At 44.8% G+C, this 72089-nt stretch overlaps 2 long non-coding RNA genes across 10 annotated transcripts; one reads left to right on the top strand and one right to left on the bottom strand.

Annotated features, from left to right (window-relative positions):
* Positions 1-32602: 32602 nt before the first annotated feature.
* LOC131484635 (uncharacterized) lies at positions 32603-48289 on the bottom strand. The gene is made up of 2 exons (XR_009248359.1): positions 47976-48289; positions 32603-43325 (listed from the first exon to the last, which is right to left on the bottom strand). It is a non-coding gene; the product is annotated as an uncharacterized LOC131484635 (long non-coding RNA).
* On the top strand, positions 46002-60151 carry LOC131484634 (uncharacterized). 9 transcript variants are annotated; one of them, XR_009248356.1, is made up of 4 exons: positions 46002-46114; positions 47079-47431; positions 56900-57809; positions 58169-60151. It is a non-coding gene; the product is annotated as an uncharacterized LOC131484634 (long non-coding RNA). The 9 variants fall into 9 exon arrangements; XR_009248358.1 differs by having other exon boundaries at positions 46023-46120; positions 47253-47431; XR_009248350.1 differs by having other exon boundaries at positions 46023-47431; positions 58169-58413; positions 58560-60151.
* The last annotated feature ends 11938 nt before the right edge of the window (positions 60152-72089 follow it).

Here is a 72089-nt window from a genome sequence, read left to right as displayed (position 1 = left end):
GTGACCTTCCGCATACTGGGCTTAGGTGACTTTGTACCCTCAATCACCTGAGCCACAATGACCAGCTTGTGGCTTTCAGTTTATCACACAGTCACACCTCAGGGTGAACTAGTTATGCATAAGAATTTATTGCCTTGTCTGCAGCCCCACAGACCCAGGACCATACCTTCCTCCCCTTGTGTCTCAGTGCTGGGCTAGCCCTTGGGTCCTGTTAGCTTTTGAACTCAAGGTAATTATGCCAGCAGCCCATAACTGACTTAGAAATCTGTGTTCTTACCACCACATAGGAGCAGTAGAAACAAATTTCTCTGTAAATGACCCTTGGGAATCAAGTAGTCAGCTAAGCCAGAGAAGCAGTTCTGCTAGGGTGAGAAGTATACTGCTACCCCCCTTATGAGCCAGGAAAATGTTCTAAAATTCTCAGGGAATGACTGAAATTGGGGATGGAACCGAACCCTACATATGCTATGTTTTTTCCTATACGTACATACCTATAAGAAAGTTGAATGTATAGCTTAGGCACAGTAAGAGGTTAACAATAATAACAAATAATAAAATTGAAGAATTGTAATAATATACTATAGTAAAGGTTATGCGAATGTGATCTCTCTCTCTCTCAAAATATCTTTCTATACTATACTCACCCTCTTCTTGCGATGGTATAAGATGATGACATACCCACATGATAAGAAGTGAGGTGAATGCTATAGCCACTGCGATGTAGCCTTAGGCTGCTATTGACCTTCTGACAATAAGTCAGAAGGGGGATCACCTGCTTCAGGCTGCACTTGACCATGGGTAACAGAAGCTGGAAATCGAAATCCCGATTAAGCAAGGGGGATTACTGAAAAGAATACATGTGTCTACAAAGTATGTGTCAGGAATATATTGTGAGGAACATGTTTGTGGGGAACATATATGTCAGAAGAGCACATGGAAGGAAGCATATATGTCACCGAAGGAGGGCCTCACCAGTTCGAAGCAAGTTACGTCATGCTTCTGGCTGGGGTGTTTGCTACATGGAATTGGTCTTTCCTAGACACTCTGGTTACCTACTTAAGGTTGCCAAGAACTAGGTTGGCCATGGAAACCTTCCCCGATTCAGAAAACTTTGTTCTTAAGAACAGGAGCTCAGCCTTGGGCAACTCACTGTCATCTTCGTGTCTTAGTTTTCTCATCTATAAAATTTGGAAAATAACTCGTTCTTCTCTGAGGGTTATTGTGAGGATTGAATGCGATGATGTACATAGGATAGGGTTCAACACTGCACCTGTCGTGTGGTAATGGGTCTGACTTACTCTCATGGACATTTCTCCTGACTTAACACTTGAGACAAAACAGACACTCCAGCAAGTTTCAGGGGCACACAGAAGGTTGAAATGAGTCTCCTCTGTGGGTCCCCAGAGTTCTCCCAGAGGACGAGAGCATCCGGAAGTCAGGGCTGCTCCAGTGGGATATTTGCATGTGGATAAAGACTGTTTGTCTGAATCTATGGGGCAGATACAAGGCATTAGTCTGGTTTCAAGAAACTTCTTTATAAGGATATTCATACTGTACCCAGAGCAATGTCTTTCCTTGCCCTTGTGAATGGAGATTACTTTATTAACACCGAGAATCCACAAGACCAATTGTATATGAAGTTTGTATTTTTTGTACTTTGCACTTCGCTTCTGAGAGTAAAACATGCCTCCACTGCAGCAATAACTTCCTGAGATATTACTATAAGACATCCATACACCCCGTTCCACATGCACATACACACGCACACACACACATGTGCACACCTGAACCTGCTGTACAATAATTGAGATAATCTCCAGAGAAAGGGCACGGATCTGAGACTTTAGGACAGGACTGCTCCCTTCACTTGATGCAGCTTAAACGTTTTATGCGTTCTCCTTACCTTCTCCCCAAAGTGCTATACGATCTATCTATGACTGTATTTTGTGAATGACTTACCAAGTCACTCAAATCTCAGCCACAAACGGAATCGAATGACTTACCATGTCACTCAAATCTCAGCCACAAATGGAAATCACTGCCCTCAGTGATACCCTCAGATCTCATTCATGTCAATCTTGTTGGTCTTTCTTTAGCACGAGTTTTTGGTGGTAGGGGGGCTCATCTTTATTATGTTCATGACAGCTAGTCACTTTCTGTGCTCTGTGCCAGCTTGGTTTACAGTAAACATCCTCTGGTAGCCCATCTGGAAGTGAATTCAATCTCCGGTATGTGGGTGAGTGTGTGGACGTGTAACCCTATTTCCTTTTATTAACCTAGGGACCATTTCTCACCTTGTTCTCTAGATTTGCAGCCAAACTGAGTACAGGGCTCCTCTTGATCTTTGTGGCCTGAAGTTGGGTTGCTCTTGGTGAAATGAAACATACTCAGATTTGTCCCATGGAGCGTGGAGCAAACAAAGAAATGAGCCATAAATTCAGGTGTACCCAAGTAGAGGCTACAGCTAGATTTTGTTCTTTCTTTGAGTCCAGGCCAAGCACTGCAGTTGGGCTTAAATTGGTCGTACAGGGCAGATTTTTGGAGCTTGTCCTGTGACACATAATTTCCGTTATTCATCCTACTCATGTGAGTTTTACTAACAACTACCCCTACACAATGGTGCAGTGGTAGTTGTTACTAGCAACTCAGCTTACCTGGGATATTTCCTTGAGGCCAGGTAACTTTGAGATGGGAGAAGATATGGAAAAGAAGGGGCTTTCTACTCTAACATCACTGGGCACATCTGTGAAAGGGGAAAAAGAAATGTCCTTACACTTTATTCACCTTTGCAGGTGCCGTTACTCTTGTGTGCTCGATATGGTTTTATGTTTAAAAGTCAATGGAAATCGGCAAGTTTGGGGAGGGACTGGAGCTGTGTTTCTGCTGTTTCTGTTAGGCAAACACAACTGAACGATTCCTACCTCTCGTGTCGGAGTAGTGGACTTGGTACCCTTATTAATGTTCACTGGGGCGAATCATTATGTTTCAGGGTTGGGATTTCACCTGATAGCATATCTATACATATGCAGAGTGAGTGTATTTCTCACCTAGAGAGAGAGGAACAGCCATGCCAACCCATCAGGCTGTGAGCCCTTGGACCTTCTGATTAATTTCCGAAGAGATTAAATTCCATAAAACTTGTTAACCTCAGAATTTCACACGTTGAAAAGAGCAGAGCCTACAGAGGTCGCTCATTTTAAATATTTTTCTTCTAATTATTTTTTCAATGATATAAAAAGACGGCTGGCTGATTGTTTGTTGTTTTTTAGTGAAACTTCTGTGAGGAGAGTCAAGGTAGAATTTCCTCTCTGTATTTTGTTTGCTTCCTTTCTTCCCACTCCTCTTTGCTCATCTTGCCAAAACTAACGTTTCTCTATGGCTTTGGTATGCTTTATCCTCTAGCAGGACTTTTGATCTTTAAAGATTTAAAGTTTGGAATAAGCATTGGTGGCCTTGAGTTTGAAGAAAAGAAAAAAAAAAAACCTTAATTTTCTTAATGTCTTCCTCTTTTAAACTTGTCATTGCTCAGTAATGTGGCTTCCCTTGTGTAAGATCCAACTAATCAATTCAAAACAGTGTTGGGCAATCATCGGGTGAATTTAAAAAAGTATATCTAGGCTGAAATAAGCTTTTGAGAAATCATGAATTCGCCATATACGACTCTCAGACCTCTGCTTAGCATTATTCATGGAGACGTGGCTCGGAATGTAAATAGAGCCCTGAAGCAAGGACAGACTCTCATCCTTAATTCTAGTCGGTGTTAGTCTAGCAACTTCTTAAGGAACCACTGTAATCTTTCTTTTTTCCCAATCAGTTGTTTATCCTCCTTTAGAGAAAAAGGAGGTCTAGTTGCCTGATTATTATGCAGCATTTTAAGCACAAAACCCGTAAGACCAGTGCCTGTGGCTGATCTCCGTGTGGCCAACACCTATGTTCTGTCCTCCCACCTGGGCTCGTCCTGGCAACCACCCTGCAAATTAGACCACTGATCATGAGAAGGGAGCTAAATGTGTGGATAAATGGAGCAAATTCTTTCCACTTCCGTGAACCTACCATCAGGGAAAATCAGGCTGTTTGAAAGTCTTTACCAGGGTTATGCTGAGTGTGTAATAAGAATTGTAAAAAACAAAAACAAAAACAAAAACAGGACCTATTTGATAATTTTGAAGAGTTAGGTCATTTTTTATGTAATATTTAAAAACTTTATTTATTTATTTCGGGGGGGGAGGGGGAGGGGCAGAGAGAGAGAATCCAAGCAGGCTCCGTGCTCTCAGCACAGAGCCCAGTGCAGGGCTAGAACTCACAAACTGTGAGATCATGATCTGAACTGAAACCAAGAGTCAGACACCTAAACGACTGGACCACCCAGGCACCCCTGAGTTAGGTCATTTTTTAAAAGACAAAAGGTCATTTACTTTTGCTGAAGTTGCAAGGCCTTCAGTTCCTGAAATCCTAGAATTCCCATATTCTGATCCAACTGGTGTTTATCGGTCAGGGTTCTGAGCTGCCAACAACAGAATCCAATGTGGTTAGTTTCAGCAGGAAAGGGGTTTATTCAAGGATATCACAGGGGCACCTGGGTGGCTCTGTCTGTTAAGCATCCACTTCAGCTCAGATCATGATCTCGCAGTTCACAAGCTCAAGCCCCACGTGGGGCTCTGTGCTGACAGCTCAGAACCTGAAGCCTGTTTCAGATTCTGTCTGTGTCTCTCTCTGCCCCTCTCCCCCTTGCACTCTCTCTCTCTCAAAAATAAAACATAAAAAAAAAAAGAGAGAGAGAGAATATCACAGAAACTCCAGGAGAGTCAGAGAGTAGGCTCTGTGACGTTTGAAAACAATGCCTGGTCACACCACGGGACTTGTTGAACAAAATTGCCTTTGCCGTCACTGCTTTGCACAAGTGACAAGATTGGGATGGATACCAGCAACACTGTCATTGCTGATCTGGAATCCAGATGCCTCTATCGTCACTCCAGTTTCTCTCTATGCAGCCCATCCCTCCAAATGCAAGACTCTCGTGGGTGCATCTGACAGGTGAGATCTAGGTGACCCTAGCTACAGGTACACGAGATTTCTAACTTCTATTTTGGGAAAATGCAACTTACAATGTGAGATATTACCCAAAGTAAAGAGGACGTCATTGAAATGAAAACCTTTTGTCCTTCAAACGACCATCGAGAAAGTGAAAAAACAACCTGCAGTGTGGAAGAAAAGTTTTACAAGTCACATATCAGATAAAAATGGGAAAGGATCAGAATAGACATTTCTCCAAAGAGGGTATACAAATGGCCAATATGCAGTGATAATATTCTCATCATCATTAGCCGTCAAGGAAATGAAAATCAAAACCGCCAAGAGATATTACTACGCACCCACTAGGATAACTATAATAAAAAAATTCAGATGATAACAAGTGTTGGTGAGGACGTGGAGAAAATGGAACCCTCACACATTGCTTTTGGAAATGTAACCCGTTGCACCCACCTTGGAAAACAATCTGGCAGTTCTGCAAAAAGCTAAGCACAGAGTTACCATATGGCTCAGGAATTTTACTTGTAGGTATGTAGTCAAGAGAACTGAATACGTAAGTGCACATAAAACCTTTTACGTGAATGTTCGTAGCAGCGTCTTTCAAAATAACCCCCAAATAGAAACAATCCAAATGCCCATCAGCCAATGGGTGGATTAAAAAGTGTGGTATTTCAATGGGCTATTTTTTGGCCATAAAAAGGAATGAAGTACAGATACATAGATGAACCCTGAAAACATGGTGCTAGGTGAAGGCAGCCCGTAGCACGGGATCATATATTGTGTGATTCTATTGATGCGAAACGTCCCTGAGCTAGGTTTCTAGGGCTGCCATAACAAAGTACCACAGATCAGTGGCTTAAGCAGCAGAAATTTACTTTTGCTCACAGTTCTGGAAGCTAGAAGTCCAAGATCAAGGTACCAGCAAGGTTGGTTTCATCCTGAGGCCTCCCTCTTTGGTTTGCAGATGGCTGTCTTCTCCCTAAGTTCACGTGATCTTCCATTTGCACCTGTGTCCTTATTTTGCTTTGAGGATACTGGTCATATTGTAACAGAGCCCACCCTAGCGACCTCATTTTAACTGAATTACCTTGAACTGAATTAAAGGACTATCTCCAAATACATTCACATTCTGAGATACTGGGAGTTAGGACTTCAACACACAGATTTCTGGGAGGCCTGACAATCCATAATAGGCAAATCTATTATGGAGACAGAAAATGAATAGATTAATGGCTTTGGCTGGAGAGTGGTGGGAGATTTGGGGGGCAGCAAAGTTTCTTTTGGGGACGACAAAGATGTTTTTGAATTGATTGTGGTAATGTTTGCAAAATTCTGTGAGTATACTAAAAGCCACAGAATTGTACACTTTAAGTGAGTGAATTTTATGATTTGTGAATTAGATCTCAATAAGCCTATTATGAAAAAAAAGGGAAAAAAAAGATAAGGAGAGGGTTCAGAGATATTAGGTGGCCACAAATGAAGAATGCCTATTATGGGATGTCAATGCTACTCTCAGCTGAGGAATTAAGAACACGCCAAGAAATAACAAGTCATAGTCTCCACAGATTAGGCTGAAGTGTTCTCTCTCTCCTCAGCCTCAGACTCAATGGACTTGACATGCCCAACAGGAGCACTGGCATTCCTGCTCTTTTTCCATGATGCTAATGTCCTTCTGGAGTCTTTGGGAACAAGAGTGACCTGGCTGTGACTGCTGTCATCCCCTCCCCCCCAGTGTTTCTGGTGAATGTGGCTTTCCTGGTGAGTGCCCCTTTCTTTGGCCAAAGCTCTGAGCACTTCCCTGAGAATCTATATTTTGGAGAGGATAATCTTCTCAGGGATACAGTTTTTTCAATCCTGGAATATTTTTATTTCCCAGCTGAGTGTTTCTCAAAAGTGTTTAATTTAGCCCCACAATTATATGGTCAATTAATCTTTGATGAAGGAGGAGTGAATACACAATGGGGAAAAGACAGTCTCTTCAACAAATGGTGTTGGGAAAACTGGACAGCTATATGCAAAAGAATGAAACTGGACCACCTTCTTTCAGCATACACAAAAATAAACTTAAATGGATTAAAGACCTAATGTGAGACCTGAAACCCTAAAAATCCTTGAAGACAGCACAGGTAGTAATTTCACTGACATCACCTGTAGCAACATTTTCTAAATATGTCTCCACAGGTATGGGAAATAAAAGCAAAAATAAACTATTGAGACTACATCAAAATAAAAAGTTTCTGTGCAGCGAAGGAAACACTCAACGAAACTAAAAGACAACCTATTTAATGGCAGAAGATATTTTCAAATGACATATCCAATAAAGGGTTAGTATCCAAAATATACAAAGAACGGATACAACGCAATACCCCAAAAAAGAAATAATCTGATTTAAAAATGGGCAGAAGACATGACCAGACATTTTTCCAAAGAAGACATACAAATGGATAACAGATATATAAGATGCTCAACATCTTGCAAATCAAAACTACAATGGGATATTGCCTCATACTTGTCAGAATGGCTAGACTCAACAACACAGGCAACAACGGGTGTTGGCAAGGACGTGGAGAAAGGGGAACCCTCTTGCGCTGTCGTAGGAATGTAAACTGGTACAGCCACTCTGGAAAACAATATGGAGGTTCTTTGAAAAGTTAAAAATAGAAATGCCCTGTGATCCAGGAATCACAATATTGGGTATTTACCACAAAACAAAATAACACTAATTTAGGGGGATACCTGCACCCTTATGTTTATAGCAACATTATTTACAATAACCACACTATGGAAGCAGCCCAAGTGTCCGCTGATAGATGAGTGAATAAAGAATGTGATGTATATATATACATAGATAGTGGAATACTATTCAGGCCTAAAAAGAATGAAATCCTTCCAGTTGCAACAGCATGGATAGAGCTAGAAAGCATACAATGCTGAGTGAAATAAGTTAGTCAGAGCAAAACAAATACCATATGGTCTCAGTCATATGTAGGATTTAAGAAACAAAACAAATGAGTAAAATAGAAAGAGAGAGAAAGAGAGATAAGCCAAGAAAGACTCTTAACTACAGAGAGCAAACTGATGGTTACCAGAGGAGGCGAGGGGGTGGGGGTGGTGGGGGAAATAGGGGTAGGGGATTAAAGAGTACACTTGTCGTGATGAAAAAAAAATAATAAGAAGGGTTTAGCTTAGAAAATTGTCTCTGTAAGATTCAACAGAACCTGCTCTGGTTACATATTTTGACTTTTTATAATGTTACCCCTTAATCCCTAGTTGACCCTTTTGCATCACAGAACTTTTTACTCTTCATCACTGTGACCTTACTCAGACTCTAGTCACTTGCTAATTGTGGCTTCTGGCATTTACTTTTTCTCTCTATGAATTTATTTGAAGTTTTAGTGACTGATTATGGACTTAGGGTTTAATTGTTCTGTATCTGCAGTGCACTTAAGCCTGAGAAAGAACCCCTCAGTCTTTAAAAAGAAAAATAAAGCTGCTTAAAAACAGACTATGTTCTGTTCATTGAATGCCCCTTAATCCAAACTATGAAAGATGAGTTGATGTGCCTTCTTGTCAGCTTGCCATTAACGACCATTCCAACTTGATTTGCTCAGCTGAATGGAGGAGAAGGAGCAGGAAGGAGTGACTGGGTGGCCGAATACTCTCAATTCAGCTGAAAATTACATCGGAATTTCTCAGTCCATTTTCTAATCTAAACACTTCCCTACCCATGCCCTATGGAGGGAGGTGCTCTCTGTGAATGAAGAACCATAGGTCTATGAGAAATATGTGAATGATGAATAAATGTAAATAAAGAAACTGGGGAGGCAGGGATTGATAGCTAAGGATGGCTGGGGAAGGAAGGAGGAGCAGCAAAGAATTAGCAAGTAATTCTTCACTCAACAAACAGGAACGGGGCGCCTGGGTGGCTCAGTTGGTTGGGTGTCTGGCTCTTGGTTTCAGCTCAGGTCATAACCTCAAGGTTTGTGAGTTTGAGCCCTATGTTGAGCCTGCTTGGGATTCTCTCTCCCCTCCCTCTCTCTCTACCCTTCTTACTCTTGCATTCTTTCTCTCTCAAAAAACAAACAAAAAACCCCAAACAAACAAGAAACAAACAAACAAACAAACAAACAGGAACTGAATTTCTGGGCACTGTGCTATGCATTGAGGGGGAGAAAAGACAAAATCCTGTCTCCAAGAGGCTTTGTATACAGTCTGGAAGGGAGAGCAGACATGCTAATAAATAGGACACTGAAATGTTATTGTTGCTGTAATGAAGTCTGCAAAGGAGAGAGTACTTGGGGGGTGCATGGGTGGCTCAGTCGGTTAGGCGTCAGAATTCGGCTCAGGTCATGATCTCACAGCTCGTGAGTTCTGGCCCCACATCGGGCCCTGTGCTGACAGCTCGGAGCCTGGAGCCTGCTTTGGATTCTGTGTCTCGTCTTTCTCTGCCCTTCTCCTGCTTATGCTCTGACTCTCCCTCTGTCAAAAATAAATAAACATTAAAAAAAAATTTTTTTTTTTTAAAGGAGAGACTACTTGGTGATAGGTGGAAAGTGGAAGAATTGATGAAAGTCTCTTAGAATGTTCTGGAGAGGAGTCTTCAAGGACTTACGGGGCAGGGGAAGAGAAGTGAGGAGAAGTGGAAGAGAGGGAAGGGCCCTTCAGGCAGAGTGAGCCATATGAGCAGAGTCACAAGATGCTTTCAACAGCCTGGAACACGAGGGCAGCTGTGAGTGGTTTGATTTGGCTTCAGTGTCAGCTGTAGAGCGGGTGGGGCAAGAAATAAAGCTGAGCAGATGGCCTGGGGCAGAGGAAATCGAGCAGAGCCAGACCGCACAGGACAGTTCTGCTACAACATACATAAATTGCTATCGAACTTAAAGGTTGCCAAACACCATTCAGAGATTGGCTCCTTTTGGTTCACTTTGAAGCCAGCCAAATTATTCTAGAAAATGGAATCCAGAAATCCTTTTGAGTAGCAATGTGATGGAATTGGTCTACCTGAGCATCCTCAATGAATATCCAGATAAGCTCAAAATTGATGCAGAAAGGCAGAAAAGGAAGCAGAATGGGCAGTATGATACCCAGTTACTATGTCAAAGGGAAGGGAAAGCCACCTTCCAGCACCCCAAGTGTAAGTCACAGATGGCCTGGCCCCCAGGGGGTTCAGGAGGAAGCAAATACAACCAGCAGACATAAAGTGAAAGTGGCTGCAAATGCTTCTTGCAAAAGTTTGTTTGTTTGGTTGGTTGGTTGGTTGTTTTTAAGAGACAGAGAGTGACAGTAGGATCTGGGGAGAGAGAAAAGTCTCAAGCAGGCTCCACACTCAGCGTGGAGCCACTGGCGGGGCTCAATCCCACAACCCTCATGACCTGAGCTGAAATCAAGAGTCAGATGCTCAACTGACTGAGCCACCTGGGTGCCCCCTTGTAAAAGTTTTTAATGACACTGCTTTCTGGATTTAGAGTTCCAGTCATGACAAGTTATCCACACTTCCATCTATTTATCCATCCATGCATCCATCCATCCATCCAGGCTTTGAATCCCTATGTACTAAGTAATACAGACTCTGCTTCTGGCTTTTGGTTGGGAACACACACACACACACACACACACATGTCTTAGTTTGCAATGAATAAGTAAATGCCTACAATGAAAATCAAGCTTCTTTGTAAGTGCCAATAAAGTATTTTTATACCAGAAAACCATTTAATGATAAGGACATCACCACCTCTGCCAAGCATCCTACTTATAAACATCCTTACTTCTTAATTAACCTCCCCATCCTCCAGTAAATAAAGCCTCCTTTCCTACCAGAGCCACACACAGCAAGTTTTTGTTTGCTTGTTTCTGGAGTAATTTGTAGTCACTATCTAGCTATTCTTTCCAAAATCCTTCCCCTAAATCTAAGTGATAAATGCCATTCAGTCCTCCTCTGATACACCCCAGTTCTAACTCAGATCACAGCCCTTCCCTCAAGGTCAGGAACCCCACATCTGGGTGTTTGCTAAAGCAACACTGCTTTGAGCCTCTGCCCATTCCAACCCCTTTCATCTGGGAGCAAAGTGATCTTACATCCATTTATGAATCCCAGCACATATTGTTGTACTCCCTTGTTTAGGAGAAGTATGATAGGCCATTTCCAGGTCCTATTTTGGGAAACAGGCAAACTTGATGACGTTTACTGGGATGGATTAAGGGGAAGTGTAGCAGCATCCTGTGTAACGCATTTGACAGAATCTTACACTCACATCTCCCCCAAAATCCCAAAGTAGTGGACAAATTTGAGAGGACGGGAAAGGGACATTTTCTTATTATTTAAAAAAAAATCGAGAGGCTCCTCTACCCTGATCCAATTGCCCCTTGTACAGGTGCCCATAGCCCCTTGTGTTTATATCAATCACAGTACTTGTTCCACAGTTGGCTGAGTAATGCCCCGCCTCGAGATATCCATGTCCTAATCCCCAGAACCTGTCAATGCTACCCTTATATGGCAAAAGGGACTTTGTAGACATGATCAAGCGAAGGGTCTTGAGATGGGGAGATTACCCCGGTGGGTCTGGTATCACTGGGGTCCTTATAAGAAAGACACATAAGTAAGAGATATGATGATGGATATTGGGTTGAAGTCATGAGCAAGGAACGCAAGCAGTCTCCAGAAGCTACAAAAGGCAAGGCACACTGGGCACACTGTTAAGATCTTTTAGGATACAAGAAACAGAGGCATATTCCAATGTCGTCACAACAATACTTGAGAAAGAATAAAATTGACAAAATTATTCCAGCAGCTGCCCGAGGTCTCTCACCGTTGGAACATCTGTTATCAGACAGTGTTAGCTTTGGTCATTGGACAGCAAGGTCAATAATTCAACACCAACATTAGTGGTCATGCCTTCAGAAATGTGAGTTCCTTTTAGTGACACAACTTCTCTTTCCCCTGTTGCTACAACCACCTGCTAGATTCTGTACCTCTTGTCTTAAAAAAAGAAGCTGATCTTTTGTTCCATTACCACCCAGTATGGAATTCTCTCTGAGGACAAATCTCTGTCCTTCAACCAACTTCTATGACATTGGTCAACCTATAGATGGCTGTCAATGGGCCAGGTGCTGACTCCTGGTTGGAGCAGCTGTGGTAAAAGTAGCAGAAGCGTGTTACTAAAATTGACGACCTCTAGGTATGTTGCTGTGCACAAGGTGGCCACGGGCTTGGCAGTTACCTAGAGCTCAGAAGCCACCGGCTAACAAATGCTTTTGAGGGGAAGTGACCAATAGAAAGACAAAAGAAAAACTGTAAAACATGGTCCCTGCCCATAAGGACTTTGTCACCTAGGAGTAAAAGGAAAATATATAGAGAACGATTAGTTACAAGACAGCATTACATTCAACAGTCCAATGTAATAAAGTCTTCTTTGTTAAATAAATAAAATCAGAGAATATTACATGGGCCATATCCTTTCCTCTCTCCTGATGAGAAATTACGGTTTGCATGAATTTACTTCCATGTTCTTTTCTGGCAGTTCTGAGGCTTAGCTTCCAATTGATGATGATGTGTGATGTAGAAGTTAAGTTTGTGAAGGTTATAAGCATTGCAGGGTAAACTGAGGCACTTTTTTTTTTTTTTTTGCTTTTGCCACATTTCCCTGCCTGTGTAGTTGTGGGAAAAAACAAACCAATGGTTAGGGAGAAAGCATTTTTAAAATGGTACCTCTATATTTATAAGAATATATAAGAAATTATATATAAGAAAACTTTATAATAGCAGGTAAGTTACAGTTATAGATTCTCATGAACAAAGAGGGACTGTAATGGAACCCAGCTGAGAGTCTCTGCAGAGAACTAAATCTCCATAGTGAGATGTGTCTAACTTCAGAAATCTGGAGGAAGCAGTCTCAGTACAGACTGGAAGCCCCCTCACCTTTTCTTCATTGAGGGGATGGGAGCCTCTCCCCTCTCTCTCTTCCCAACTGCAGCTGGGACAGAGGAGGAAGGACATAGGAAGGACATAGGACATAGGAAGACTGGGGAAGACTGTCAGGCTCATACTAGGACACAGCGAGAGCTGAGGATGGAAAGCCAGATAGGGCCAAATGGGGAAGCCCTTGAAATTCAGGACTTCCCTGTGATTCACCATGAGAAGAAGTTCTTGGGTGCTCTAGTCTTAGTTTAAGTGAGAAACTCACCCATCTCCTTTAACAGTCCTTTAGGCCATTTTTAAAGTGATTGTTTCTGGCAACAGTGATGTTGGCAGGAAGTAAGGAGGCGTGGGTGTGGAGGGAGAAAGAATAGGAAAGAGGTAGTTGAGAAAGTGTGGTGGTTCAGTAGACAATATTTGTAAGGCTAACGAAAAATATTTTGACAAATTTATTCACTCACGTAAATTGGTTTATCTGCTTTGATGGCCCTGGGACAATATCAAGCCCTCTAAAGGCAGGGAAAGTGAAAAGGGGAGCGCAAATGAATTCTTTCACTTCTGTGGAAACCTTTAGCGTGGGTTCCATGCGGAGGTAGATGGCAGCCAATACTACAGTCAAGCTGAGTGGTTTCCATCCCAAGCTTGGACCTTATTAGCTGGTCATTGCACATGACTTTGGTTCACAAATTAGCTATCCCACCTTGGGGGACGTGAGCCCCTCGAGTGAACCTATTTCTCTTCTGACGCATTTCGTCAGGGGAGTGGAGACTGATGGATGGTATTGAGGGCTTCTGTGCCAGACATTTTTCTATATGTTATGCCATTCTGTTCCCCCGATAGCCCTGAGAAGCTATTACTCCTCGGTTCCAGCTGTGGCAACAGGCTGACTGCACTGTAGGTCATGCAGCTAGAAAGCAAGGGAGGGATTTGAACCTGGTTCGTTCTCACTCCAAGCCCAGTGCTCTGTCTGCCCCATTACTGCGGACTGTAGGTTAAAAATGAATGAATTGAGCAGAGGAGCCAGGGAGGAGGGGGAGGAAATACCGGGATGGGGATTACAAGGGGAGTAAAAAAAGAAGAGGTTCGTCTTGTTGTTTAGATGCAACATGAGACTTGGGCCTGCCCTACATGATCCCAGCAGACTAGTTAGCATTGAGCGGAGGCTGGTGAATGTGCTGCTCTCCTTCAGAATTTGTGTTTTCTAAGAGGCATTTCTCTCTCGGTCTCTCTTTCTCTGTCTCTTTCCCAGAGAGTGGCCCTGAAGGAGTCCTCAGGATGATACGAGCTCGCTGGATTGCTGTGAGAGTCTTAATCCTGGGAGATTTATGACTGTGACTTCACTATGAAAACAACACTGTTTTCCTCGACCTGTCAGGGGGCAACAATTAGAAGAAGAATGTGAGGTTTACTTTTGACGAAGCATGTGGCTCATAATAGAGCCTCTATTACCAATAGGGTGACTTGTGGCTAAAATATAAAGGCCATGGGCTAAAAAGAAAAAGAATAAAGAAAACATGACAGGATTCCTGTTATCCTCCCTCCAGAACAAGGAAACAAAGGGTAAGCTTTAGGAATAGAATCTGATACATCTTTGTATATTTTTTCCGCATTAAGATGCAAGTCATTCCACGCTTGGAAGTTGGTTTTGTATCAGTGCTGGTCGGGTGGATCTATTTTTCCCTGTTGCTATAAAAACATCTCAAGAAATGCATGACAAGTCTTCAGAGAATGCCACCGATCGCTGAGCCACTGCCGTTAATTGCACATGAATATGGATGGCACAAGCACCGTTCTGATCCCAATCTGTGCCTGTCGCGATAATGGGAGGTCCAGTCCACCTGTCAGGTAGGTGCAATGGCTTCAGACCATAGGAAGGCCGTAGGGTGTGAAGTCAGAGGGAAGTAGTAATTGCAAAGCCATAGACTGAATGGTTAGGCAGTTTGGAGACTGTGGAGCTCCGGGTAGTAGCCTCAGCCCAGGAAAGAAATAGACTGAGATAGTCTTGAGGTCATGTGATCAGAGAATCCCAGAGAGAGTCCTACAGGAAACAAGGAAACAAGGAAAGCTCCACAGGAATTGGTGTTATTTTTAAGGACCTGGAACTATGTGCCCCTTAAGAGCAGGAGCCATGAGCTATACCCCAGGCCATCTCCCCAGTACCTACCAAAGATCCTCACTCTGGAACGATAAACATCAAGGGTTGGTTGAACGTGTGAACTCTATGGTCACTATTTTTGCTCCTGAGCCTCAGGTTTACATGACCGAAAGGAAGAGAAATCCCAATGAGAAAAAGTGGTCCCATAGCCTTTTTGAGTGGCAAAATAGTCCCCGAGCCCATGAGCTTTCTATTTCCCTGTCTGAAATCAACATGGCTTTATTCACCTGGGTTAAGGTCCAGTTTGGTTGGGATGGAATAGGTGTTCCAGTTTCTAAAACTGGAGTAATGGTCTAAATTTAGGAAATGAAACATTGACCTCTTTTGGAATAGAGAACTTTCTGCTCTAGAGAGGGTTAATAATCACTTGCCTAATCTATTCCAATCCATTTTGGAAGTATGTCTCAGCAACACACGTGGTATAAAGTAGAATGGCAGGACCCCACCCAAAGGCCAAAAAAAAAATGCCTAAATTATTGTGTAATTTGCTCCTCTTTTCCTGAATTTCTTTAATAATTCACATGAATTTCCATTAGTCCTTTCCATATGTTGTTTTTTTTTAAGTTTATATATTTATTTTGAGAGAGAGAGCAAGCGTGTGTGAGTGAGTAGGGGAAGGGCAGAGAGAGGAGAGAGAGAATCCTAAGCAGGTTCCATGCTGTCAGCACAGAGGCCGACGCGGGGCTTGAACTCACAAACCGTTTGATCATGACCTGAGTCGAAATCAAGAGTCAGATGCTTAACCGACTGAACCACCCAGGGGCCCTCTCATGCGTTGCTTTAATTATTTGGTTTAATTATTACTGTGAACTCTTGGTGGATAGAGACAAAGTGTAGTGCCTGGTACATAATAGAATATCCATAGAGAGTTGCTGATGATGAATCAAAAAAAATTAATGAGATTATCATGCGAACCTGGATAGCAAAGCTAAATCATTCTAATTTCAATCAGCTCAGTGTAGTCTTTTCTAGATAGACAGTGTTTTGCAATCTTCTTTCCACAGCCATTAAATCTTGGCTTAATGCGTAAATTCAGAATGTCTTGGCATTTTGTTATTTTACGTTCATCCCTACTGTGACAGCCAAGCTGCTCACAACTTTCTTCGAGAAAGAATTTGACATTCCACTGTGCAGTTCGCAGACAGCCTCCGTCTCAGTGCCTCAGGATTCCACCCAAGGCGCTGGAGCTGATTTCCTGCTCTGCTGTGGCCCCTGGGCCATGACTGAGCCTTTGGGAGGAGGGGCACTAGGGCCGGGCCATCTCTCTCCACTGTGGGATTCCTCTAATGGGCAAGCTTTGTTCTGGAGTTTCCATTGGGATCACCTGAGGTTTTCCTTATTCAATCTTGCTTCCCTTCCCCCTTTCATTTCAGATATCAGATCTGTATCACCGGCTGAAGACATACCCTGCCCAACAGCCCCTTTATCTTTCACAGACTTATCTCACAAGAAATTTCTGACATGTCTATCTCTGCTTCCCAGAGGATCCAAACGGACCCACCTACGCAATATCTCATCAGATTCGTTTTCTTCGTTAAATACGATGGAGAGATTTTATTAACCTGAATGTTTAGTGTCTCCCCACCACAACAGCAGCCTTTCGGAAATGTCTCCCAAAGAAAACCAGTTATGACAACAAAGCCTATTTCAAATTGTGTCTCGGGCCCTTGTGTTTGTGCAAAAATGCCATCTCATGGGGTGACTCAACTAGAGAACGGGGCATTCTAAGTCAGAACCCCACACACTAACTATTTGGCAAGGCTCCTCAAGCTTGGATCACAGCCCAAAGGAAACCTAAGTGCTCCTTGGAGGGTGGGGAGGGGTCCTGAACATGTTGGGAGGTGATAATGAGAGCAATCGTGTTTGAATGAGGTTTATGAGGGCTTTCCGATGGGGCCCTTGAGAAGTCTAGTGCTTTTCTTCCACTTGGCATTGTGCATTTTGGGCACCAGATATATTAAAGCTTGCAATGAGGTTCTCACAAGCTACTTGTTTTGCCAAAGAACCAACTACTGCTTCAAGTCCCATGTTCCCTCGTCTCCTGTTTGTTTCTGCCTTGCCAGGGAGATTGCTCTCATTTGGCTTCTGGTAGCCCCACTGGTAGCCAACAGAGACCGGTGGGAGTTGAGTGAAAGACGCAGCCTAAGAGAATCAAACAGTCCGAGGTCTATCGCTTAATGCACTTGCCACTTCCAATTTGGCATTCTCGCTGACTCTGTTGGAACCCTTCTCCCTATCATGAGGTGTTCCAGCTGGACAGTAGACATGTACTTCTCCCATTATATAACAGCTCAATACCGGTCACCGAAAACATCAATTCCTTCAGCTGTGTGTGACTGTGGGTGCTCGATTATGTGGAAAAAAGGAAAACATTAAAAAAGCATCATTTCAGGCATGCTTTCATTTAATGCATCAATAAGATGGCTGGCATACCATTTCAAGGAGAAGAATGTAAAATGTCAACACAGTTGACTGCCTCCTCCGGGGAGCCTTCTCTGACCTCTCCTTGGCACCAGCCGCTTTAATTGTGCATCAACCTCTAGGCCCTGTGGAGCTCTAGTTGGTCTCCCATATTTTTCTGCTCGGTCTAGGAGTTGAGAGGAACTGGAGAAGTCATACAGAAAAACCTCTAACTGAAACCAGGAAGCCCTTCTCATAAAGAGTAGACACCGTCTAAGCAGGCGTTAGGTTCCAAAGTCAGCATGTAGGGTGAAATCGAGTATTGTTTATGTCACCTTTGAAAGTTCTAATATGAAAGGCACATGGGAAATGGGCACTAGGGGATGGGGGAGGTAGACCCTGTCTCTGGTCTCACTCTTATCCCAAGGCACAACCTTATAAATGGAACGGTGGGGAGAATCATCCACGCTACTTAATACTTTTCAATTCATATTTTTGTCAAATGTAGTGTTTTAGTGAGTCAAACAAATTCTACCAGATTTGTCACAAAAATTATCGGTGCCCCACCTTCCACTTTCCCTTCCTTAGAGGCAATGACTTTTCCACTTGAACGACTGACTCTCCATATATTGCTCTAAATAGCACACACATATAGCTACTTCCTGATTTTTCATTTTTTGGGCCTTATCTATTGACTTCCTGCCATGAGAGATAGAGAATTTAGTTCTCTTTCATCCCCTTCCCTCCAACACATACCATTCTAGTTCCCCCATTCTCCCTCTGTAGTTATATTATAGTTTTGGTGAGATCAGTATTCAGTGTTTACATTTTTTTGACTATGTAAATGGTATTCGCAGCTGGGCCATTGGTAAACTTCTTAGTTGCCTTTCACGAACAACTTTTTATTTTCCATGGAACTAGTAATTATCATATATAATGCTTATAGTGTGCATATATATATATATATATGCATATAATTGCCTTTTGTTTGCTCAGTTTTCTATGCACTAATGCTAACACAATCTCAAACTCTCTACCAGTTGTCCAAATCTCCTGCCAGTCTGTTCAAACAGAGCACATGGTCAGTTTTATCTTGGCAAAATCTCCCAGAGCCCTCTGGCTTATATGGTCTGGCTGCCCTTCATAGCTGAATCACAGCAATTGTCCTGGGTCATGCGTCTACATTATCCTGGGAGTATCATGGCCTCTTTCTTGTGTTGGATCTTCTCTTTCCTTTTACCCCATGCATTCCTCTTCTTTGGCTTAGTCTCCCATTAGGGTAGAGTATATCCTACAAAAACTCCCTAAGAAAGGGTGAGGAGGAAGTACATTTTTTGAAATCTTGGGTGTCTGAAAATGTCCTCCTTCTGTCCTCCACCCTTTACTGATTGTTTGTCTGAGCGTAGACTTTTAGGTTGCAAATCCTTTTCTTTCAGAATTATGAGGGCATGGTTCCACAGTGCTAACTTCTAACCCTTCCGCTGAAAAGGATGATGTCTCCTGATTTTTGTTTCTTTATAAGTGTGTTTTCTCTCTGAAAGCCTGTGGGATCTTAACTTTGTCCTGAGCGTTCCAAAATTTCACAATGATTTGTATTGATACGGGTCTATTTTTATTCACTGGGCTGGGCACTTGATGTGTCCTTTCAGTATGGACACTTGTATCTTTCAGTTCTGGAAAGTTTGTATGTATGTATGTATGTATGTATGTATATACGTATGTATCTGTCTTTCCATTCTGGGAAAAAAATTTTTTTCTTTATTTCCTCCCCTCATATTGTCTCTTCTCATCTCCTGGAACTCTTATCATTTGTATATTGGACTTCTTAGAATCATTTTCTACCCTTCTTAAATTTTCTCTTCTGTTCCCTATCTTTTCTCTACCTTTTTCCTCTATTTGCTGGAAGGTCCTTCAACTTTACCTTTCGACAGCACTGCTGAGTTTTTTGTTTTTGCTATCATATTTGTGATTTCTAGGAGCTCTTTTTTCTCCACGAATGTCTCATTTTAATAATGTTTCTTTTTAATCTGTTTCATGATTGTAATATCTTATCTCCGTAAAGACAGTGACACAGAGCTAGGAGATACATACGCACACACACGTACACCCACGTGCACACACATGCACACACACATTCACATGCACACACATTCTCTTCTTCCTTACAAAATCTCACTTCCTCTAAATTGCTTTATTGTTTCAAACTTGTTTTTTTTTTTCTCTTTCATATAAGACTTTCCTCATATGCGTGATGGTCCTTGGTTATCTTTACAGGTTGAAGGCACTAAAAAGTGGATCAGAAGCTTTAAAACATGAGTGGCTCTGGTTGAATGTTAGCTTCCTTACAGACAGGTCTGGCTGGATACCAATGTCAGTATCTTGAGGTGTTTCCTCTTGAGCTGGTCAGGTTTCCTAGAGAAGACATGTCTATTGCTCTGCCTGGGGAATGAAGATCTGGCTGTCAGCTTTCTGGCAGCTGACTGCTTCAGAAATTTGGTAGAATAAATTGGGCTGCCTCCTCAAAACTGCCTGAGAATTCAGCCTTCTCAGGTTTGCTGTCATTACTCCCATTATGTTGCTACCAGTGTTGTTCGCCCATGTTTGCACTCTCGTTAGTTTATGCCTTACAAAACTTTTTAAGATAGAGGTGCCTGGGTGGCTCAGTTGGTTAAGCTTTGACTTCAGCTCAGGTCACGATCTTGCAGTTGGTGAGTTCGAGCCCCATATCGGGGCTGACAGCTCAGAGCCTGGAGCCTGCTTCGGATTCTGTGTCTCCCTCTCTCTCTGCCCCTCTCCAGTTCACACTCTGTCTCTCTCTGTCTCTCAAAAATAAATAAACGTTACAAAGTTTTTTAAATAAAAAAAATTAAGATTTTGAGCAGGAATGAAAGTAGATGCATGCATTCAGTTGATCATATATTTTTAAGTTTATTTATTTATTTTTATTTTTATTTTTTTTTAATTTTTTTTTTCAACGTTTTTTATTTATTTTTGGGACAGAGAGAGACAGAGCATGAACGGGGGAGGGGCAGAGAGAGAGGGAGACACAGAATCGGAAACAGGCTCCAGGCTCCGAGCCATCAGCCCAGAGCCTGACGCGGGGCTCGAACTCACGGACCGCGAGATCGTGACCTGGCTGAAGTCGGACGCTTAACCGACTGCGCCACCCAGGCGCCCCTATTTATTTATTTTTAGAGAGACTGTGTGTAGATGAGCGGGGGAGGGGCAGAGAGAGAGGGAGACAGAATCTGAAGCAGGCTCTGCGCTATCATTGCAGAGCCTGAGTCAGCATTTGATCCCACAAACCTTGAGATCATGATCTGAGCCAAAATCAAGAGTGAGCCACCCAGGCACCCTTCAACTGATCATCTTAATCAGAATCCACTATTCACTTGTCTTCTCTCTTCAGTTTTGGCTTGATAACAACAACAAATTGGATTTAAGTGATAGGCTCATAAGCTTTGTCTCCCCAGGGATTATACTGATACTTGTTGAGTGTCCTATAGTTGACAGTTATTGTCTTACTCTCGATCTTATTTGGTTTTTACCTCATAACCTAAACTGAGAACGAGAGAGGATGAGTCCTATCCAGGTTCCATTGAGTTGGTAAGGAGCTGAGGCAAGACACAAAACCGGATTTCCTGACTCCAAATCTGACTTTTCTTTTTTCACCTGCATCAGGGTTTTTGGCAAACACTTCCTGTAGTCAACATGCAAGGCACCCTCCCTCACCAGTGGAGAGCTATGGTAGGAAGCTCCTCCTGATGAATAGTGAAAGGCTGTCTCTTTAGCATCTTCCCTCCAATTCCTTCCGGTTCTGCTACCTTTGGCAACATGGCGTAGTTGTAATTTTTCTTCCCCACGTGAGGCCTTTCACGATGTGTCTTCAGCTGTTGTGGAGTAGCAATGAAGGGCAGCGGGGTTGTAAAAGCTAGGGAACCCTGAAGTTAAGGTGAGCGCGGAAGTTGTCCCTCCTTGGTCATGGCAGGTAGGTGCGAGTGCGTTCCCAGAGGCCTCCAAGAATGATGGTGGTAACTGACGGGAGGTGGGCAGGTCACAGCAGCAAGGCAGGGCAGAGAAGACCGGTGCATCTGAGCAACATGAAGCTCAAAGGAGGAGATCTTACCTATGGGTGGACTGCACACGTGCGGTGGAGAAGCTGTCCCTGCCTCCCAGCCACAGAGTTAGGTCATAAAAAATTCATGTAGCAGATAAGACAAGGAGGGGGAGGAAAGAGTGGGCATACAGGTTGAAGATGCGAAGGGCTCATCATAAGGGAGTAAGGTTGAAATGAGGTGAAGTGAAAAGAACTGAGAAGAGAGCTGGTGAAAGGCAGAGTTGGAGAAAAGGAGGCTCAGAACAATTCAAGGGTGTACATGTGACCTTGAGTCCGTTGCCAAAATAGGCGATTCCTCCACCCCTGACCTGAGGCAGTTGAGGACAACACCGCGGCAGCCTGAGCCTTGCTTCTGTCCCTCTCTTCTCCCAGTGGAAGCATGAGTGGGGGGAAAGCCTGCGTCCTCACCTGTGGCATGCCGTGGCTTGCCACCTGGCCCGCAAGGTTCTTGCTTGTCCGTTACTGCTAAAGGCACTGGATAGAGGATTTGGTCCGAAGCCAAAGCAAATAGCAGCTAAGAGACACACAACAGTTGGCGTCTGGCTCAGATGGCTCTGGCGCCTTCCTAGAAACCCCCCACCCCCCTTTCCTCCAAAGAAGTCTGCCTGGCTCGATGAAAACTACAACTAACATGTGTGCAGGGCTTTGGGACTTAACAGGCACTTCCACATGGGGGAATCTCATTTTATCCTGTCAACTGTGCTGGGGGTAAAGTTTATGATTCCCATTTTACAGATGAAGGAACTTCCAGCTTCATCGTGTATAACCCAATGACACGGAGGAAGTCATTACCTCTCTCTGAACATCAGCTTTCTTAGTAACAAAGTGGGACTAAGACTTATGGCAAAGTTGTGTTGAGACTTAAGTAGGATTATGTATGTACGATGCTTGCACAGAGCTGGCGTCTCCTAAATGCCCATTCTGTATTCCCACTTATTTACCCCAGGGGTAAAATGACTTACCTTAGTTCGCTCCGCTAGAGAAAGGCAGAATTGGGGTCCCCGTCTGTCCTTGCCACTGAGGGGCAGGCCATTCCTAAAGGGTGACAGGAATGACTTATCAATACAGCTTCAGTGACTGATAGATCCTAAGGATGGCCTCAGCACTTTCTTCCATGCCTAGGTGTAGGCTTCTTTGCAGTGTGAATTGATTGTCCTTCCCAATAAAAGACTGACCCTCTTTCCCCTCCCCCTTGAACCTGGGCTAGTCCTGGGACTTTCTTTGACCAATAGCATGTGGCAGAAGTGACATTAGGTCTTCGGTGCCTGCTCTCACCTTCTAGGTGCTCTGTGACTCCTGTGTAAGGAAGCCCAGCCCTTAAGGATGAACAATCACACAGAGGGAGAATTCCAGTCATCCCAGTAGCTCAAGCCATCACCACTGAGGCACCAGACATGGGACTGGGCCAGCTGGACAAGGCAGCCAGCCCCCTGAGTTGTCATTTCTTCTCTTCACTGGCCAACTCACGGTGGCATACTTGACCCCCATGAGACCAGCAGAGGGACTGCCCAGTTGAGCCTGGCCCAATTACAGACTCCTGAACAAATACATTATCTTGGCCTTAGGCCATTAAATTTGGGTGGTAGATTGTTGTGCAGAAACAGATAACTAATTCCTAAGATAAGATACTAGGGAAGTGTCAGTAAAACTGCATAGATACTAGAATCAGATACCAAAGTTACCCTAGACATGGTTTTGGGTTTTGTTTTTTTTTCCTTTAAATTATGTTTGATTATCCACCATCTTGTGGTCCTTTTGACTAAAGATGAAACCATGAACCTGATGAATTTACAAGGACTTATTCTTCTGATACCTGTAATTCTTTGAATAAATAGACACGGTGTGCTCTTAAATGCAGGGCTCGGGCCCAGGGCTTCATTTGTTCCCACCTCATCTCGCTGACCAATTAAGGACTGGACCATATACGCCTAATAGAGGGTCTTGGGAATATTCTCAGTGCCAAATGGGAGTCCGCAGTAAAGCTTGGGACCAAGCCTCTGCATCCTTGACCCCCGCCCCCAACTTCCTGTCCCTTTGGGGCCAGTTGGTGAGAACGTGCTTGCCTCTAATCAGCATCTCAGAGACTTCTCAATTGTTCTTAGTAAACAATGCTTAGAAAAGGGGATGCATTCATAGGGAGGATTAAAACAAGGTGTATCAGGAGAGGCTGAACTGATGACTCCAGCCCCGACCCAGCCTGGGTTGCTCTTTTCAGGTCACCCGGCCTGATTTTGCCCAAGAACAAGGGACAAGACTGAGGTGACTTCATGCAGTGGAAAACAGACCACATCCTCCCTGAGAGCCCAAACGGAGGCTGGCTTCAGAGAAACTGATCTGCATGCCAGTGGGAATCATGCTGGTAAAATATTCCCCGGCTCATCAGCTCATCTTTAAGTAGAGTGAGATGGATAATGGGGGTCACAAGCCACCTGTGAAGCCTACTTTGCAATCTGGGGTGCAGGTGGCTGCGTAGATTCTAAAGTTCCTCCCTCCCCTTCCGAGGCTGAGTCCCGGTGGCACTGTCCCTAATGTTCTAGGTTCTGTTTCATTCGCTCTCTCTCATACTCCCCTCTTGTTCTCGTTGCCAACAGCAGAGATAGGGCACAGGAGTCAGGGGCGGCTGAAATGACTGGTTTCTGAGCTGTGTTTTCCCTGTTCACTCCCACTGCCCACCGAGAGCACACAGGAGTCAGGGAGGGGCGGCGGGCTGACCCCTGCTGCTCGATGCCGGGTGCCCAGAGCTGTGATATGCAGTCCACCTGTCAGTCAACAGCATTTATGGAGGCTCTGAGGGGGCTCCAGAGGAAAGTACAGATTGCTGGAATGGACACCGGGGATCAGGAACTCTGGCTCCGGCCCTGACCTGCTGCATGAATTATGGTGGATGAATAAATGAACATTTTTGGCACACTTTACAACAGGCTTTCAAAAGTACTTTCGATTCATCCTCCCCAAAGCACTGGGACATACGTGATATATGATGTACTGTTCCTAATTAAGAGGTGAAGAAGCTGAGGATCAGAGAAGCGAAGCAATTTGCCCAAGGGCACCATAGCAAACAGAACCAGAATCCACTGTCTCCGACCCCTCTGCTTTTCCCACCGTGCTTTGCTACCCTTTGGATGCTAACTTATCTGAGCCCGAGTTCCATCATCATTGAAATAATGGCAATTTTACTGGGCACCTTCTCTGTGTGAGGTAAGCATGTTACCTGTGTTAGCTCATTTAATCCTTAAAATAACCTATGGGCAGAAACTATTTTTATCCCTGTTTTGGAGATGAGAGAGTTGGGGCTTACAGAGATCAGCCACCTGCCCAGCCAAAGCCAAAGTTCTTAGCCACCTTGCCATATAAGTTCCCATGGGTGACTGGAATGTTTTTTTCCCACCCACTTACCTCACCAGGCAATACAGAAGACAAAATTAGATGATGGATGTGAAAACACTTTTTGAAAGTTAAACATGTGGGGCATAAATATAAAGAAAAATAAAAAATCTCTACTCCTGTAGACCTTATGCCATAACAAAGCCCAAACTAACTTCCAACAAACTGACATAACAAGTCCTCACTGACATAAAGCAGCAGACACAGCTACGGAAAGAAGTTGCAAGGGGAGGGTGACAGGGGTCAGAAGCACCAGTTCTGGAGGTGATTTAAAAGAGGTAAGCTCTGCTTATGTTCCTGGCAGTAAGCAGGCACAGAACATGAGAAAAGAGAGGGATGCCAAGCAGAAACCATGGCCAGACGGGCCACGTTGCCTTGTCCAGGGGAAGGTAGGCAGGAATCCATGCAGCGATGGAGATTCTGATAAAAATGAGCGGAAGTGGGTGATGTTCTTGAGGCCATAGTGTATGTGTGCATGTGTGTGTGAGTGTGGGAGCGCGCGCGCGCGCGTGTGTGTGTGTGTGTGTGTGTGTGACAGGCAGGGCCATTCACCCCCCCACCCCCCACCCTCTACAGCGTCATGCACAATAGCTTCATCCGTTATCTCAAACACAGACCAAAACTCATCTTCCACTAAGCACTTCTTGCTGCCATAATCCTTGATCCCCCACAGAATCAAAATACGCTCTCTGATCTTGGCACAGACTCTTGCTCTCACTTGTGGGCCTTTGCTATGGACTTTTATGTCTCTGTTTATTTTGTGTGTTTCATGAGTGGCTCATGCCTTTAAAGGAAATGCACCACCAGCCTTGGCCTGTCATTATGGCCCTTTGCTGGCCACGGGCTGAGCTGGCCCTGCTCCTGGGATGGGTGAGCCTGGGCTTTTAATTTGCTGTGACAGGAGATAATTGTTGCTTGAGTTTCCACCTCTGAAAATAAACCAGGGTGGTACTTCCCGACTGGGAGTCCAGAGAGGCAAGCTCATCCCTGGGGCCAGCGCCAGGGGGAGGCTTAGCCAGGGCCAGAGTGGCTGGTCTCAATGTCCCTCACCTCCTTTCCTTTTCTGGATTTCAAAACATACAATTAGTGTTTTCTTTAAGATCTCAGAATGGCAACGTTAGGAAAGTTCAGGGAGATTTTCTGATAATGTGTGCAAGAATTCTAGAGGTGGGATTCTGTGAAATTTCAGACTCTGAGAATACTAAACCCTCCACTCGGGCCTAATCCCCAGTTACAGCTGCATTCAAGTTCAAGCACATCAGAGCTTGCCCACAAGGGCTACAGTCCATGCCTTTTTCTTTCTTTCTTTTTTTTTTTTTTAAATATGATATCATGCCTAGAAATATCTGGGCAAAGTCCCACCAATCAAAGCCCTCTGCATTGCAAGTCAGGTCTTGGGTTTTGGGTAAAAGGCAAGGCCCTGCTTAGCTATAAAGTGAGGTATCTGGAGATGACCTTCTAAGGTTCCTTCTGGCGCAAGGATCCATTCATCTTGGACTCCATCCACGGGCTTGTCTCACCAGAGTTGAATTGAACGCAAGGTATTGTGAAGCCTGCACGGGTCATACAAGTTCAGATGATACAAAGATGTCTGGGAGTTGTACATTTTAGCTATGCCTTAGGACTAACATAATATAAAAGGAGAACTCAAAGGCAGGGAAGCTCATTGTGGTAGAGAAGAATGAGTCCATGAGGATACTGTCCCGAATGTTCTGGGACCCTGCAGAAGGTTTCTCCGGTGCTCTGGATCTCTCTGTTCAAATCCTGACCCTCTACTCATTGCCTGTCTGACCTTGGGAGAGTTGTCTTAGTTTCCCCACCCACAGCCTGGAGAAGATAAGACACCTGCCTCACTGAGCTGTCATGAGCTTTAAGACAGATGGTGTGGGTATGGTGGTCCTTTGTGCAGCTCACTAAAAATTTCTTACCTTCCTCCTTTCAGGCACATGGTAAGGCTGCAAATCCCTAGCCCCTCGAAGGTGGACTTACCCATGTGACTTGCTCTGGCCAATGAAATGAAAGCAGAAGGTCTCTGTGTCGCTCTGTGCAGAAGCATCGAATAGCCAGTAGGAGACGCTGCTGTGCACCGCCCTGCACACACCGCCCACCCCCGACCATGGCAACTAGGGATGCAATAGATGAAATAGGTGGAGCGCTTTTATTCCAGGTGGACATATAAAGAAATGTGGAGTGGAGCTCCTTAGCTGACCTGCAGTAGACATTTACCGAGATCAAGAAGTAAACTTATTACTAGCTACTAAGACTTTGGCGGGGTTTGTTATTACAGCAAAAACTAGCCTACCCTGACTTTAACAATATATTTGAAGTACCTCACATAGCCCCCCTAGAACACAGTGATCTAATAATAAATGATTGTTCCTATCTTGATTCTTCTGACAAAAGTCAGGACCACTAGCCTTTGAAGCAACCACACAGAATCTAGCACAGTTCTGAGCAAATGTTTGTACACTCTTTTATAGTGACATTGGATGAATTCAAAGTCACTGGGAGGTACCAGAACCAGGAAAACGCGGTGCCCAAGAAAAGTGAAACTCTTTCCAGCAGCCGGAGAGAGAGAGGACTACTATTTGCCTAAGGTGCAGAATGGTCTTTATGTCCTTCAGTTTTCATCAACCAGAAAGCAGGAAGGAGAACAACTGGTTCCTGTCCCCACTCTCAGTGAAGTTATTTCAGGGCCATAAGCCCAGTACATTCTTTGCTCAGAGTAACAGGGAACAGGTGCTAGGTGCTTGATCCCAAAACTTGGCATTGATTACTTAACGCAGACACCAAGATCTTTGTTCATGTCGTGTCATAGGAATATTTTCCTCGGAAACTCAGTAAGTTATAAAAACATAAAAATCTTAGTTACATTAGAGTAAAGGGAGCCACAGTTAACGAACCTCATCATTCATTCCTGGTGAGTCTCTAGTGACAAAGGAGTTTATCACAAGTATAGAAGAGGCAGTTCAGGTAGAAGTTAAAAGCATGATCTTGCGGGCACCTGGGTGGCTCAGTTGGTTAAGCATCCAACTTCGGCTCAGGTCATGATCTCTCAGTTGGTGAGCTCGAGCCCTGCATTGGGCTCTGTGCTGACGGCTCAGAGCTTGGAGCCTGCTTCAGATTTTGTGTCTCCCCCTCTCTCTGCCCCTCCCCAGCTCAAGCTCTCTCTCTCTCTCTCTCTCTCTCTCTCAAAAAAATAAACATTTTTAAAAAAGGCATGATTTTGGATGCCCATGAGATGTAGGTTTGCATCCCAAATCCTTCACTTACTTGTAAGATAGTATGCGTTCAAGAACTTAGAACAGTTTCTTATACGTGAACAATGGTCATCATATACAATGGATTGGCTGATAATTTTTTATATTTCTATTATTGCTTTAGTCACTTATTCATTCAAAAAATATTTGCTTCAGTCTTTTCCCAGTGCTACAACCTCCTTTAATTTTCCCAGCAACATTATGGGATCAGTAATATTGTTCTCATTTTATGAGTAATTAAATTGAGGCACAGAGACAATAAGAATCTCAAGACCACATGGCTAGTTAAGTGGTAGATTTTGGGTTTAAACCCAGATGTGAAATAGAGAAGTCCCACAAAGTCATAGTCTATAGAAAAGGGAACTTGGGGGTAAATTCCAAAAGCCACATGCCTCCTAGAAAGAAAGAAGAGGATATTTCATTACCACCCAACCCACTCTGAAGCCCAGTGAGCATAAACCTAATGGGGTATTTAATATAGAAAGGTATGCTGACAAAGAGTGTGAGTCACCTCCTGAGCATAAATACCATCTGTGCAAGGAACGTGTGGTTAAATGGGGGAAATGCGTGTCATTAAAAAGTATCCAACTCCCCTGGAAACCACGCAGACCCAACATGGCAGCTGAAGACCAGCCTTCCTTGCTGGACCCAATGGGTCCCCAGAAGGAGATGCTGAATTATCCTCTAAACCAACCCTTCGACGTGAGTCTAAAGGTTTTCCGGTAAGGTAAACACTCTCTCAGGCCTCTTACTGTCTCACACCTTCATTGGCGTAATAAGGTGATCCTAGCTCAGACAAAATAGTGGTTAGGAAGGGATTTTCTTTTTTAGAATCCAGTCAATTATCAGTGCACATAAAGAGCACATAGAGATCACCAGTATTTCCTGGAGTAAAAGGGAGCGTAAAGGGCCGGAGTGTTTCATGAATTAGCCTTATGAATTTCCTTGACAGGTTCAGTCTTTAAGCTTCACTAGCTGCTGCCAAGCTGGAGAATTAGGCTCACTATATTTCATTGCCTTTCACTCAATGATTCAACCAATATTGCTCGGGCACCCCTTAAACAGAGTGTGGTTAGGCTCTGTGAGGGAGGCAGAGATGAATTTCCTGCCCTAGGGGAGCTTGCTTGTATGGTAGAAGAGAGAAGTACCCCCAAGGAAGGTTCTGGAAAGGGAGAGCCTATAACAGAGTACTGGCTGTCCAGCAGTGAAATGGATTTTGGATTGGAAGAAGGCCACAGTGTTTGAGTCAGGTCTTACCTATTTCATTTGTGAGCCGGTGTTCTCAGGCCTCCCCAGTTTGATGTGATCAGGGAGGCCTGTTAACACGAACACCTACATTTCAGGGCCTCTTGGCCCTTGCCTACATAATTACAGGACCCTTGCACTGCTGTAGAGCCTCCCTGGGGACTATTAGGAGCCCCCAGTGTGCTCATCCCCTGGCGGAGCCCCCGTGAGGGAGGGCAGAATCTGCTTCCCAGCTACTGGGCTGCCACACCCCTCAGGTCCTCTCAGATGCTGTCTCTGTGTTCAACACAAAGGTGGGAAGATTCTCCTTCTCGCCCCAGATTTCACGAGGTACCTCACCGGTGGAGGCCCCTCAGCCTGATTCCCCCAGTCTAGGTCTCAGTCTGTGGTACCTGAGGGGAGAGAAGACCCAAGACTGGGTCCCTTGCTCTGCCTTTGTCTCAACTCAGCCCGACTCACCTAAGCTCAGACACTTCCGTCACCCCAGGCAAAGGGGCTTATGCACATCAATTCCTTCAAATAAAGCCTGAGACTGGGGGAGTGACCTCCCTTCCAGTGGCTCTGTAATTCATCCCCAAGCCAGGAGAGGTAGGAGAGAATTAAATGTAAACCGGATGGGACAGAAGGCACAGTCGGGAGTGTCTCAGGAGGCCTGTGGCCACTCTCATCCCCATCACCCTGGGGTTGTGCCCCGCTGGCACTGCCCCAGACTCTGCGGACTCGGTGCTGAATTTACATCTACCAGCCCAAAGTCGCAAAATAAACACCATGCCCAAATCGCAACTGTCTGCCTAGAAATAGTAAGACAGGATTGGTGTAGAGGTTTGAACTTCCACCATATTGACTCAACCCACCGTGGAAGCCAGAGACCCCAGCTTAGGAGATGGCTATTTGCAGCCCGGTTGGTGTCATTTTGGGGGCAAAGCAAGGAAAGCCTCTCTGACCAGGGCAATTTTCTCCTCACTTGTACTGAGATGCTGCTGCATCCGTAGGGATCTTATTTAAGATCAGAATCATCCGTTGCGGGTTGATACCTTGACCAGCTTTCTCCCTGGACTTGGGAGCACAGTGTTTGTAGACATTCGTCTCCAGCCAGGTCCAGCCATCTTCGCCTTACAGCTGGGTTTTCTCTGGAGAGACGGCTGTTTAAAGCTCAGCCCAACACTTCCTGACTTTACTGTGATCGTATCTGCAGCAAAACTGCAGTCACTGGTTTGAATGGACTAATCAAGACCTATGGCTTGCTGTCTGCACTAATCACCACTTTCCCAGAGATCAAAGCCACGTGGCTGTGGAGACAGGCTTTCAGCAGCTTTTCTGGCATCCTTTCCTGATCAGAGTGATGTATTACCCGAGTGCCATGATCAGCTCAGGGTATCTTTACTTCAGCTATTTGGTACCAGACTGTGGAGTATTTGATGATTTAACAGTTTGCGTCTATGCTTAACCTGCCTTGTAAATAACACTCGGATTTAAAAAGAAAAAGGAAAAGAAAAGGAAAAAGGGAAAGGAAAAGAAGAAGAAAAAAAGAAAAAAGGAAGACAAAGAGAAAGGGAAATGAGAAAAAGAAAAAGAAAAAGAAAAGGAAAAAGAAAAAAAAAGAAAAAGAAAAAAAAGCCTTTTCCATGTGAGTCTATGAAACGGAAGGAGGTGATACTTGGGAAATAGAAAAGGCCCCATTGAGTCCCGGGGATAGACAAGCACGCTGGGAGGAGGAAGGGCCGCAAGGTCTGGATGAAATGGAGCATGCCCAATCGGAACAACTCTCAGAGGAGGCGGCCCCAGGGCATGCGCTCCTGGCACTGGGCTCACCCTCCTAGCTATGGGATGTGGGATTCCCACAGACGAAGAAGCCTCTAGGGCAAATCCCAGGTTTCAGGGCCCCTGCGACCTTCCTGCTAACCACCTCAGAGAATGAAGTACAACCATCTAAGCGTTTGGATTCTTTCCGTGCTACCCCTGTGGGAGCAAAAGGTCTATTCTGAGTCTGTACCAGGCGTTCACATTCAGGTGAGCTGGGTACTGAGCAGGTGGGGCAACAGCTCAGTGGAGGAGGGTTGCAGACCAGCTCTCCAGGTTGCTATGACCACAGAGCCCCGGAGCTCCGTGGGATCAGCTATCTCCCCATCCTCCACAGCCCCCCCCCCGAAGGGCTCCCTGGGTACCACTCAGGCTCTTGTGCTGAGTACTGCCTCCCTCATCTTTGCGCTGCCACGTGATCTCCTGGGACTAACCTGACCTGCCCGGCCTCATCTTGATAGCACCTTCCCCACGGTGTGTATTTAGCACTTGGACAAGGAGGCCACCAGGTGGTTCCAAAGGCGCTTACTGGTGGCTCAATAAATATTTGGTGGATGAATGAATGAATGAATGAATGAGTTGTAAAATTCCAGCTCTGCCTCCTCCCAGCTCAGACTGGGAGGGTGAGGGGAGTGGTTTGAGCTGCCCACCACCCGCTCCAGTCTGAAGACTGGGAAGAGACACCAGAGTTATGGGAGCAAGAGGGGACTCCTTGCTTGGGACACTTTCTCTAGTGCTGCTGCCATAGGGGCGGGGCAAGGCTCTCTTGTCAGGATGAGGGAGGAAGGAGCATCTCTTCTGAAGCCCCCACTAAGCGCAAATGACCGCAGCATTTCTCTGTTCGGAGCCTGGAGTGTGTGCAGGACACAAAGCACACAAGCGATGAGTGCTTCCCTGACCCTCAGAGCTCCCTCGTTAGGTTGTTTGTGACCGGATGATCCCCTGGACGAAATGATCCCTACAGCCATCACTCAGATTCCCAAGAACAGGAGTTTCCACGTCACAAGACCTCATCCGCTGGAACTAGCCTACTGCGCTCACGGCATCACAAGGCGAGGTGGCTACTGCCCGAGCCTCCTGACAACCAGCCTCCTCGGTTCACCTTGAAGGCAGAACTTCACGGAAGCTGAGTGCGAAGGGGGAATGTGTTAAACCAGGTGTCTTCGGAATCCTCCGGAAAATGTTATAACCAGACTGGCTCTGCAGAGTCTGATAAGTGCCAGAGACGGAAAGGGTGGGGTTGGGTGGTGTCACAGTCAGTTATAAAGCTGTGATGCAGGCTGTGTGTCCCCTGTGTGTGCTCTCAAAGTCAATTCGTAAGACACACAGTCCGGAAGAGTGTCTGACAATGGCAGGGGCTCAGTAGATAGTTGTTGATGGACTGGTGTCGCATTGTCCCCAGCTTCCTGAGTACCCGGTGGCATAGAGCCATCTTCCCAGAGGCCAAGGCGGATCCCATCATGGTTCTGACCCACCCGGGGCTCGAGGCACAGGTAGCCTGTCCACTTCAGACATCCACGCCCCATGTTGGCTAGAAGAGAAGCTCTGAATGGTCACGTAACTGTGTTTTGCTGTTAAAAAGGGCAAACCCTGGATACGAGCTCACAAGCTATTTCTTTCCCTGTGGAAAAGTGGGCTCTACATCAGGAAGCAAGCTGCTTCCTTGCCCAGAAGATTCATAGTCAAATGCTTGTAGGGGAGATTACTGAAACTCCAAAAAGGTCAGAAATGCCTCCTGCTTTTCTCGAGCATTCATTCTAACCCAAAGGGATGGCTCAGTACAGGCTTGTTCGCACCCTGGCTGTGTGAGCACTGGGCAGCTCGAGGAGCCTTGGGCAGAAAGCACATGCGTACCTGGCAGAAGCCACATTGACAGGTGAGGTCTGAAGTGAAGGCAAAAGGAAATGATTTTGTGAAGCCTCGGGTTGACCAGAAACACCCACCTCTTGACCTTGGCCTTGCCACTCAGGGTGATTCACAGGGCGTCCTCAGGGAATCTCACCAGTGCTCTCCAGCAGAGGTATTTGTCACGTGCTGGTATTTCCAGCACTCGTCTTCCAGCTGACCTCCTCTCTGGGGGCTGCTGGGGGCCCATTAAGCTACCCAGGATGGCGAGTCAGCAAGCTGACATCCTTAAGAAGGTGATGGTTGGCTTTGACTCAGGAGCACCCCGGACTGAACGTTCTCTCTCTCCCTTGCCTAACCGAACCCCCAAGATCACCTTTCCTAAGAAAGAGCTTCTCCAGAACATCTCAATCTTAGCTCCTTCTGCTGTCCCTGCCATGTGGGCAGCCCCTAGGTGACAGTAATTGCCGTCACTTCATGGGTGGTGGCACTGTACTGGTTGCACAGCGATCACTTACGGAGTTTCTTGAAAATCCAGATTCCTAGGTACCACACAAGAAGCTTCCTGTGGGGGAGACAGGACATGGAGAAGAGCAGCTCATATTCTGACTCATTCTCAGGTGCTTCTACGACACCGCAAGGACTGGGGACCACTGGCAATTAGAGCATTGAGACTTTAAAAGTGCATTCATTCAAATATCCGTGCCTCTGTTCAGACCTCCGGAAAAGAAAATTTGACTGTTTTGCTTCCTGACAGCGTTAGAAGAAGCAGTTCCCTCTTTTCCTAAAACAAGGTTGTTCTCTGGCTTCTTGATACATCCTAGACCAGCGGGAATCTGCAAGTGGCTCCAAGGCGATGCGGCCAACAAAGGGCCTTCCTAAGCAAGCATTCCAGACTCCCACAGACGCAGCTCCAGCATGTTCCCAAACTGCTGGAAAGGAGTGAGGCTGGGAGTTTTCCTTCAGGGCTCACCAGATCCCAAAAGCTTCTAGAAGGAGTTTTCCTGGGCTGGCAAGAATTTACAGCTCGGGAAGAGATCCAACTTGATGCATGTTTTGCAGAAAAAACTCCTGGAAATGGCTAAATTCCCCATATCACGTGAGGGACAGAAGTGTGTCTTAAAAAAAAAAAAAAAAGCAGGGTATATGTTGCTAATAACAAGACTGAATTAAGTTCTTAGATTCTGCTTGTTGCCAGTGCTGAGGCAGGAAATAATTCATTCTCCTTTAATTAATCTTTTTGTTTACATTATTTGCTCCCCAGGACTGGCTGAGAGAAGCCCTGTTTCTTTGTTTTGTTTTGCAGTCCTTGGTCAGTCAGATTTGGTGGCATTGTTCCTCAGCCCAGGGGGTCCTATGGGCAAAGCCCTTGTCACAACAGACCCACCGTGGAATGAAGGAGGGGCACAGCAAAGACCAGCAACAGGCCCACCGGGTCCTGCAGTCGGGGTAGCACCTGTCCTGTCCATCAGCACTGCCCCTGACCACTGCCAGCTGGGCCAGGTAGGACTCGCCTGTGTGTTGGGGGTAGAGGGAGGGGGAGGGGAGCCATGTCTGCCTCGCTCACACTTGGAAGCCCTGTTCTTGGCAAGGGGTTAATGAACATCGAATGCAAGAATGATAGGGTGAGGGAAAAACAGATGACTTCTAAAGTGGGCTGGACCGATTTCTCCATCTCAGTCTCTTCACGCACGTATACATCTAGCGCAGTCGGGGTCGGGGAGGGGAGGGAAGAGGGAGGGAAGGAGGAAGAGAGATGGAGAAGAGGAGGAGAGGAAGGGAGGGAAAGAGGGAGAGACAATGATAAAAGCACAAGGTACTCCATGGGTCAAAATCATAGATGTTGCCAGGGGGTGAAGTCAGGGTCCCCGGTCACAGTGGCTTGGAGATTCCAGGCCCATCAACGGCTCACTTCACCGCGTCCATTCCTCACGTGCCTCGTCAAGAGGTCAGAGCAGGCCATCCTAAGTGGTTCTAGACTGGACAGGCAATGTCTGCCCACCCTGCTCCCGGCCCGCTGTCTCCAGCCCCAGAACGCCCAGGGGAGGCATGTGGAGTCCTGCTTTTTTCACAGGTTGGTTCTTTATCTCTTTAAATTCAAGAAGCCACTGGTTTGATCTCTGGTTTACTCACTTCATGACACTGGGGGGCCAGAGGGGGCCCCACCTCTTCCCAGTATTGTCAGCCCAGGTCAGGGAGAGAAGGCCCAGGAGCCAATGCTCATGAGGGTGGCAGCCATCACATTTAACCCCTTCCTCCCCTATCTGCTTGCTTCCCGGCAAAGGTATGTCCTGGCAAGGTCAGCTGAGTCCCTCTAAGTGTCCATGGTTCCATGGCATGGCACACGCCCTTGGTGAAGAAAGCGACTCTTCTCGTGTGCAATGGAGAGATCCTACTTTATATATATTTTTTCGGCTTTCAAATAACAGGAGAACATTGCTGTTCTTTTGGCTCAAGCAAAAATAAGATGGTTTTGTTTTTGAAAACCCTATTTAAAGGGTTCATTATCTCACAGGCTGCTAACTATATACTCTGCGCCACACTCAATAAAAGCTTCATATAACTGTCTTTGAAATTAACAGCCACCTCTTGTGCTTTTCAAGTTATTAAAGACGCTGGCATGGTGGAGAGACTGTAAACTTTCTATACTGGTGATTAGTCAGCGGGGCCACATCCCACCAAATCCCCCAGGGCGTTCCCAACAAAAAGTTCCTTGTGACCCAAGCACCAATTTTTCTTTCTTGTCTGTTCATTCTAATTCCACTCAATTACTCCTGAGCAAGCTGTTTTATTCCTGTCAACTCATGTTATTTACTGGAGCCTGTCAGGAGGACTGGAGTGGAGGCTGATATTATGTAGGATGTTTTAAGACTCATTAAAACACTTTAAAACAATCACCTATTGTGATATTCACGGCCCTATATGGGGTGGCCTTGCCTGGGCCATTTGGAGTCTGGATCACTTTATTTATATGCTATTAAAAGTTTCAGATGAGAATGCTTTTTCTTGCTACAAAAATTTTGGACCTGGGAACCCAGGATTGGGTCTGGGCTTCTGGAGGCTTCTGGGCAAAGATCCAAAAGTTAACAGATTGTGTGTGTGTGTGTGTGTGTGTGTGTGTGTGTGTGTGTAAGGGTGTGTAAGGGTGTTATCCAGGAGCAGCTCTACCTCTGACTAATGGGCTGAAGAGGAATGGGGGTCAACAGGCAGTTCCAAATAGCAAGAGACGCTTGCCTTCTGGAAGAGAAGGTGGTTTCCCTGGGACAGTGTGTGTAAGAGCAGTTTTCCTCTGCAGATGGAAAGGTTCCCTGCTGTGTCACTCTTGGTCCATCATTATATAATCACAGAGCAATTTGTAGGAACAAGGCACCACGCTTAGATGTCCTGAGGGCGTAAAGCAGATAAGTTCATAGTCCTTGCATCATTCGATGAAGGATCCACTTTGCTGGCAGCATGCGGTGTCAGGTGCCAGGTGAGTACGTGAGCCAGTGAGGGACCAGAGCAGTCACATTATGTCCGCCCCCCCTCCCACCTTCCTCTTGCTTCCCACGGCAGCCTCCCGGCTTCCTGTGCTCCTGCGGCTCGTCCTCGTCTCTTCTGCTACCCCTGGTGACCCCAGGGCAGCCTAGATAGTCCCTGTGGCTGGAGGTCGATTCCTGTGCTGTAGGCGCCTGGACTCCAATGAAGAAGCCGTGCTCAAGCTGGGGAGGAAGTAGAGAATTTTTGCTCACCAAGTCCCCAAATCTGGAATTGCTCTTTTCTTCAGTGGTTCTAAGATGTTCTATGATGGCAGTGGTTGCTACAGACTCAAAGCAATGCTCAGGAAAAGTCTAAGTTAGGGGCAGCTGGGTGGCTCAGTTGGTTGAGTGTCCAACTCTTGATTTTGGTTCAGGTGATGGTCTCACGATTCATGAGTTCGAGCCCCACGTTGGGCTCTGTGCTCATAGCTTGGAACCTGCTTGGGATTCTTTCTCTCTCTCTCTCTCTCTCTCTCTCTCCCTCCCCTTGCCCCTCCCTCGAGTTCTCTCTCTCTCTCAAATAACAAGTTTTTTTTTTTTTTAAAGAAAAAGTCCAAGTCAAAACAGCATACATCACCTCACACACTTCTAGAACATGGTTTTCCCACAAGTGTCTCATCTGTTCACACATGCCCTTCTCACCCAAGTCAGGGAAATAGAAGGGATCATTCCAAAGCAGCACCGGCAGGGGAAGTGAGCCTGCGGGTCTAGAGCTATGTGCCATGGGGCACAGCAGTTCTCCTTCTTCAAATGCATAAAGAGGAGATTGAACTAGACCAACATTCTCATGCTGTACTTTAGGCATGAGATGCCAATCTATGCTCCAAGAGAAGTTGATTTCCAGTCAGATCCACTGAGGAAACGCTACTTGCTATCTCCCTAGTTCCTAGACTGGCATCCTGCTCCCATGAATTTAGAAAGTGCTGTGTTAGCTGATGTTCAGAACTCGTCCCAGCTGGAAATTCTAGGATGCAACAAAAAGGAAATGTGGATATCCAAAGTTATACGGCATTTGCCCAGGCACTTGGGGGACATACATAAAAATAAAATCAAACCCACAGACCTATCTCTTAGCCTGGGGTGAACCCAGCATTTGCATTTCCAACAACTCCCCAGTCAGTTGTGATGGGTAGCAAGCATCATACTGATAAGTTGGGGCCCAATTTAGACCCAGATGCTTTCACAGGGCAAGGAAATGAGGGAAGAGTGAAAGCAAGGTTTTGTGGGTTTTTTTTTTTTTTAGAGTTTATTTATTTTTTGTGCGCATGTGTGTGTGTGTGTGTGTGTGTGTGTGTGAGAGAGAGAGAGAGAGAGAGAGAGAGTGCCCAAGTGGAGGAGAGGAAGAGAGAGAATCCCAAGGAGGCTCCACACTGTCAGAGCAGGGCTAGAACTCATGAACTGAGAGATCATGACCTGAGCTGAAATCAAGAGTCAGACGCTCCACCAACTAGGCCACCCAGGTGCCCCAGAGAGCAAGGTTTTCAATTGCTCACTTCTGTTCACAGGAGGGCTGATTGTGCCTTTAGAAGACACTTCACCAGAAATCAACAGTTGAAGATGCAGTGGGGCAGAATTTGTTTGGTTTGGTTTTAAACCTCAGACCGAGGGGCGCCTGGGTGGCTCAGTTGGTTAAGCGTCCGACTTCAGCTCAGGTCACGATCTCACGGTCTGTGAGTTCGAGCCCCGCGTCGGACTCTGGGCTGATGGCCCAGAGCCTGGAGCCTGCTTCCGATTCTGTGTCTCCCTCTCTCTCTGCTCCTCCCCCGTTCATGCTCTGTCTCTCTCTGTCTCAAAAATAAATAAACGTTAAAAAAAATTAAAAAAAAAATAAACCCCAGACCAACACTCAGACTATATCCTAAGGGCAAACGTCTATGGCTCAGTTGCTAGGTAGCCATTGCCTGGGGCCAGATGGAAAGTGACGCTGGCTGTCCGCCCTAGAGGCTTTGGGGACCTGAGAGAAGGGCGCCTGTGAGACGTGGCCTTCTCAGTGTCCTCTGGCTGCAAGCAGAGCTGACCCAGCCTTCTGTCCAGGGGCTTAGAGCTTTGGGGCAGAGAAGGCAGGAGTTCAGGAACAGGGCCAGATCAGCTTCCCAGGCCCGCGAGGTTAGTTCTCACCAACTAGGCCTAGTTTCTCACCGGGGAAAAACCGCTGCTGCCCCTGTATCCCTGGCCTTCATCCACACACACACAGGAGAGCTGCTCGGCCCCCTGCCCACTGGCAAGGCCGCCTGCTGACTGAGAGAGTCTGCTCTCCCCAGGAGGACAAGCCAGAAGTGATGGATCTTGCACAGACTGAAGTTCAAGGTGAAGTGCAAGCCTGGAAAAAAAGCCTTATTACTACTCCCTCTCATATATTCCACAACCCAGACGAGCTAGATGACTCACCACTGTTTAGACAGATTCCGTTCTCCTCCTTGAGCATATTAGCTTCTGTTTTTCCTTCCCCACCCGTCCGTTGGACTCCTACACATACTTCAAGGCCTATGTCAAATGCCTCTTCCACTGATCTCTCCATTAGATGCAGGGATATCACTCCCCTTCGGAATTGCCAGAGTATATTATTTGCATCTATCAACTGGCATTTTTTTTTTTTATACGATAGTTGTTTTCTGTCTCCTCTCAGAAGCTGGAAGCCGGAAGGCGGCATGTTTCAACATTGTGCTTTCTATGTAGCAGGTACGCGGTGACCATTTATGGAATGGAACGTATTGTCCTTGCCGACAGTCCTTGCAAAGCATCACAGCCCTCGCTACCTGTTGGAGGGCAACCGTTGGCACTGTCTCCATCTCTGCAGCGTGGTGCCATCATCAAGCACGTGACGTGACACTGACGGTGTGGGGGTGCCTCCTGAGCAGAGTCAGCATCTTGACTGAAGGGTCTGGACCCCTTTGAGTTCCAGTCCCCACATGGGGTTGAAAGACACTCCGTTCTCCATTGAATTTGCAATCCTCAAGAAATAATGAAAAAAATGGAAATTTATTCCACCAAGAATATAACTTGGGCGTACATGTGGGCCATATTTTGCAACAGATGGGTAACTTATCTGATTAACAGCGCTGATCATTTGTCATAACGTAACACGTTATATCCCATCTTTATCATCTAGAATTTTCATGTTTGTAAATCTCACCTCCCTAAGAATGACGAAGCTTCGTGAGAACAGAATGAGTGACTTACCCAAAGGTGGAGAAGCCATGGGTGTTAGAGTCAGATCTGGATCCAAAGTTTGGTATCATTGCTACTCAGCCAGCCACCTTGGGTGAGCTGCCGAGCTCCTTTGAGCTGGTTTCCTCATTTTTAAAACCAGAGCAATGCTGCCCACCCCTGTGGGAACCAAACATGCCAACGGTACAGATTACTGGCACGTTACCTGTCCTGAACTAGGGGTTCCGTGCCTCCCCTTCCCTTCTCTCCTCCTCTGCTCATCCTGTAAAATACACAGATGCTCTAAGATTTCTGCCACCAAGTTTTCCGAACCTAATGCTGAGCGAAAGTGATCCTGGTATACTTATCAGGATGTGCACACAAAAATATTAGAAATTAGGACTGTCACAGGAAATGCAAAACATGTGGCCGCTGTGTTAGGACACTACTTGTTCAGAAGAAGAAAACAAAAACACTCCCTAACGACTCTTGCCACATGGAGAAGTCTTAACATGATTTCCAAACCACCACTTCTCCTTGGGCCACGGGGCCACAGCGTACAAGGGGCAAGAAGGCCATCCTGCTGCTCTGAGCCCTGCAACGGGAGGCACCTTCTCAGATTTATCACCCGGAAACTTCACCTCCATGACTCCAAGGGGAAGGTTTCCATGCGGTCTGCCCACCTGCTGACCCTGGGGCATGATGTCCCATTTTCCATGCATTCTTCCATTCGTTGTCCTGTCCCGTGACATTTGCCTCGCAAGCACTTGAGAACATCAGGCATCTGCTATTTAGTCTATAACCTGACACTCAAATTAAGAAAAATAAATGAGCTTACGCTGGCCTTGGGTCTTTCCAGTAGCTGGAAATTCCCGTGGCTGAGAAACCTCGTGAAGCCATCTTACTGCAGCATTTTATAGATCTGGCTGCAGGGGCCAAATTACCCTGCCCAGCGAGGTGGGCAGAAAGAAAGCCTGCTGATGACAAAATCTCTTTTCAACTAAATGATTATTTTTGTCTTGATGTATGTGTGGTTATGTTGTTATGAATGACGGTGGTTTTTTTTTTTTTTTTTTTTTCTTTCCCAAAGTTTCAGAGAGAAGAGAGGCATGTCTTTAATTCACTACCCAGGAAATAGCGAGCGTGGTTCTTCTTCCAAAATCCCCATCCAAGAAGCTGATGGCAGGCCTCTGAAACAGACCACCTGTGGGCACGTCACGAAGAAGTGGGCTTTGCTTTGACCAGGGCCTGTGGAAGGGGACGCTCAGTGCTCCGTCCCTTAAATGCACTAAGCGGTCGTTAGCCAAAGTGGATTTAACACACAGCCTCAAAACCAGCAGCTGTCTTTGCCACAGACATTGACCCCATCCCGCGTATAGACAGGCATCGTGTGTAATTACCCGGAGCATTTCCCTCACTGCGGAGTAAACTCGGGGTCTTCCCACCGGGGACGTTGCTGTGATAGAGTGGCCTGGATGTGGCCTGAGAAAGAATAGTTGTGGTGTACATACTCCATCCCAACTGCTTGTTCCCTCTCCGTGACCTACCCTTTGTGGGAAGCCAGGAATGCCAAATATTTCTTGCCGCTCTGCCCAGGCCTTTACTTACACTCCTCCCCACTCTGCGGCCCCAGACCTGGCCTTCTCCCTGGGCAGCTCAGGGCCCTCTGTCTCTCTCCTTGTTGAACGACTGCATTTTTGTTGGAGATGGTACATGAAACGTATTTCAAATAAAGCAAGAAGAAAGCATAAAATGATGTCTACGGGACCACATGCCGCCGTGCTCTGGCAGGGTAGATGTGCAATCCCCACGTAGGAGACTTCCTTGATAATGGCACAGTGTATCAAAGTTTCTAGGCTGGAGATACAATCACTTTTTTCCAAAAATGAAATGAGAGCCAGTCAACTGCAGACCAAAGGAACACAAGGTGGAAAATGGATGGGGAATGTTTTTAAAGAACCCACTGGCCACGCTGGGTGTTTGTTTCCTGAAGGGGAGAATTAAGCTCTCAGATCAGGTCTTTCATTTTTTGGTTTCGTTTCTAATTCTAGAATCTCCTCCGACCGCACTGGGAGGGCAAAGGGGGAAGACGGCTTCTTCTGTAGTTTTTGCTCCACATTTGTGAGGACATTTTCTTCAACAAATCTGTTTTGCCCCAAGGTACATTCTCAAAATATTTCCAGGCAGTATAACTCCAGAGGTGGGGCCTCAGGGAAGCTATGAATGTCTTCATTGCAAGTCTACTGAAGAGAAGAGGTAGGCGTCCTGAAAAGGTTCCTCTGGCTAATAGCTATGTGTCTCCGTGTGCCTGGGACAGCCTCCATTCATATCTGTTGACCTGTTATGATTATGAATAGTTGCCTCTTTCAAAAGTGTCCTGTTTGGATGATAACTTGTGTGGACATTCCTCCTGTCACGAAAAGTACCATGTCTTATGTCCATGTCAAATATGGTGTAGAAGTAACTGGTTCTGCAGCTGGCCTGGCAGGTGGCCTGGCTCTCAGGAGGGAAGGGATGACATCTGAACACACAGGTGGTGCCGTGGTCTTACAGGCCACCGTGCTGTCCATCCCTCGGGGCAGGTCCTGAGCTTTACACCCAGCTGCTGACTGCACGATGTTAATGGGAATAATTGAAAATAAGACACTTGGCTTTAGATTAGAAGGCAAAGTAGACCACTGGGTCTCTTCCCTGTCTCAAGACCTCATGCTCCTTAAGACTCCACCAACATCTGCAGAGTAGACGGTGACCCTGCTGGCTGAGGCAGGACCCCCTCAGCCCAGTTTTCCTTCCATGCCAGGATAGGTGGAACATCCCCAGATAGAAAAACAAAAACAAAAACAAAAACAAACCCACCCAATACATCTTTGTCAACAAATGCCTAAAATACAATAACGAGCATGTCCCGGACATTATTCCTTGCCCAGATGAGCTATTGGACCCATTTGGAATCCTATGTGGGTATTTAGGTAGTGAGAGAAAGTTTGGAGACAAGGGGGAAAGGAACAAAGAATGGATTGACTGATGGTTGTATCCTAGACTCTGAGCTCAAGGCGTGACTATTTGCCTACTGAACATGTACATAATTGCATTGGTGTGGGGAGATTTTTGTCCACTCTTAATTATTTTGAATACATCAGAAGGTTTACTTTTAAGAACAATTCACAGTAACATATATAGCCATTTGTGGACATTCTTCCTAAAGATAAGTGTTTAGTTATCTTTCATTTTACTCCTTATGCAAAACTCATTTATGATTCTGACAGTGTGCCTACAGAATTAATATTCAAAAAAACCTGTTTGATTTGTGTTACTTTTTATTTTAACTGGGGTTCATTTTAAATGGATTGAGAAGAAACTTATGATGCTTTGTCAGCTTCCAAGCTAACCATGACATTGATGGACACGAGACAGATGCAGGGTCTGTTACCAACACTTGCCTGCCAGGTCCCATGTGGTTGAATTCAGAGCGATGTTGCACAAAAGAAATGGTTTTGATTAAATCCTAGGGCTAAAAGAAGTTAAAAAAAAAAAAAAAGAATTATCAAACCAATCCACAGCCATCTGCGTGTGCCATGAGATCTCAATAGGGTAAGAGATAGGAGCATTGAGAAAATAAAACATGTTGGTTTTAACGTGGGAGTATCTTTCTTCCCTGTTTTATACCTGAGCTAATAGGCTGATGGCTAAATAGTAGAGTATTTAGAACTGGAAAATTATCAGTGGACTATAAAGATATCTCTGCATTCTGTAATCTACTCTGGAGAGACCTTCTAACAGAGGGCACACGCTGCTCAAATAAGGGATGAACACAATGGAAAGAGCTGAAATAAAGCTCACGTACTGAATACCCATGCGTTGGTGAGCTAAACAAACTGAAACGAGTTTTTGGTAATTTACAATAAGACTGTCTCTTTTGATAAACCGTTTTCGGATGGCAACTTTTCACATCTGCTTTGCTAGATGCTTCATCATGTACTGTTTCCTGTGCGCAAAGAACACCTCCATGTAGTTGCTTTGGGACTCAAGGGGCAGCGCTCTGTTTACAGAGAGCTGGTGCTGAGGGACCGCCTCCCCTTCCTTTTACTAATTAACATTCTTGACATTTGACTTGACAATAGTATTAGAGAGGCCTAACACACAACTTTTGTAAACACAAATAATCTTCTTGGTGGGAGTTACTGCTGAGTCAATACTGTTTCCGGATATAGTTTGATTTGTCAGTTACAAGTTTCTAAGGTTTCTGTTGTTTTCTAGTTGCTTCAGAACCCACCAGGGACTTCTTCTACAATGAACCTGGTATGGAATTACTCAGCTTTAAAAAAAAAAAAAAATAGCTGCCTCGTGAAACAATCGGAATGTGTTGGAGTTGTTTATTTATACATTTAAAAGTGTGTTTTAGGGGCGCCTGGGTGGCGCAGTCGGTTAAGCGTCCGACTTCAGCCAGGTCACGATCTCGCGGTCCGTGAGTTCGAGCCCCGCATCAGGCTCTGTGCTGATGGCTCGGAGCCTGGAGCCTGTTTCCGATTCTGTGTCTCCCTCTCTCTCTGCCCCTCCCCCGTTCATGCTCTGTCTCTCTCTGTCCCAAAAATAAATAAAAAACGTTGAAAAAAAAAATTTTTTTAAGTGTGTTTTGCATGTGGTATATGATATGGATATCATTTGGTCATGGCACCAAAATGGGTGTAAAGAATAGTATAAATACACGAATATATATAATATGTATACTATATAGAGACCATATACATACACATACATATTTGTATGTGTATATAATATATCCGTGTGTGTGTGTGTGTGTGTGTGTGATGTGTAGACACTGCTCCTCTTCTAAGGAAAGTGCTATTTGAACCTGTACCAAATGGTGTTTTCCTTGGTGCATCGCCAAAGCAGACTACACCCCTTCTGATGTCTATTCTGTATTTGTCATGTTCTGCTACCTCCGAGAGGTAATGTAGTGTTTGACTTCTTTCCTTATTCCTCCGATTAAAGTAACATGCAATCTTTGAAATTAGGCTGGAAATATATTAATAATTACTTTAAAAGTGTCATGAATATACAAACTTCTGCTGGTACAGAATGTACAATCGATTTGGTCCTGGACAGACCAAACATTTACCAATATATTAATAACACCAGATATAATAGGTTGCAGACATTAAACATTTACCTCGACAAACTTCTTTCTCTGAATATCCTGCATATCTAAAACTATTCATTGGAACCATCATACACCTAATAGCAATGTTTACTTACTATCTGCATTAGTTATTAGCTATTTTTACCTGTGTCTCCATTTATTTCACTGAGGAAAAGTTTTATATTTCAAAAGTAAGATCAAAATCCAACTTTCTCTTGACATTGTTTAATACATCTTTGTGCTCTTTTCTAGCTATATTTTGAAACAATTTTAGACTTAGGAAAGTTCCCTTTGCCCTTCACTCAACTTCCCCTATGGTAGCCTCTTACACAACCACAACACAATGAATGGAAGGATGAACATCAAGGCAATACTAATAACTAGACATGGGAGGCAGTTAAAGAGTATCCGAACACCAATTATGTGTTTTTGGATAGTTTCCCCACCAATGTCCATTTTCTGGTCCAGGAGCCAATCCAGGATCCACATTGTTCTTACAGCCTTTCAATATGCCCCTGTCCTTTTGTGAGCACTTCCTTATTACCTGTCAAGCTCTTTTTTGTTTTAATGTTTACTTACTTATTGAGAGAGAGAGAGAGAGAGAGAGAGAGAGAGAGAACCCTAAGCAGGCTCAGTGCTGTCAGCCAGAGCCAGACACGGGGCTCGAACACATGTTCCACGAGATCATAACTCAGCCGAAGTCAGACACTTAACCAACTGAGCCATCCAGGCATCCTAAAGCTATTTTTAATAAAAACCATTAAACATAATTCCACTTGAATTTAATAGAAGAAAAAGAAACTAAAATATAATTAGATGTGCTGAATTTCAGGTAAACATTTCTTTATAAGACTATGTCCTAAATTATCTCTCCAAAGGCAAGAAAAAGATTATGAAATACATTCAGATATTTATCAGTTAGGATTTGGTGCCTAATGAACCACTCTAAAGTTTTGTGGCTGAAAACAAACACCATTTCTCATTGCACACAGCTCTACAGGTCCGGGTTGGGGTGGTGGGGGTTGGAGGGGGAAGTGCAGTTCTGTAGCTCTGGATTGGCTGATCTTGGGTGAATTGCCTTGGGTGAAAAGCATCTATGGTTAAGACATGCGTCTGGGTCTGGAGCCTGGCTGCCCTGGGATCCCCACATCACATATGTGGTAAGAGTTGGTTATCTCTCAGCAGGGGCAAAGGGGGTGGCCTGATCATGTGATCTCTCATCCCAGGGCAGGATCAGGATAGCCCAGGCTTGCTCACATAATGGTAACAGAGTTGCAAGAAAGAGACTGGAAGTACACAAGACCTCTTGGAACAGGCTCAGAGCTGACACAATCTGCTCTTGGTCAAAGCCAGGCACCGGACCAGCCCAGAATCAAGGCTGCTTATTCTATTCTTCTTCTTCTTCTTTTTTTTTTTTTTTTAAATGTTTATTCATTTTTTTGAGAGACGGAGAGAGACAGGGCGTGAGTGGGGGAGGGGCAGAGAGAGAAAGAGAGAGAGAGAGAGAGAGGAGACAGAAGCCAAAGCAGGCTCTAGGCTCTGAGCTGTCAGCACAAAGCCCGATGCAGGGCTCGAACCCGTGACCTGAATCGAAGGCAGATGCTTAACCGACTGAGCCACCAAGGCACCCCTGCTTATCTTATTTTCCTTATGTACTGATGTTGGTCATTCAAATACAGAGTGCTCATGACAGCATTATGCTTTCGGATTCTAAGCATTCAGCAGATTTAAGCATTTATTTGGGGATTATTTTTCCTACTATATTTTTGAACGTATTTGCTATTTTATTTGTTCATTTTTTCTTTGCAAACACCAGTTATGTATTTTTGGATACACTTTAACTGCCACTCTTGTCTATCCTCTTCCTTATAACCTCTTTTTGCTACTATTATATACACCTAGAATGTCCCTTTAGAAATTTGCAGGCCTAAAAGTGTCACGTTATTAATCCAGGTTTTAGATAAAATGCCACATGGTTAGAGAGACCTCTCCTAGTCACCCAATCTAAAGAAGACCTTACCTTTTCATCTTCTATCACATAGTCTTGTTTTACTTTTTTTACTAGGACTACATATATTTATTCTATGTATTTTATTTTTTCTACCCCCTCCCCCACCATCCTAGATTATAAACTCTATGAAGGCAGAGATGCTTCTAATCTTAAACCCCGCTAAAACTCCAGCATTCAGCAGCGCTCCTGGCATATAGGGGGTATTCAGTAATTGGTTGTTGAATGAATGAATGAAAGTCCTGTCTGTTTTAAGGTAAATTTTTTTAATGTTTATTTATTTTTGAGAGAGAGCGTGAGTGGTGGGGGGCAGAGAGAGACGGGGCCACAGAATCTGAAGCAGGCTCCAGGCTCTGAGCTGTCAGCACAGAACCTGACGCAGGGCTCGAACTCATGAACTGTGAGATCATGACCTGAGCTGAAGTCGGACGCTCAACCAACTGAGCCACCCAGGCAGCCCTGCTTTAAGGTAAATTTATTCTAATTTTGTTGCATATAGTATAGCCTTCTTCTCTGTAATATTTTTCATTTACATTTATCTCCTATAATGTCCTTGAGATCATAGAGAAAACTCTTTGTCTGAGCTCTTTCTCTGTTTCCTTGGAAAATTTCTCCTGTTGTTCTTTATTTTCCTTTGTCTTACTTTTTTGTTGTTGTTGAAGTAAACTCTACACCCAAGGTGGGGTTCAAACTCAAGAGTCGTGCACTCCACCGACTGAGCCAGCCAGGCGCCCCCTTCCTTACATTCTTTTTTTCTTTATTTTCTCTCTCATTTCAAAGCAGACCTGTGTGGGTGATTCTTTCTGATCATTGTTCATCTCGTATACTTGCTGAAAGGTAGTCCGTAGAGGCAGGGAAGCAATGTTGGTAAGCTCGAACATACTGCTTCCTGTAGCCTCTCACCAAACCTATTACTTTCCTTAACCCGTGAATGTGCACCATCGTGCAGTTTTCATCATTTAAGAGATTGGCAATTTGCAAAATGCCGCGTTCCTCCGATGTCTACATCTCACCTCACTTCTGGTCGTCTCCACAGCGAAGAGAGTAAGTAGCGGATGAGAATTGTGTCACCCTGGTTTCTCCTTCATTTTCATCGGCCATGTGCTGTGGTGTCAAAGTCGGTCTCTACAGGGAGAGTCTTCTCCTGCAGTGAGTGGCCCTCTGTGCCCCTAGATCTTACACCACTTGAAGAATCCTTGTGGGGCTCCTGGGTGGCTCAGTCCTTGAGCCTCTGACTCTTGATTTCGGCTCAGGCCATGATCCCAGGGTCTGCACTGAGTGTGGAGCCTGCTTAGGATTCTCTTTCTCCCTCTGCCCCTCCCTCCCACCCCCCTTCTCTCTCTTAAAAAAAAAAAAAAAAAAAAAAGAGTTCTTGCCTGCATTTCAGGGTAACCTCTGTTGCTTTGGGGGAAATGGCCATCTTGCCTAAGGTCTGAGGATATGTTGTTAGTTCCCAGTGTTCTTCCTCATTTTGGTCCAGATTTCACAGCATTTGGCAGATTTGCTACATTGTTTGTGGTTCAAGAATGTAGTCGCATCCGTATTTTACTGGCAACTAAAATGTGCCTCCATTTTCTGTTCTTTTTGAGATTTTTGAGGAAGAGAGGGGGAGAATTAACATCTGTACACCACGATCTTTAACCAAAACTCGCTTTGTACTCTGAATTGCATTCAGTAAATGTGTGTTACGCAGTGTGGGAGAGGCCGTTCACCTACCAGGCTTGGGACCGAGATCTGAATTCTCACAAGGTTTATCTAAAATTTTATGGCACAATCTTGCACCACCCACCCCCCCCCATGTCCTTTCTTCTCCATCCATTTTGCTCTGCTTTTCTGTACCTCCAAATCTCTAGAGGTTTTTGGTTATTTTTGGCCTCCTGGTGCAGCTCAATGTGCTCTCTTCCTCCTTTGACAGCGATTTTCTTTGTCGTTTTTGTGGCGAGAGCTTTCCCGGGCCCTCATCTCCCTAACTTCTCCAACTTAATCCCCAGGGTTGCCTGACCTCAAAGGAGTAGTGAGTTGATAACAACCACCCTCCCCCGCCCCCATCACTGCCTCTGCTTATCTGCATTTACTTTATCCAAGCAATGTTGCCAAAGCTGGTGTGTGTATTATCCCAGGTAATCCTTCCAAAAACCCTGCAAAGTTAATATGATAACCTGCAATTTAAACATAAGGATGTGAACGGGATTTTTTTTTCCCCCTAAAACTGACTCCAGATTTATACTCAGAGATGTCACTGTGTGTGTTCAGGAAAATACTTTGAAAGATGGTCTTGGGGGTGATTGGGCTCTCAGGGTGTCAGAAGAGGTTGGAAAGGAGAAATTGTTGCTTTGCTGCGGGAAGGAAAAGGGGGAAAAGAAAGGAAAGGAGGGGAAAGAAGTTAGAGGCTAGACCTGAAAAAGAGCCAGTAAACTCCCAGGACTTCCCCCCGCTGAGGTGTTAGAATGCCATTCCTGTACAAGGTGGCTGTGCCCCCTCCTGGATCTCTCCCATCCCCCAATCTTCCACCCATCCGCTGTGCACCCAATTGCTCGGACGGGGGTAGGGGGTGGTTTCTACAGTTCTTACAGAAAGGTCTTCTTGGCTGACGCCTCAAAAGTCAAACGTGCACACCGCAGACCAGGGGCTGGGACACAGAAGGGGCATGAGCACACAGCCCCTCCGCAAAGGGAACATCTTTGATCAGGAAGGTTTGGACTTTTTTTTTTTTTTTTTTTTAGCCACAGGATTGTGGTGGTTGTGGTTGTAGAGATAGGCGGATGCCTTGAGCCAATTTTTCCTCTGTCTTAAGAGAGAAAGAGGCCACAGGGTTTTTATGACATCTGGGCTTTATGTCCATACGAAAAACGAGGCTCAGAGAAAGCAAACAACGTGCCTCAGGACACTCGAAATATGGAGGGCCTCTTGTTATTTAACAAACCTGCCCAGTTCTTTCCTGCTCAGGATGTTTCAGGGCAATGTTTTCCCCCAAATCTGTGCCTTGCCAGAACACTCCCCAATCACTCCCAAATCACTCACCCAGAGATGTTTTCCTCTACTTCCTATGAGGTACCCCCCTGCCCACGCTCCGTCTCTCGCTCCTTTTCATGCTTCATTTTTCTGAAGAATCGCAGACAGCCCCACCAGGGGCAATGTTACAAATGTAATTTTTAGGCTAGCTTCTCTAACAGGATAGAAGCTTCTGGAGGATAGAGATTTTTGTCTTTCAGTCACCACTGTGTCCAAAATGCCGAGTATAGAGAGCTTAGCATTTAGATGGTGCTCAATAAAGATGGGTGCTCAGGGGCGCCTGGGTGGCGCAGTCGGTTAAGCGTCCGACTTCAGCCAGGTCATGATCTCGCGGTCTGTGAGTTCGAGCCCCGCGTCAGGCTCTGGGCTGATGGCTCAGAGCCTGGAGCCTGTTTCCGATTCTGTGTCTCCCTCTCTCTCTGCCCCTCCCCCGTTCATGCTCTGTCTCTGTCTGTCCCAAAAATAAATAAAAAACGTTGAAAAAAAAATTTTTAAAAAGATGGGTGCTCAATACACTCAATAAACGTTCACAGGGTGCCTCCTCCATGTAGGGATGGTCTCCTGTCTTTCTCATTTCCAACTGATCAAATGCAACCCAGTCCGCTCGTTTCGAAGCCAGTCACAGAGACACTGTACTTTCTTCAGAACTGAGCCAAACAATGCATTAGGCCTAGTCTCACAAGTAGCTGCCTCTATTTATTGACTTACTTTGAAGGGAACTTCAAGGAGCTTTGGTGGGGAGCCATTACTACATTAGTCAGATATGAATCTGCTGTTGTATTCTCTCCTCCACACGTGAAGCCATAAGTCTACAGGGCTGGAGACACTCGAGCCCCATGGCTTAAATTTTATGCAACTTTCTCTGGAACAATCATATGCCCATTTCTCAACTCCTCATGCCTGGTGTCTGGGCTACAGGTCAGCCAACAGTGGGCAGAAGGTACCAGGCCATCCTTGCACAAGACTTCTCCATCCTTTGGCCGAGGGAGAAGGATGTCCAAAGGGGAAGGACGCTTCATTTCATTCCATGTTTTCCCTCACATATTTCTCACGTGATGCTAGCTACGCAAATGAAGCGGGCTACAAACGCTTCGGCCACGAGCTCCAGCCACACCAACTTTGAAGAGCTACAGTAATAATACCTGGGTCTTTCTTTGCTCACCTTGAGACCATGCGGCATTCTTGAACCTCTCATTTCATTGTCTTGGTGAGATCATCTACCCATCAGCAGGATAAATCACTGGTAAGATGTTGGAATGTCACATGCCCAGAAAATTCTTAGGAAGAATATGGCCATAAAAATAAAATCACACTGTTGGGGAAGAAAAAACAACAAGCAACAACAACAGAGACAAAAACATAAATTAATGCAGTAAAACACATCTATTGGGAATGACTGGGGCAGGGCAGAGGGCTCTTTCTACATGCCGAACTGAAATGTTCTATTAAGGTTTAAGAAATCATGTTTACAGCAGATATAAATTAAATTAACTGTGAGTCCATAAAAGAGAGCAGCTGTTCTCCATCTCCAGTGATGATAGAACAAGAGGAAAGGCTGGTCAGAGGTAAGGAAGACTTTCTTCCTGGCGGTGGGACCTATAACAACATTAAGGGGATAATGTGGGGACACAAGAGTGCTGTGAAGCTGTCGCCTCTGACACACATTGGGAGGGCACAGATCACATGAATTTTACATGTGCCTTGATGTCCTTTGCCCTTGACCAAGATTTCATAATAGCCCCCGATTTCTCTGTACATTCAGCTCTTCCACCGTAAATAAATGGGACTCCTTACACGGAAGCTCCAAGAATGCAAATGCACATCTCAAAGTGAAAACGATCATCTTGTCCTGGCTGCAATAGCGTGGCTCAAGGCTAGGTTGCTGAGTGACTGAAGGGATCTCTGATCCCGCAGGCTTCAAGACCATGCTCAACGGCTGAGTTCACCAGACACACATAATGCCTGGGTCATTCCTATCTCTACTTGCTGGCCTGGTGCCTTCCCTAACATGCTGCATCTGTGACGGGGATCCCACGTGTCTGCCTTGCCTACCAAGCTGCACCTTCACCTCTTGCCCCAATCCACAGGGCTCTGGAAGCAGCAAATGGAAATGCAGATAAGGAGGAAGAAAAGTATGTGATATCTGGGAATTGTGGCAGGAATCCAGGAATGTCCTAGGGACCATATTGAGTTCTGCTTTTCTGATGAGGTTTGATTCATATGAATGAACTACTTTAGGTTTTGGTCAACTCCAGTGTATTATACTGGACGATGTTCCGGAGATAATAATTTCTTAAAGTTACAAAGGCATCTTCAACTTACAAAGTTGTCTGGAGGGATTTTATGTTTGCTTTATTTTTGACTTGGTAGGTTGTTTTATTTTATTTTATTTTATTTTTGTTGTTGTTGTTGAATGCTTTTTTTTTTTTTAACATTTATTTATTTTTGAGACAAAGAGAGACAGAGCATGAACGGGGGAGGGTCAGAGAGAGAGGGAGACACAGAATCTGAAACAGGCTCCAGGCTCTGAGCAGTCAGCACAGAGCCCGACGCGGGGCTCGAATTCACATACCGCGAGATCGTGACCTGAGCCGAAGTCGGACGCTTAACCGACTGAGCCACCCAGGCGCCCTGAATGCTTTTAATATAGTGGTTTTTAGATTAAGTGTGTGCGTGTATGTGTGTGTGTGTGTGTGTGTGTGCAGTAATATATAAAAAGGATTATATACCATGACCAAGTGGAATTTATCCCAGGAATGTGAGGGTGATTCAACATACAAAAAATAATTTATGTCATATGCTATATCAATATAATAAAAGACAAAAACCACGTGATTATCTCAACAGATTCAGAAAAAGTATTTGGCAAAATCTAATATCCCTTCATGATAAAACAAAACAAACAAATTAGGAATAGAATGGAAATTCCTCGGCCTGATAAGGGAATCTCCAAAGCAAACAAACCCACAGCAAATATCACAGTAATGGTGAAAGACCAAAAAGCTTTCTCCCTAAGATCAAGCAGAAGACAAGGATATCTACTCTGACCACTTCTATCTTGTATTGGAAGTTCTAGCCAGGGCAATTAGGCAATAAATAAATAAATAAATAAATAAATAAATAAATAACATCCAAATTGTGAAAGATGAAGCGAAATTATCTCCATTCACAGATGGCACGATCTTCTATATGGACAATCCATACATACAAATAATCTAGCAAAAGTAATAAATGAGTTTAGCAAAACTTTAGGATGCAAAATCAATAACAAAAGTCAACTGCATTTCTCTATACTAGCAATGAATAATTCATAAATTAAACACACATTCCATTTAAACTGGCATAAAAAGAAGGAAATACTTAGGCATACGTTTAATAAAAGTGGGGCAACACTCATACACTGAAAACTACAAAACGTTGTTGAAAGAAATGAACAAAGACCAGAATGGACGGAAAGACATTCCAAGTTCATGAATTGGGAGGCTCAATATCATTAAAACAAATAATTCCAAAGGAGGTCTACAGATTCAATCCTATCAAAATCCCAGCTGCCTTTTTTCCTTTTTTGCAGAAATTGATAAATGGATCCTCATACGCATACAGAAATGCAGACAACCCAGAATAAACAAAACAGTCTTGACTAAAGAAGAACAAAATTTGTGGAATCACCCTTCTTACTTTGAAAATTACTATACAGCTACAGCAGCTAAGACAGTGCAGTTCTGGAGTCAGGGTATACATAGAGATCACGGGAATAGAAAAGAGATCCCAGAAATAAAATCCTTGCATTTATGGTCAATTGGGATTTCAACAAGTGTATCTGTCAGGTTTTTTTCAGAAAAATGGAACCAATAGAATATATGTACGTGTGAATTAAGAGATTTATTTTTGGGGGGCACCTGGGTGGCTCAGTCAGCTAAGCATCTGACTTCAGCTCAGGTCATGATCTCACAATACGTGAATTTGAGCCTCACATCAGTCTCTCTGCTGTCAGCACAGAGCCCACTTGGGATCCTCTGTCCCTCTCTCTCTGCCCCTCCCTCACTCTCTTTCTCTCTCTCAAAAATAAATGCACATCTAAGAAGCAACTGGTTACCAAAACTCTTTAAAATGAGAGAGAGAGATTTATTTTTGAGGAATTGACTCATGTAATGTGGGAACTGGCAAGTCTAAAATCTGTAGGGCATGCTGGCAGGCTGGAAACTCAGGTGAGTTGATATTACTGTCTTAAGTCTGAAATCTGTAGGGCAGGCCCAAAGGCTGAAAACACAGGCAAGATTTCTGTGTTGTTGTCTTGAGGTAGAATTCTTTCTTCTCCGGGAAACCTCCGTTTTCACTCTAACGGTCTTCTACTGATTGGATGAGTCCCACCCACATTATCAAAGGTAAGATCTTGTCAACTTAAAATCAACTGACTGTGTATGTTAATCACATCTACAAAATACATTCACGGCAATGTCTAGACTAGTGTTTGAAGGAATGATTGGACACCACAGCTAAGCCAAACTGACACATAAATTTAACCATCACAAGAAGGGTGCCAAGACAATTCAATAGGGAAAAGATAATCTCTTCAACAAATGGTGCTGGGGCAACTGGACACCTACACGAGAAAGTATCAAGTCGGACCTCTTCCTCATATCATATACAAAGTTTAATTCAAAATGGATCCGAGATTTAAATGTAAGAGCTGAAACCATAAAATTCTTAGAAGAAAGCACAGGAGTACTTTGTGAATTTGAATTAGAGAACAGTTGGTTAGATATGACACCAAAGGCACAAGTGACAAAGAAAAAATTAAGTGGACTTCACTAAAATAAAAACTTTGTGCTTCAAAGGACACCATCAAAAAAATGAAAAAGGCAACCCACAGACTGGGAGAAAATACTTGCAAGTGTAAATGTCCCAGGTAACTGACAAAGGACTCGTATCTAGAATATATAAAGAACACTTATAGCTCAATAACACAATGACAAATAACCCAATATAAAAATAGGCAAAGCAGTTGAATAGGTATTTCTCCAACGAAGAGAATACAATTGGTTGAGAGCAATGCCTCTCACATTTACAAGTTATCCTTTTTTATATCCATTTACCAGGTTACGATTCCCAAAATTTCTTTTTTTTATTTTTTTATTTTTTATTTTTTATTTTTATTTTTATTTTTTTTTAAATTTTTTTAACGTTTATTTATTTATTTTTTTTTTAATTTTTTTTTTCAACGTTTTTTATTTATTTTTTGGGACAGAGAGAGACAGAGCATGAACGGGGGAGGGGCAGAGAGAGAGGGAGACACAGAATCGGAAACAGGCTCCAGGCTCCGAGCCATCAGCCCAGAGCCCGACGCGGGGCTCGAACTCACGAACCGTGAGATCGTGACCTGGCTGAAGTCGGACGCTTAACCGACTGCGCCACCCAGGCGCCCCAACGTTTATTTATTTTTGAGACAGAGAGAGACAGAGCATGAACGGGGAAGGGGCAGAGAGAGAGGGAGACACAGAATCTGAAGCAGGCTCCAGGCTCTGAGCCGTCAGCCCAGAGCCCGACGCGGGGCTCGAACTCACGGACCATGAGATCGTGACCTGAGCCGAAGTCGGACGCTTAACCGACTGAGCCACCCAGGCGCCCCTTTTTTTTTTTTTTTTTAAGTTTATTCATCCACCGTGAGGGAGAGAGAGAGCACAAGCAAGGGAAGGGCAGAGAGAGAGGAAGAGAGAGAATCCCAAACAGGCTCTGAACAGTGTGGAGGCCAAGGTGGGGCTCGAACCCACGAACCGTGAGATAGTGACCTGAGCAGAAGTCAAGAGTCAGATGTTCAACTGACTGAGCTACCCAGGAACCCCGACAATTCCCCAAACTTATCTTTAAATGTCAGGAGGGGCAAGGCCCGGGCTCCGTGTTGTACTGATGAGTTAATCGCTCATCCACTCTCTCAACAGATGCTTCTTGAGCACCTACTATGATTGTCAAGGTCCTCAGAGGAATCCATGTGTGTAGTTTAGAAGCTCAGGTAGGGAAGACTAAAGCACTGTCCCTACCCTCAAGGAATCCACAGAGTTGCCCTTTACACAAATAAGCAATTACCAGGAGATGTGGTAATTTTCCAGCTCTGGAAAACAATCCCTATAGCTGTGTTCTGTCCCTGTTGGGTTTTCTGACCTCTGTAAACTATAACATCTCTGAAGGCTACTCTGTACACTGTTAACATTTCTGAAGGCTATTTCCTAGTGCTGCCTGCTGTATCTTTTTGTTTCTTTTCCTTCCTGAAACTAAATTCTTCCTGGGTTCTGGATTCTCAGATGGATTGCAGATGGCTGCGTATATGTCACTGATTTCATTTTAGGAGCATTTGTATTGCTTTCTGCCATTTTTAGTCATTTTGTTTTTAACATGAATAAAACAACTCCACCTGCTTCTTTCATAAGAGGGGTGTGGAAGCGTCAGAGGATCCTACTGGCGCTGAGCAGAAATGGTGGATTGCTGACCAGGGGTTCACAATTCTCTCTGCAGGGCCAGCCACGAGTCCCTAAAGACCTTCAGGTGACCTTGCAGTTCACTTAGTTACTGTGCACCTTCTGTTGATGGAGAAGAAATTACCTGGATGTTGCTGGAATTACCTGGATAATGGCTGTGTTAGTGAATATTTTTAGACTTGTGTCACTGTAAATCAATTAAATATCAACTTAGGTCTGGGGGCATCTGGGTGGCTCACTCAGTTAAGCATTTGACTCTCGATTTCTGCTCAGGTCATTATCTTGCGGTTTGTGGGTTCGAGCCTCTCTCTCTCTCTCTCTCTCTCTCTCTCTCTCTCTCTCTCGCAAAATAAAATATTTTTTAAAGAATATCATCCTAGGTCTGGAATTGATCTCTGGTTTGTTAATTTGTTCTTTTGTGCTTCCTTTTTTTCTTTCAATAAATGCTGTAGTAAATCCAGTCTGGACCATACTTCTTGCTGGCACTGGAGAAGCAAACATATACATGAAACACAATCTCTGTCTCACTGGAAGAAGAAAAAGAAGAAGAGGAGGTCCGATGACTTCATATGAATTAACTCAATTAATCCTCACAGCAATCCTACAAGATAGGCGAATTTTTATCCCCATTTTACAGATGAAACAACCAAGATTAAGTTCTTTGCCCAAGATCATGTCATTGCTAAGTACTTCATGGCTCTGGGGTCCATGAACTGTATCACTGTGTTAGGTTTCCTCTCTTAAAACATAGTGTTCCGTACCACAGATTCTAAAAAGCATATAAAATGAACTGTTTTGTTCATTTCTTCCACAAATACTTACTGAGCTCTAACTATGTTCTAGGCAGTAGACTAGCCTAGGGGGGATAAAAGGTAGCAAGAAAGACATGTGGTTCTATCCTTGAGAAGCTGACGGTCTCAAAGCAAATAAATCCAAGGACGCCAACCGATTCAAACGTTATAAACCAATTCAGTTCCTCCAACCTGGGATGGAGGGAAAGAGCAGGGGAATTTTCTCTAGATGTGGTGGACAGGAAGGTCTGCCTGACACGTTAGCTAAGACCTGAAGGAAGAGATGGAGCTGAGCTGAAGGCAAGAGCATCTGGGATGGGGAATGGGTGGTTTTGAGCCACTGAAAGCAGAGAGAAGAACAGCGAGAGGTGAGTTGGAGAGGTGGGTATCCGGCCATGCGGGGCCTCAGGGGTGATTGTGAGTAGTTGTGATTTCATGCTGAAGGCAGCAGAGAGCCACGAAGAGCTTTAAGTGGGAGCGTAACGAATGGTGTGATCTGATCTCTTTTTAGAAAGCACTTCTGCTTCATGGGAATGGATTACAAGAAGCAGAGACCTTGTGGAGAGACCCAGTAAGAGACTCCTGTAACATTCCAGGTGGTAATGAGTTCACTCTGGAGGGGGCAGTGTAGATGAAAAGTAGGTGAATTTGAGATATGCTGTGCTGGTAGAATCAACAAACATGATAATAAATTGGATATGGAAGAGTGGAAGGGGCTACAAGGGAACATGAAGAGTTAAGGATGAGTCCTAAAGCTTTGGGGAGGACTGTGGTTCCATTTCCTGAGATAAGACAGTGTGTGCGTGCGTGCGTGCGTGTGTGTGTTGGGTGGGAGGGAGAGTTACAGAGAGATGCAGTCCAGTCTTGTGCTTTAGATCCATGATGTCATCACATCTCAGGCTCCTTCCATCCTCCTGCTTTGCCATCTAGTGTGTGGCTTGCATTCTCATGGTCCCAAGATGGCTGCAATCCTTCCAGCCCATATCCATGTTTGCAACAGGAAGATGGAAAAGGAAGCAAGCAACATGGAAGAAAGTAGTGACCCTTCTCTGAAAGAAAACTTTCCTTGAAACCCCCCACAGACTTCTGCTTATATCTCCTTGGCCAAAATTCTGTCCCAAGGCTAGCCTTTGTTGCAAGGGACGCTGGGAAATGCGGCTTTATAATGGAGTGAGGTAAGTCTCTGCCACAATCAGATTAGGGTGACAGGGAGAATGGATATGGGGTAGACAGCCAACAGTGTCTGATAGACCATCCTCTGCCTTAGTTAACCTGTGAATCTGAGTAGCCTGAAGGACAATATATTTTTTAATTTACTCAGGTCTCCATTCTTCATGAGTGAGCAAACTGCATCACGAGTGCTGGCAAACCCGGGGCTGTCCTATTTCTGATGATAAAGAATCTTCCATTTGTGAAAAGGAAAGACCGACCTTCTGTCATCGACCTCCTTGCCACCTCCCAAGAGCATCCCTCAGTCCCAGAACTTCTCTCTTTTTCGAGTGACTGTGTCACACAGAAGCATTGCCATCAGGCTTGGTATTCTGCCACCAAGCTCATACCAAATATCCTGAGAAGTTGGCTAAGTCCAATTGAGTGCCACTTTTATCTTACAAACTGCCTCGTGATTCTTGGAAGGGAAGCAATACCAGATTTAGCTATGGGAGAGTCTCCTCATCAGGGTCCCCAGGGCAGTCTAGGTGACCCAGGCGTGTGAGCCAGCCATCCCCAGTATGTGTCTCTGGGATGCTGAAGCCTTTATTCTCTGTGCATTGTAGGGCCCCTCTACCTGAGCCGAGAAGAGAATTCCCTGGCAGAAAGCAGAGGCCTGTCTAGAAGCTGTGGCCCATTAGCCTTGTACAAAGATAGACTGTGCTCTGCTGGAATCTAATCTGGAAGCGTTTAATACATTTGCAGCACACGTGCCAGCTACTTAGGAGGAGGGATGGTCAGTTTTTTCTCTAAAAGAGAAACTTCAAGCAGAATATAAATCAGCCTTCTCAATATGCCCATCATACCTGACACTGAAAAGAGTCTTCAGTGAGGGGAATTGTGGTCTCTGGGGAAGAACCTTGGCCAACAACGAAGAGAAAGAGAAGGAAAAGACCAAAAAAGAAAAGGAAGGAGAGGCTCTCATTGTGTTGAATCAGAAACCACTTTTTCTCTGGAAGAAATTCAGCAAGTGAGTGTCTTGTCAACTTACTCGAGTGAAAACAGGGGCAATTAAGACAGGACAAACCATCCCCAAACGCTCAAGTTTGGGATTCGTTGAACATCTCAAGCTATTTTCCAAATGTTTGGGGTTTGGCACAGTCCGGGCTCATGGTTGGGAAATTTTCCTGAAGATCTGTCTGAATGGCCCTATTTTTATTCCATCCCCTTGCAGTTAATATCCGGCTAACTCATTCGCTCCATGTTTTGTACTGGCTACACGTTGGATATCTTCAGACCCTACACGCGTCTGTTCCCCTTCATGTGGTTCACCGAAATCTCAGGATATCGTCTTCCTGCCATTTGTGTCTTTGTCCACCATCCTCGGGGATTGGGACATGGCGGCAAGGACAGAAACGGGCCCACGTCACGTGCAGCGCTGCACAAGGATTCCAAAAACGTTTCTCAAAGCCTCAGGAGGTGCAAGAGCTGACTGCACAGTTTTGGAAAGATTGCATACGGAGAGGGATTGAACTTATTCTCTCTGGCCCTAGAGGGGTGGAACTAGGACCAGAGACGTCTGTGGGCTCACTACAAGAAGGAACTTCTCATTTCAGAGCAGCCAGAAGGACAAAGAGCTGTGTTGTCTTCGGCAGAAGACGTGGGTCTCCATCCGAGGTTCGTAATGGTCCTCCATTAATTTTTGGAGACTGAAAAATGTATCAATAAAGGTATTCAACTATAGACAATGGTTGGATCGAACGACCTTAAAGTGCCTTTCTTTTTTTTTTTTTAACACAGTTTTAATGACTGCATGTTAATCTTTATTTATTTTTGAGAGAGAGAGACAGCGTGTGAGCATGGGAGGAGCAGAGAGAGAGGGAGACACAGAATCTGAAGCAGGCTCCGGGCTCCGAGCTGTCAGCACAGAGCCCGACGCGGGGCTGAAACTCACAGACTGCGAGATCATGACCTGAGCCGAAGTCGGGCACTCAACCGACTGAGCCACCCAGGCGCCCCTATAGTGCCTTTCTTTTAGGGTTGGGCACTGTCTATGCAACACGCAGCAGAGTGCCTGGTATGTAAAAGGTTCTCAGTAATTACTTGTTGAAAGAACCAACGGGTAATTGGATGAAAACTGACACAGCTTGGACAGTTCCAAGCATTGCAACACCCTCGAGAAACTGGGGTAGGTAGTAAGGAAGCTCTGAAAGTATCAACCATGGCCATCCTGGTCTCTTTGCAGAGCCATTCTTTGCCGCCTCTGAGAGGCAATACCTAGAGTTTAAAGACCACCTTCCAGACTCTACTTTCTTCTTCAGCAGTTCCCCAAGCCTCAGGGTGACATTGTTCTTGTGCTGCCACACGAAGTGGCCTCTGAACCTGCAGCTGAGAATGTGTGGGAAATGGGATGCTCTTAGCTCGATCATTAGAATATGACACCCATTTTCTTCATGTTTGCCCCTCTGTGATTAGCCAGATAATTAAGGAAAATCATGCCATGTTACAGAGCCCTTTTGTGAGAGCTGTGGGATAGGAGTTAAACTCAGGCCACCCCTGTTCATTTATTCAACAACCACATGTGAAGGCCTGCTCATTGCCAGCCCTGTGTGCCCTGGAAAAGGAGGAGATGGCAGGTGTGGAGGGCACCACTGGGGAGGCAGCCTGTCAGGGCAAGTAAGGTGGCGCATCCCCCTCCCGTCAGGTAGTTGAAACATAACAAGCCTTGACATTCCAGGAGGTAATAACTACGTATTCAGCTTTTGTAGCTCAAATCATCCTGGCTTTAGTGTCGAGTCCGAGGCAAAACAGAGAAATTCAAGAGCCAGATGTGTGAAGCGCAGGCAGAGGCACTTGCATTGATAAAGCATCTGTGTTTATCGGGATTAGCTAGCATTAAAATCTCGGTTAGTAGTCACTAAAATTCAACAGAGTGGGAATTTGTATACCCATTTTACAGGTGAGGAAACAGGATTGGGAAAGCGAAATGGGTTGCCCAAAATCACACCGCAAATATTAGCAGAGTCAGGATGTAAGTTGTCATTATTGTTTGCCCTGGACGCAAGAAAGCACCTTTTGTTCCCTGAGGTTGTCACACACAGATAAGAAAAGTCAAGTCATGGAGTGAGGCTGAGTCAGCTGTATCCCAATGCATGCCAGCAGGAGCAGGAGAGGAAATACTGTCCGCAAAAGGAGCATTGTGGATCTGAGTTTGTGAACAATTACTTGTTTTTGGAGGTCTTAGCCCATTTCTAACCACTTCACAAAGCGGGTTCCCACCTCTTTATTTGGCTTTCTGAGACTCGACTAACTTTGTATGTGTAGCCAGTCTGTCATTCCCGCAAATACAACTTCACAGAATAAGAGTAATTCTTCACGGTCAGAAGATGATCTCCAGCCCAGATCCACTGCTTAAAAGCCACATGATGTTGGCCAGTGAACCTCACCTTTGAAGGTCAGTTTCCTCGAGTGTCAGATGAGGGTGGGCGTGACCTCAAAGAACGGGCACAGGACCAAAAAAGGAAAAGTGCAGGAAGACATTTTGTCACATGGAAAATGCTAGTCAGATGAATGTAGTTATAATTATTTTAGTTCTTCTCTATGGGAACCAAAACACCTTCGGTTTGAAATGGGGGGGGGGGGGGAGGAATAAGAAAACCCTGAGTCAAATAGATTTAATAACCTTGCCTGAGTTAATTTAAAAAAAAAACAGATAATTTTTTATATTATATTATGCAAAACTGGGAATTTCAAACTGGGTCTCGTGATTTCTAATTGAGCTTGAAGGCCGCTTCCTAAAATAAGAACTGGCTCCTTCATCCACTGGCTCCAGCTACATTATGCATCTCAAAACAATCAGCCCCTAGTTCCAGAAAGTAGAGAACAAAAAAAAAAAATCTATAGCAGCTTCCAGTTTTTCTTGGATTCTCTGTTTCTTTTTAAACATTTTTCAATGTTTATTCATTTTTGAGAGAGAGGGGGAGATAGAGTGTGAGTGGGGGTCGGGGGGGGGGGTGGGAGGTCAGAGAGAGGGAGACACAGAATCAGAAGCAGGCTCCAGGCTCTGAGCTGTCAGCACAGAGCCCAACGCAGGGCTCGAACTCATGAACTGAGAGATCGTGACCTGAGCCAAAGTCGGATGCTTCACCAACTGAGCCACCCAGGCACCCCTTCTTGGATTATTTCTGCAGGATCTTGATATTTCTTTTATGAATACAGCTTCACATTTTTTTTAATTTTATTTTTTAAAATTTATTTATTTTTCAATAGACAGAAAGCACAAGCCAGGGGAGGGGCAGAGGGAGAGAGAGAGAGAGAGAGAGAGAGAATCCTAAGCTGGCTCTGTGGCTCAAACTCACGAAAGGTGAGATTATGACCTGAGCTAAAATCAAGAGTCGGATGCTTACCTGACTGAGCCACGCAGGTGCCCAGAATATAGCTTCAGAATTACACAAAGCTTAATCCAGTGAGGGCTGCCACCACCCAGAAGTTGGGGCAGGGAGAGGAAAAAGAAAGCCAATGGTGACGCCAATCCCACACTCTCCTTTCTTTCCAATAAGTAATAAAGTATATGAGTGAGGGTCTCGGTTAATGAACTGGGATTTGCCGTGCATGGGGAAAACACAAAAGATCGGCCAGGGTAGGGCGATGCCTCTACCCCATGAGCACCCCTGGGGAGGAGAGAGGTGACCCGTGAGCACCGTAGCAGTTTCTGGGGCTCTGCAGAGGGCTATAAGGAAGTGACTTTTTTTTGTTTCTTGGTGTTTCACACAGATGGGGGCTGAGAAGTTAATCATGTCAACTCTCATCTGACAATGACCTAACAGTGGTTTGAGAGTAAATAAACAAATTCAACATGCTCCACCTGTTGATAGAGAAAACAGCAAATACGGTAACTATAATCTGCCTAATAGGTTTACACTAAATATTTTGTTTACATTAATTTATTTAAAAAACAAGGCAGCCAGTATACAAAATTTGAATCAATAATAATAATAAACTTGGGCCATCAGACTCAAAATATGTCCACTTGCTCTACAGTCATAAAACTACTGTTTATATTTAATTCATCTTTCTTTATCATGAAGGCACATTTGCAAGTATTTCGTAGATAGCGTTTTTGTTTGTTTGTTTGTTTGTTTTTTACTTTGCGACTCCAAAGCATTTTTGACCATAGTATTTTGTTTTCATAATTTAAGTTAATACAGTGCCATACTTCAGAATTATTTAAGTTTGCTTTTCTGGGGGCCCCTATAATGCCCATTGTTTCTCCCTTCATGAAATGTTGTTGGCCGAATGAGTGACCATGTCCATGAACCCATCACGAATATCTTTTACGTCCACCGGGCTGTGACATAAGGTGGGAGGGTGCACAAGGAGAAACTCTGATTTGGGAGTCCACTTCCTGCTGCTAAGACCTGACAGCAGGGAAGATCGTCAGTGGTGCTGGGAAGTGTGGGAAGGAGAAGCAGAAAAGACTGAGATCAAGATACAGAAATCTCGTCGCTGCCTCCCAGCTGGAGTTTCCAGAGAAGAAGATTAGCAGCTTTGCAGCCCTCTGGAGAAGCTGCCAAGGCCAGGTCCACATGTCAGAGAAGGCGGGCAGTCTTAGCAAGAGGGCTTTGTTTCTGGGAGTTGAGAGGGAAGTTCTTTAGTTACCCACCGTTAGAGCTGAAGATCCTTCCCCTGGGCACCCTTGCCCCACAGCCTTTCACGTACGGCCCCTCTGGAGCTCCCCACCCATGGCCCTCCTCAAACTCTCCTCTCTCACCTCAAGCCTAATACAACTCCCCCCTGCTAATCCTTCATAAAGAATCATGCCCATCCGGGCTCCTAGCGACCCATGAGAATAACCGCAAAGGAGCATGAGGGTCAGGAAAAGTCAACTGGCTCAATCATAGCTCTTCCAGAGTCCCTTGTAGTGCTCTACATGGCATGGACACATTCAGCATGGAGGAGAGTGAAGGGAAGGAGAAGACAGTGTCCACTTTTCAGTGTTCATTATCAATGATGATGGTGAGGAACACCAATTGAGACCCCCCCTTCTAATTTTTAACTCTTGCAGAGTACTCAAATGTCACCACCATCACCACCATCACCATCACTATCATCATCATAGTTAATGTTTGCTGAGTATTTATTACATGCTGTACAATATTTTAAGATCTTGTTACAAATCCTCATAACTCATAATACATCTGTATGGGAGATACTGTCATCCCCGTTTTACAGATGAAGAGAGGGACACGCTGAGCTCAGGTCATTGGCCCAGCCGGTCAGTAGGGCAGGCAGGACCCCAAATCCCAGGTAGTCTGACTCAAGAGTTCACAGCTCCAATGTTACATTTTACTGCCTTTCACAAAATACAAACTGATTGTGGATATCTGATTCTATTTTTGCATAAAGTTTTAAAACTTTTCTTTATTGTATGTAATACCCAGTAGAGCTAAGACTTTCTTATTATTGTTATTATTATTATCATTGTTTTAGCAATTTTAGATGTGATACCAATCCCTCTTTGGAGCAAACTTTCTCTATTTGGAGGGAAATAACCAGAAAGGGCTCTTCGGTTACATAGATATAAAACGAGCTCATGTTTGCTTGGAGAAAAGTGAAGTTAGCATAAACCCGGACACAGAGGCTACTGCCCATCCTATTAAGTTCTGTTTTGTAATGTAAATGCAACGTGTTTTTAGGACGGTCATATCCTTACAGAATTAGAGAAGTTTTTTGGTTTCTTAATACAGACAGGAACTAACTGCATGGTTGGAACAGCCCACACAGTGTTGTTAAAGACTAGATAACCCAGAATTTGGAAGGCAGAGCTCACTCTCTGGGTAGTGGTGGGAGTTTCCCCCTGAAGGATGTTTTACTGTCTGTCATTCTGTGCTCAGAAGGGAGCAGGAAACCAGGGGAGAGGCCTGGAGATGCTTGGTGGGGCCCGAGCTTCTGGGGACAAGGCAGAGAGTTGTGGGTGGGAAAGTGGGAAGTCAGAGGCTGGGGATTGACCTGTGAGCCCTCACTGCAACTCTTTGTGGTACTCACTATGCTACTGTCTGTTATTCTTGGACCATCCCTAGGCTTTCAGTTAAACTCCAGGGCCTGGTCTTAACTGTGCTTTGGGCATTTGAAAAGCAGACCAGTGCTCACAATAGGAGGCAGATTTGGCTACCAGTGCTCTGGAAAAACACGTGGCTGGGTGGGGAGGGCTGGGGGCCGTGCATGGACATGTCAGCATGCCTCTTGGAGTTCTAGAACTTACAGCGGGAGAGGCACCCAGTAGGAGAAAGGATAACCCATTTGAGAGAAAAAAGAGGTTTGGTCGACTAGAGTTGGGTATTAAAGGACATTCAGTCACAGTTTAAAGAAGTCTGAGAATAAATCTAAGTTATATTGAAACAATTTTCACTCTGAACAATAGCAGCGAAACCAGCTTGATACATAGTAGAAGATGTGATGCTTCATTTTGATAATCAAGTGTTTGTGAAACATTAGAGACACATTTATAACGAAACAAAATTCTTAAGGATCCTCAGTGTTATTTGTATTATAATATTACTTAAATATAGAAAAATATAAAACTAGGTTAAAAGCCCTTATCCTTGTGGTTCTCAGCCAACCATAAAACCAAAATAAATTTCAAAGTTACTACAAACAAAATTACAAACGCTCACTTTTATTAACAATAGAAAGTTAATGTAATTTGTCATTTGTTGAAACTGACTGACCAACATGGTTGAAGAGGAGAAAGGAGCTGGATTAGTTCAGTTCTACATTTTGTCTGTGGCGAGCTAACGTAGAGAGAGTACTATCCTGGTAAGTGAAGTATTTTTAAAAATTACAAAATTCCAAAGCCTTATTTTCTAGTTCAGGATATGCAAAACCAAATTTAACAATAATAATGATAATAATTCTGCTAGTGTGCAATCCTCAAATGCCAATTTTGATGATCTACCACTCGACAGCTTCATAAAACTGCCTTATATGCTCAAAGATGAGGCTACATTTGTAGCATTTTTGAAACCTGCATTTCATGGGAATGTAATACAACGACGGTGTCAATCAGAAACAGAACATTTTCCATTGTGCATTTCCTCCTCACCAACTGCAAGCTGGTATGAACAAAGAGGCCGCTGGTAATATATCTGCTCACTACCTACGTGAATGCGCCGCTCCTGGCTCAGCTCTGGTTCAGCATGCCTACACCCTCATGGGCGTGTGCTGGTGCAATTCCCCCTCCCCACCCCCTTTTTTCCATTGCAAAACCTTCATTCAAACCACGTGCTTTGTCATTGTCCTCTGTGTGATGCAAATACGAACAGAAAACAAAATCCCAAAAGCAAGCACTGAACTCATTATTATGTGGTTGTTATGGACTAAATGTTTGTGTCCTCCCCCAAAATCCATACCTTTAACCTCTAACCCCCAGGGTGACAGTATTTAGAGGTGAATTGGGCTTAGATGAGGTCCTGAAAGGGAGGCCTCCGTGATGGGATTACTGTCCTTACAAGAAGAGGAAAGGCCAGAGTTCTGTCTCCAAGTGAAGACACAGAGAGAAGTGGCCATCTGCAAGCCACTGGGAGGGCTCTCGCCAGTAACTGAATTAGCTAACACCTTGATCTTGGACTTCCCAGTCAGACAGTGGTCATCCAGAAGATAAAGTAGAGATTTGATTTTTTTTTTTTAAGATTGTCATCAAAATGATACTCTCCCTCCCCCCAGATAAATTCTTGGGCAGAATACAGACATCCTCAGGAATATATCCACAGACTCTAGCCTGAGAACCAGCAGGGTGCTTAGACTTCCCAGGCAGCTCCAGCTTGGATGTAAGAACAGGACAATCATAACAGCCATGGATAAGAGCCTCCTCTGGGAGAATTCTAGACCCCCTCAAACTCCTTCAAAATAATTCTGGGTGTCCCTGGATGTAACTCAAGCTCTGAAAATGAGTTCTCACAGCCACCATGTAGTGTCAGCCATATTCCCTCCCCCCTCCCTACCCCCCTGCACCCAACCCCCCCTCCCCCTTCCCCCCCCCCCCCCCCCGTTTGCTTGACAACACCTCTGGTCACTGCTGAGAAAGAAAAACATAGGTTCTGTCCCTTGATGCCCATTAAGGCCACCACCCCAGCTGTTTCTGCTTAGCAAGGGTCCCACTGCCCTAGTCCGTCACCGTTGCAACGCCAGTGCCCAACTCAGGGCCAGAGTGCAGGTGGCAAAGCCAAGGGCACCAAGATGGTGGCACACGAAGGTGTGTCTGCAGTTGTTGCTATTGGAGCTGCTGATGCCTTGGCTTCAGTGCATCCCATGGGAGTTTATGCAGCGACCGCCTTCCTGGTCAGTCCAGGGCTCAGGCTAGAAGCCAGGTCGGGTTAAAGCTTTATTTCAAATCACTGCTCCCTTCTTACATACCCGTACTGTTTTGGAACCAAACTGGGACACTGCAACTCTGTTATCTTTAGGCATTTTTTTCTTCTCGGCCTCGGGAGACATATCTAGAAAGAAGTTGCTGTAGCCAAAGTCAAAGAAGTTACCGCCTGTGTTCTCTTCTAGGATTTTTACGGGTTCAGGTCCCACGTTGAGGTCTTTCATCCATTTTGAATGTATTTTCATGTACAGTGTAAAGAAGTGTCCAGTTTCATTCTTTTGCACATTGCTGTCCAGTTTTCCTAACACCATTTGTTAAAGAGACTGTCTTTTTCCCATTGGCTATTCTTTCTTTCTTTGTCAAAGATTAATTGTGGGCTCATTTCTGAGTTTTCTCTTCTGCTCTATTGATCTATGTGTCTATTTTCGTGCCAGTGCCATACTGTTTTGGCTATTACAGCTTTGTAATATAACTTGAAGTCTGAAATTGTGATGCCTCAGCTTTGCTTTTCTTTTGCAAGGTTGCTTTGGCTTCTCCAGCCAAAACATTTGTGGTTCCATACAAATTTTAGAATTGTTTGCTCTAGCTCTGTGAAAAATGTTGTTGGTAAACAAAACACATTTTTTTTAATGGTGATCATCTTCTGATCTGTTGCCTCCCTATACCTGAATAAAATTAAAATCCCAGGTACATTTTAAAACAACTGGGAACCTGCTATGGTCGGAGAGCAGGATGATGAACTCCTGAGAACAGAGACCTGGTTTTAGTTGTCTTCAAATACCACAAAACGTGGTATCCATGTTCCCTCCCTTTTATTTTCCTACTTCTCTGCATCACTGGTAAACTTTGCTTGGATGCCAGACATTGTGAGCTTATCTCGGTGGGTGGTGGATATTTTTGTATTCCTATAAATATTCTTCAACTTTGTTCTGGGACACGGTTGAGTTGGCTGAAAACAGATCCTTTCATTTTTTTGCTTTGAAGAGTTTTTAGGCAGGACCAGAACAACATTTAGTATAGAGAGAATTTTCAGCCACTCTTGAGGTAAGACCCTTCTGAGCACTCTACCCAATGCCCTGTGAATTATTAGGTTTTTCAGCCTGGCTGGTAGAAATAGGCATGAGCCTGCTGTAAGTGTGCCTATGGTTCCTTCTAATCCTTTCAGGTGGTTCTTTTCCCCCGCTTTGGGTAGCCTCCCCACCACACATGCTAATCAATACCCTGCTGAGTGGAGAGGGGCCCTCCATGGATATCTGTGGTTCTCTCTATAGTACTCAACAGTACCCTGCCCTGTGGCCTTCAGTGTCCCAGCCTCTCAACTCTGTCTCCTCAACTCAGGGAGTCCATTGGGCTCCTCCCAGGGTCCCCTCTCTGGGATTTGGCCCAGAAATGCCCTCAAGGTGATCACAGGGACAAGTATAAGGCTCACCTTGTTTGTTTCCCTTCTGGTAGGGGTCACTAACCACTATCTGATGTTCAGCGTCTTGAAAAACATTCTTTCACTGAACTTATCAGATACTTTTCTTTCTTTTCTTTTTTTTTTTAGGAAGGCCAGCAATTTCAGTCCCTATTGCACCATCTTGGCCAGCAGTAAATCCCCAAAGTGTTTCAGAAAGTAGTTATAGCAATCTACACAGACAACCGCACGGTGTAGGTGCTGCTGTCCTCTACCTTCTCACAAACCCTTGCTATTTTTAGACTTTCTCATTGTTTTCAGGATTCAACTAGTTCACATAAGGGACTTAACACAATTCCCACAAAGAGATCTAAAATGTAAAGGAGAGAGGACAATATTTAATTCAAGGAATGAATCTCAGGGAGCCTAGGTGGCTCATTCGGTTAAGCTATTGACCCTTGATTTCGGCTCAGGTCATGATTTCATGGGTTAGTGAGTTCAAGCCAGTGTGGGGCTCTGTGATAACAGCTCCAGATCCTGCTTGGGATTCTCTCTCTCACTCACTCTCTCTCTCTCTCTTTCTGCCCCTCCCCTGCTTGTACTCTCTCTCAAAATAAAGAAACATTTTTTTAAAAAAAACTTAAGGAATAAATCTCTAATCATGAAATTGCAGGCAGGAGCGCATTAAATGAGGGCATGCCAGCACCAGAGGAACTGAGTCCAATACTCTTTCCCGTCAAATGTTTCTATTTGTTTATTTAAGGAAAGCAAAGTTGTTAACTCATGAAAGCTAATAGTTCTGTGAAATGGAGGTAACATTTAATGCCTATACTATAAATCAGAGAATCTTGGAAGCATTTGACTCCACGATCGGAGAGAACCCTAGATACTCTGGACAAAAGCTTCCTAGTGAAAGTCCAGAAAAAGACACAGAGATTAAGTGCACATATGCATACACAGGATAGCCAGGCTCAGAGGGCCAGCATCAGATGCCCACTTTGGTCACTCTGTGAAACCCCTGCCTCCCTGGGGACCGTGTTGCTACTGTTCAAAGCACTTATAATTGTTTCTTTGAAAATGGCCATACTCTCCAGAGAAGCTCTCAAGGAAGGAATCTAATTATTGTGAAGTTATTGAATTCTATAGGTAACTTCTTGGGGTAGACAGAGCCTTTATTTCATTTTAAGAAAGAGTGTTTGGAATTACTCAAAATGGGCTGTTTTGTCCCTCCCACATGGTTTGGAAGGAGAAGCGGGGGAATTCTTCAATTCCTCCTCTACACCTGGCCCTCATCAAACTTTGCAAACTCCCAACACTGTGTGGAAGCCTTTGGCTTAAGGGGGGGGAAAAAAAGGCAAAGCTCGAGTAGTGAGCATACTCATTAAACTGTACAAATGTCTCCATAATCTTCATTTTATTTAATTTTTAGTCTTTCTGCATCCATAGTCCTCATTCTGAAATAACATTTGTTTTGTGGTTGCTGACGAATGTGATGAACCGGTCCAAAATCTGCATTCCACAGTTCTTTACAACAGACCAAAATAGCATTCTTGTTCACGCTAGGATACTCCAATGTTGGCACGCTTCCTGGCCAACTAGCAGAGGGCTAACGGAAAGTAGTTGATTCCTTAGTGCTAGCACATCCTCTGTAGAGTTACAACATCGTTTCCTCTGAGCAAGAAACAAAGCTGTTTCTTTCAACGCTTTCTGCTACCTTCTCCCTTAGTCTAACAACAAGGGTGCATTTCCACAAGAAATGTGAGACAAGGGTCATCACAGCGTTCGTTTCTGGAAATAAAATGGTCTCACGTCCTCGTAAATGTGAGTTCCAGGAGTTCACTGGCGAAAATTAATGACATGTTTTCCATCAAAGAACTTTATTTTGGAGGCTGTAAAATTCAAACGGCCAACAAGCCTTCCACATAACAAGCCAAATTGTGAGTTTCTCAGATTTTGTTTTAAAAGAATGGTAATCTGTATCTCTTATGGACTCCCCAAGAAACATTTGCAGCAGAAAGAGGTAGTTCAAACTTTGCTGGAAAGTGTCGGAGTTTTGTTGCCCACTTCAGACCCATGAGACTAGAGGAAACAAAGGGCCCAGGGGAGTTGTTTAAACAACTATTAGTTCCTATTCAAGATCCTCCCATATCCAAAACCAAGACAAGATCTTGAAGACGAAGCTTCTAATCATGGCATTTCCTTTCTCCATGAGCATTCGGTGCTTTCACACTTGACCGCAGAGCCCCCTCTTAGGGTAAAACCATTCATTCAAGAATCTAAAAGAAGCAATCTTATCAGCTGGATCCAGAAGCTCAGATAGTATTGCTGGCCTCACAGCTGCTGGAAGGAAACTTCAGGATCACTTTCAAGGTACCCTCCCTTCCTGCCACGTCTGACAAGCAGTGATGGGACCTTGCAAATGTCTCTGGCCATTCCTACTTGAGCCGTTCTTCAGGCCCTATCATCACTTGTGTGACTATAAGCCCCCGTGGGGGTGTCCCCGCCTCTTGTCTCTTTTCATTCCCAGCAGTGTTGCCAGATGGACCCTGCAGAGACACAAACAGCCTGGCTCATTGCTGCACATTGGGGTCTCCCCCTTTGTCCTGTGGCTTGGCTTTTAGACGGCCTTTTGTAGAGAGCCCCAGGGGCTAAGCAGGGTGAGCCCCGAAGCCCTCCCTCCACCTAGAAAGAGCTGCGTCTCATCTATCTCTTTTGAATTTTGAAGTTCAGATGAAAGAATTCATTGAAAAGGAAGCTTGTTTCTTAAAACAAACGAACAAACAAAAAACCCTTACAAACCACTGGCCACAGAACAGCCCATCTTACCCAGGAGCCTCGTCTCCTGCTCCTTCCCCGGTGCCCTACAGCGCCAAGCCCTCCTGAGGGGCATATCCCCTGCTGTTTCGGCGCTCTCGCATCCCTTGTCAGAATGCCTTTCT

Source organism: Neofelis nebulosa, chromosome 9 (genome assembly GCF_028018385.1).
Source record: "Neofelis nebulosa isolate mNeoNeb1 chromosome 9, mNeoNeb1.pri, whole genome shotgun sequence".
In the NCBI taxonomy this organism is placed as follows: domain Eukaryota; kingdom Metazoa; phylum Chordata; class Mammalia; order Carnivora; family Felidae; genus Neofelis; species Neofelis nebulosa.
This window is presented reverse-complemented; position numbering and strand designations above follow the sequence as displayed.